The sequence below is a fragment of the Cannabis sativa genome, chromosome 7 (assembly GCF_029168945.1).
Source record: "Cannabis sativa cultivar Pink pepper isolate KNU-18-1 chromosome 7, ASM2916894v1, whole genome shotgun sequence".
Classification (NCBI taxonomy): domain Eukaryota; kingdom Viridiplantae; phylum Streptophyta; class Magnoliopsida; order Rosales; family Cannabaceae; genus Cannabis; species Cannabis sativa.
In genome coordinates, this window is record NC_083607.1 from 36,900,893 (window position 1) to 36,972,981 (window position 72,089).

Sequence of the window (72,089 nt, forward strand, 5' to 3'; positions counted from 1 at the left end):
TCCAGAACATATGAGTTGGTTAAAGATTATAGTGTTGTCAGCACAGTGGAATATAATCTTAATCATATGTTCAAAAGTTGATTCCCTGATTTGTCAGAACACTGGATTTAGACTGACATGGTATAATCAGCGATAGGTATTCTTACACCTTGGAAAAGTGTTATGTCCTTTCCAGGACATTGGGAAAGTTTACCAGTATCGGATGTATGGAGTATACATCGGAATGGACCGATATTGAACTTTTATTAGATATATTAAAACTTACCGTAATATCTATTCAATTCAATATCACTTGTTGATCCTAGATCAAATGATCTCAATCCTGATATGGTTAGGCTCAATCTCAAGAGTGTTATTCGTATTCTTTGATTTGTTAAGTTAAGCCTACTTTTGGGTCAGGGTGATACTTACATTTTGGGAACATGGTAGTGCAATTGAGTGAGAGCGCTAACATAAATATGGAATCTATAGCTTCTATTTGGCAAATAGAAGTAAAGGATGATTTCCTTTGAGCTTAACCAAACGAAGATAAATGGTGGAGATCTCATTTCACTTAGTTGAAATGTCATTTATACAGGGTTAAGTGTTTTAAGGATAAAATACATTGTAGGGTGTTACGGTAATTTAATCCCTTTACAGTGTAAATCATCTATATAGAGGATCATTGATCACATTAGGGTTATAACAATGGATAACTAATGACGTGTCTATATCGTGGAACATATAGAGCGTTCTATATGATTGAGAGTGCAATTCCAAGTTCTAAGTGTGGATTCAATGAGGAATTAATAAGTTAGGAAATTTACTTGGTAAATTCGGTTCGACTTATTGGAAGCTCGGTTATATAGACCCATGGTCCCCATACTAGTTGAGACCATACTGCTTGTAAAACTTAGTTAATTGATTTTAATTAATCAATTATAATTCTAAAAGTTAGACTATGTCTACTTTATGAATTCTCACAGTTTAAGGATGAAATTGTAAAGAAAAGGGTTTCTAGGTTTAATTATTAATTGAGAGACTTTGCATGTCTAATTAATAATTATTTTAAATGACAATATTATTTAATAATCTATTTTAGTTATTAAATAATTATTTTTGGCATTTAAATGATTAGAATTGGAAAAATGGCATTTTTGGAGAAATAGAAATAAAATTGAGAAAATTGCAAAATTCCATGTGAGGCCCATATACCCTATGGCCGACCACCTCTTTGTGATTTTCCCAATTATTATTTTCATTTTTAATTGCCACGTAATTGCTAATCAAATCCTAGCAATAGTAGGAAAGTGGTGGATCACACTAAATAAGGCAGTTAATCAATTACACAGTAAAAGAGGAAACTGTTTATTTGGAAAGTTGTGCTCTCCCTTTTCCCTATATAAAGTAACCTTTGTTCTCTTCTCTTGCATGTCTTTGTATGCTTCATAAGCCACGAAATTCAAGAGAGAAATAGAGAGAAAATTTTGAAATCCTTGTGAGATGAGTAGTGCCCACACACATCAAGTGGTATCTCAATCATAGTATGTAAGACTATGGAATTTCTGCATCAAAGAAGGAGAAAAGAAGATCTAGGTTCAGATCTTGGTGATGCTCTGCTATAGAAAGGAATCAAGGGCTAGAGATCTGAACGGAAGGAGTCATATTATTCCGCTGCACCCACTGTAAGGTTTTCTAACTTTATATGTGTTTATTTTCATTGTTTTAGAATTCATATTAGGTTGTTAATCCAACATACTTGTTAGTAAATCTAGATCCTGGTAAAATAATTTCCAACAACTGGTATCAGAGTCGTGGTAATGATTTACTTTCATGTAATATGAATTAAAACGATGATTGATATGTTCTGTGTTGATTTGGATGGTTTCATGTGGTTTATGTGTTAGTTGATGAATGTTGATGTTGTACAGTTTCGTTTTCCTTGAAAAATATTTTTTCAATTTTTAAAAATATTTTATTTGGATTCCTTGTGAAAAATTAAGCAATTTTGTTTTTTACGGAACTCGATTCCGACAAAAATTGAGAAAGATATGAATTTTGGAAAATCGGGATTCAAGGTTATCAAGGGTGGTGCTCATGCGCACCAGACCCTCGGATCAGCCTCCCCATCCGCGCGCGTACCTCGGTCCATCACCCTGCAACTGACCGAGTTTTCTCGGTCAGGCACCCTAGGCGCCGAGCTTCCTCGGCATGAGCACCCCATCCGCGCGCGTGACAGGCTGCTAGCAGCCTCTCTTGGGCTGTAGATGCAGCCTACTGGGCTGCTTTCCCAAATTGCGAATTTTTGAGGTTTTTTCCCTAAAAATCTAATTTTTTCATGGGATTGTTTCCCAAAATTTATTTTTCCAATTTTAAATATTTCTAAATTGAAATGTTTCCAATTTTAAATATTTTCAATTTGGAATTTTTCCATTTTTTAAATATTTCTATTTTGGAATGTTTCTAATTTTAAATATTTCCTATTATGGTCAGATTTAAAAATTTGTTAACTTCTTTAATATTTGTTTATTATTTAATTATAAGATTAGATATTTTGATATTTAAGATATTTTAAATTAAAAGATAACTTTGTCTTTTTATTTAAAATATTATATCTTATATGACAAATTAAATAATTAATAAATTTGAAATTAACATAGATATTTTTATAGATATACTTACCATAATGTTTTTCAAATTCAAAAATTTGTTATTTTGTTAAATATTTAATTATTTATAAATTATAAGTATAAAAATGATATTTTTTTCTATATATATCATTTTTTCCTTATTAGAAATTTAAAAATCATATCTTAAATATTTAAATAACATAAATATTTTTGTAGAGATTTGAATATTGCTTAATTTGAGATATTTTGACATATAATTATGGTAATTATTATTCATTTATTATTTTATTCCTAAAATAATAATTATCTAACCAAATCTATTTTAAAATTGGTTTATTTTATTAAATTATAAGATCTGAAAGTGATATTGAAGATTTTTTTCCTTTCAAATCATTGATCTTATTAGATATTTAATTTAATTTGATTCAAATAAACCTAGATATTTTAAAATTAGTTTCCTTTATTTGGTTAGTTTAAGAATAATAATTTAATTATATTAATATCTTATTTCACATCTGTTAAATGGACAATGTTTGTTTATTTATATTGTTTATTCAAAAACTTTTTTTAACAAACCTATTATGTATCTGATCTAAATTGCTATGATTAACTTGTTGACAGATCCAATGATCTGATTTTAATCATAGTCCAATTGTCAATAGATCTTATAAATAATTTGTAACAGGTAAATTTTGTACTTCTTTCATCTGTGTAAACCTAGTAACATGATAGGGCCCATCCAAATCATTTGACCTGTGTGAGCCTATATGTTTGTTTTTGGGCTTAGATGCATATAGGAAGCCCATTTAAGTTTTTACTAAGTAAATGGACTAGGTTGCTAAAATAAATTTTGACATAAGGAAATTTATTTAGGTCCAATTAGATTTGGGCTTATTCAATGAATAACAATTGTTTATTTTAAGGTTAAATTCCTCTCTTTTGGGCCTTGTGTGAGAGTTGGGAGCCATAGAAGTGGGTACGACATACTGAACCCAGCTCCCCCTCACATGAACTACCCCAATTGTGAAGGCCCATTTGCCTTATTTAAATAATTGTATTAGGTTAACTATATTAGTCTAACCTAATTAAAATTTAATTAGCAACATAATTAACTTTTAAAATATATGAAATTTATTTTTCATTGTAATATTTTAAAGTTAATTTTAGAAAAACACTTAGTTAATGATATATTCTAGACAGTTATTTCTAGTACTAGTTATTATTTCTAATATTAAATAGGAAAATATCATAGATTGTGAAATTAATTGTTTCCTAATTAATTTTGGTACAATCTAAGTTTAGTATATTTTCCTAGTATTACACTAGAATTAATAATTAAGTTTCTTCTTTACTTAATTATTTATTTCTTGAATTTAATACATTTAATTAAATTGAAAATTCAATATCTAAGTTGACTTTCATCATGATACTTTAATATTGTTATTTTCATGTTATTTAATTAAAATTGAAAATTATTTTAAGTTTGGAATTTTATTTCAGAATAACTTAAGTTTGAATAATTTTCAAAATATATCTTATTTTATTTTATTAATCATTTCCAAAAATTTCGAAATTGCATCACCTTGATGCAGAAATTTCGAATTTTATTTGAAAAATAGATTAAAGTTGAAAATTATTTATTTAATTTTGGACCAACTTAAATCATTGATTTTTTCATTTAATGATTAATTAAAATAAATGAACTAAAATATATTATAATTAGAGATTGGATTAATTAGTCTATGAAAGTCTAGATAGATATTATCTGTTTTGCTTGAAGTATTTTTCTAGTGTATTTAATTAAATAGAAAATTAATACTTAAGTTGATTTTTTAATCATGATACTTAAATATTTGAAATTTTTCTAAGATATTTAATTAAATAGGAAAATTATATTTTGTTGAAAATTAATTTTTATTAATTTTGGGCCAACATTAAATTAGAGTAATTTTCCAGGATTTATTTTTATTTTATTTTAGTGCATTTTCGAAAATGTAATATATATTTATAGAAAATTAAATTTGAAGTTGTAAATTAATTTAAATTAATTTTGAAACAACTTAAATTGAATAATTTTCTGAATATTTATGGAAATTATTACTAAGATGGAAATAATTCACGTTATTTCATATCCATCTAAGTATAATTTATAAATATTAAATTAAAATTTATATTTGAAATTTTTCATTCTAAATTGGAAATTTTAATTGAATAAATATATATTTAAAATAAATGGATTAAAATAAATATTAGAAGAAAATACAACCCTTCATTAAATAATGAGCTTTATTGTTATAAGGATATTCGATCTCCATTGTTGGTTTTACATAGCTATTGTTATAGTGAGTAATCCTCCCTAATGGAGGAACGTTCATTAGCAAGTTAGCACCGTTTAATCTCGAAAGATAAGTAATCTTGTAAGTTTTTTATATAGTTTATGCTCACCCTAATGGTGGCGACTGTATAAGACTTGCAAGAATATGAAACAATGGTGGAAGCTCATAAGATAGAATAGCCTTGACTCTCGCCTAAACGGGACAACGCGGATTCACATCTTGATCGAATAAAAGGTTGCTAGAATGTTTGACATTTTAGATGAGCTGACAACTCTATTCAATGAATGGTAGCTTTGACTCTCACCTAAACGGGACACTGATATCAGTTTGTTGAAAACCTTGGAAATTATTTAGGATTGTATGTTTTAGTATTTTCACTTGTCATTCCTACTTGCTATGTGCTTCATAATTTCTGAATTGTGTATGAATATGTATTGAACCATGTTATTTTCTGTTATTAAATTGTAGTTTAATTTCGAATCTTCATTGCTGGTCTAACTTGATTTGTTTTTCTAATGAGATAAATCCCTAATGGATTTTCACCATTAGACTAACATAATAGTGTTAGATCTCGAAAGATAAATTTTGTATATGCAACATCTAGTTGTTCATCAATTGATGACACCTTAGATTAGTATTTACAATATGAAACAAGAAGATTGTATAAATAAGATTACTTTGACTCTCGCTAATTAGATCATCGTTGGATTCTTATTTAAAATGAAATTATCCTAATTCCTCTTAGCTTATTCATTTCGAATTAGCTTAATGACATATCATTGGATGAATGGTCTATAAATCATATAAAGTCATATTTTCTCTTAAGAAATTAGATGACGCATATGATTATATTCCCGGAATTCTATCCCTAAATGATATAAATCCTCAATCTTAGATATCTCCTACTTGTATAGGCAAATCATAGAGTTAGATTAGTAGTGTGGTCCAAGAAAGAGTTACTAATTATACAGTTAAACTTTCACAAGTGTTTCATAACCATTTTCTTTCAATGGATTCAAACTGTATGAGTTTAGTATTCTGTGACCAGAATCCACTTGCATTATTCTAAAAACTCTTTGATGTAACTAAACTTAAGTCATCAAAAGATACAATCACATATTTTATAAATCTATGGCAATTGTATCTTGTTCATAGTGGTTTTGACAAGATCATTCTCTGCAAAGAGTTAATATGCCTATATCCACTGAAAGTACAATCATCTCATTGGCAGATGGATGTACATTCAGGGGTGGGTATGAGTTTTCGTTGTATTCTTAAAATGATCACTCTAGATTTTACCTTAAGCAAAAGAAATTTGAAATGTTTGAAAAATTTCATGAATTTCTAGCAATGGTAAGTGGTTAAAGATCTTGCGAACTGATAGGGGTGGAGAAAAAGTTAGTAGATATGCAGTTCAAAGATCATTTATTTGATTTTTGAATTATATCCAAACTTACCTCCCCAGAAATTCGAGTTGCATATTGATGATTAGTTACTACTCGTTGCCTAAATCCTTCTAAGGTAATAAAATTTCAGAATGATGCAATGGTTGTATACTTAATGTAAATCATTACTAGATTCATGGATGACCTGATCGAAATCTTAAGAAAAGCTAGAACTGCTAACCCTGGTTTGCATGTTTGTTAGCTATTCTAATTGATTAGGGGTGGAGCATCCCATAGTCATTAGATAAGAAAGTGTTTGTTTAAACAAATACCACTTTTTCTATGAAAATGACTAAGTCTGAAAGTAAAGTAGCAGATAAAGGAGATATTTTTTTCTTGATTCCAAAAGTGTTCTATCATCTTATTTTACAAGATGATCCCACTGCCTCTGTTGTCTTAACACAACCGAAGAGGTCAATACCATTTAGTTTTCTTAGACATAATTCACGGTACCTTGTCGTAGTGGGAGAGTTTCTAGGAACTCACTCTTCTTATGACTTGGAAGACACTAGTGATTAAAATCCATTGTGAGTTTAAACAAGTAATGGATTGTCAAGATAAGAAACTAAGAAGAAAGCCAATAGAACTATGGTTTGATCCATTAACATGGAGTAACCTAAAGTTTTCTATTACAAGGACATGAAAGGAAATTTTCGTTAATAAGTCTATTCAATGGACTTAACAAAACTTCCTGTTCCTAGTATTGTAGGTTTGAGTTTATTTAAACCTATGGCTTGTGGTATACCTGGTAATTACTTACTCTAATGCAAGCATGAGATGCTGATGCATTTTCCTTCCAATGGAAATCTATAGAAGCTTCACAACTTCTTAGATATAGATTTTATTTATCTAAGGAAAAGTCTCAACTATTCCAGAGAAGATAAAGCCATGAAAGAATTTCTTAAATCAACAGTGAGAGGTCTCAGATATGCTTTAGTATGCCTTAGACCAGACACCTGCTGTTGAGTGGGAGTAATGAGTAGGTATCAGATTAATCCAGGAGAAAAACATTGGAAGACAATCAAGTAAATCTTAAGATTAAGAAGAGGAACTATATGTTAGTCAATAAGGGTGTTTGTTTAAAACTCTTAGACTACACCACATTAGATTTCGAGACTTGCCTTTGTGCTAGAAAGTCTGCTGATAAGATGGTGATTACTTTGGGGGTGGAGTAGTGATTTTGGAGAAGTGTAAAAACCTATCTGAAATCACTTGGTCTACCAGAGAGAGACTGAATGTTAAAAGTTGCAGGAAAGATACTTATTCAGTCTAAGGAAAGTTCTATACATTTGTGGCATTGTTCCAACTTGCCTTAACTACTAGGGTTACTTCCTGAATAACCAAAGAGTAGTTGCCAAAAGTATAGAATCCAGTATCCCATGAGAGTAGACATATAGAGAGGAATTTCACATTATCAAGGATTTTGTGATTAAAGGAAGAGTAATGGTGGAGAAGAGGTTGTGTTTAATTCAACTTGTCAGATCCTATTACGAGGAGTTTACTACTATTACACTTGATTGGTATATCAAGGTGTTAATGATTATTTGAAATGCACTTTTTGTTTTATATTAGTGCAAGTGGGAATTTGTTGGGTTTTATGCCCTAAATAAAACTCATTTCATATAATCAAATTTACTTATTAATAAAGATCAAAAATAGCATTTTATGTTGCATGGTTCACATGATTTATTTCATGATTATATGTATATAATGTATGAATTCTTTTTAAGTCCAGAACATATGAGTTGGTTAAAGATTATAGTGTTGTCAGCACAGTAGAATATAATCTTAATCATATGTTCAAAAGTTGATTCCCTGATTTGTCAGAACACTGGATTTAGACTGACATGGTATAATCAGCGATAGGTATTCTTACACCTTGGAAAAGTGTTATGTCCTTTCCAGGACATTGGCAAAGTTAACCAGTAACGGATGTATGGAGTATACATCGGAAGGTACCGATATTGAACTTTGATTAGATATATTAAAACTTACCGTAATATCTATTCAATTCAATATCACCTGTTGATCCTAGATCAAATGATCTCAATCCTGATATGGTTAGGCTCAATCTCAAGAGTGTTATTCGTGTTCTTTGATTTGTTAAGTTAAGCCTACTTTTGGGTCAGGGTGATACTTACATTTTGGGAACATGGTAGTGCAATTGAGTGGGAGCGCTAACATAAATATGGAATCTATAGCTTCTATTTGGCAAATAGAAGTAAAGGATGATTTCCTTCGAGCTTAACCAAACGAAGATAAATGGTGGAGATCTCATTTCACTTAGTTGAAATGTCATTTATACAGGGTTAAGTGTTTTAAGGATAAAATACATTTGTAGGGTGTTACGGTAATTTAATCCTTTTACAGTGTAAATCATCTATATAGAGGATCATTGATCACATTAGGGTTATAACAATGAATAACTAATGACGTGTCTATATCGTGGAACATATAGAGCGTTCTATATGACTGAGAGTGCAATTCCAAGTTCGAAGTGTGGATTCAATGAGGAATTAATAAGTTAGGGAATTTACTTGGTAAATTCAGTTCGACTTATTGGAAGCTCGGTTATATAGACCCATGGTCCCCATACTAGTTGAGACCATACTGCTTGTAAGACTCAGTTAATTGATTATAATTAATCAATTATAATTCTAAAAGTTAGACTATGTCTACTTTATGAATTCTCACAGTTTAAGGATGAAATTGTAAAGAAAAGGGTTTCTAGGTTTAATTATTAATTGAGAGATTTTGCATGTCTAATTAATAATTATTTTAAATGACAATATTATTTAATATTCTATTTTAGTTATTAAATAATTAGTTTTGGCATTTAAATGATTAGAATTGGAAAAATGGCATTTTTGGAGAAATAGAAATAAAATTGAGAAAATTGCAAAATTCCATGTGAGGCCCATATACCCTATGGCCGGCCACCTCTTTGTGATTTTCCCAACTATTATTTTCATTTTTAATTGCCATGTAATTGCTAATCAAAGCCTAGCAATAATAGGAAAGTGGTGGATCACACTAAATAAGGCAGTTAATCAATTACACAGTAAAAGAGGAAACTGTTTATTTGGAAAGTTGTGCTCTCCCTTTTCCCTATATAAAGTAACCTTTGTTCTCTTCTCTTGCATGTCTTTGTATGCTTCATAAGCCACGAAATTCAAGAGAGAAATAGAGAGAAAATTTCGAAATCCTTGTGAGATGAGTAGTGCCCACACACATCAAGTGGTATCTCAATCATAGTATGTAAGACTATGGAATTTCTGCATCAAAGAAGGAGAAAAGAAGATCCAGGTTCAGATCTTGGTGATGCTCTGCTACAGAAAGGAATCAAGGGCTAGAGATCTGAACGGAAGGAGTCATATTATTCCGCTGCACCCACTGTAAGGTTTTCTAACTTTATATGTGTTTATTTTCATTGTTTTAGAATTCATATTAGGTTGTTAATCCAACATACTTGTTAGTTAATCTAGATCCTGGTAAAATAATTTCCAACACAAAGCACCTCCGGGAGGTATCAAATTTTATCTGAACAGTCACCTTGAATGTAATGCCGCATGGGAGAAGGCGTATTGGAACTGCCATAAGTATTAAAGTTTGATGGCGTAACCCCTCTTCTGCAGCTATTACGCTATGATTAATGAGCCTAGTGACGGCTACTTTATGAGAAATCACATCAGTCAAGAAAGGATAATGGATTACATCCATCTAACCCCTAAAAAGCCTAGGGATTAGACCATGCATTTCCTATGATATACTCGTTGGGAATGTGTGTCTTTACTGAATAATACAGAAAGACATGTACCTCGGTTCTAGGGATCACCCCACAAAAACACTATAAATAACCCCAAACTCATTAAGGCAGGGGTCGAGAATTATGGGTTTCATAAGAACTAGATAGAAAATTCACCAAGAACATTCTTTGTAATAAATACTCTCATAAATAACAAAGACTCGTGGACTAAGGCTCATTAATGCCCCAACAACGTAAAAATCTCGTGCATTAACTCCTTACAGCTTTCTTATATATTATTATTTTATTACTTGCCGAAAACCTCGGTCAACAGTAATAAATATTCAAAGAAAGCAAAGAAAGGTATAATCAATAGTAAAAGAGAGAAAGGCTTCAAGAATCATCCATATGCTTGTTTAGCTATTTTGTACCTTTGATTCACAAAGTTGACACAAATGATGTGACATTAAAGTTCATTATATTTTGAGTATACAAGTTCTTGAAAATAAAAGAAATAATTTAATCTTATGTAGAACCGAGAAATGACATTATACATCAAGCAATAATGCAATAAAAGATTAAACATAAAACTAAACATCAATATTATTTTTACTACATAGTAACACATAGAAAGAGCATGACTAATCCTATATATCTTTAGTAAAAATAATGACAAAGAGATAGAGATAGAGATGGTAGTGTAGTGAAGGAAATAAATATTAATATTATTTTTTATTAATTTTTAGACTCATAGGGAGAGCATGAATATACCTATATATCATTTAACAAAAAGTAAATAAAATAAACATAAAAGATAAAAATGAACAATACTACCATTACTATAATCACTAAATAAAAATATATAGAAAGAGCATGACTAAGTCTATATATGTATTTTTTTGAAAAATCTATATATGTATTTAGTATATAATAGTATATATAGTAGTATAGATGGAAGAAGAACATAAAAATAAAAATGGAATAAAAACTTGCATTACTCAAATAAATATTACATGTGAATTAAAGATATAAAATAAGCTCACTTTGCATATGGAATCATCTCTAACCTTCCAAGGAAGATTATGCCATTATGCTAATCATTCTCATAAAATTTCTAAAGAGAAAAGATGAGAAGAAAAGTGGAGAGAAATTTTTGCTATAGTTATTTACTATAAAAATTACACACTTCACTACTAAAATGAGCTCATATTTATAGAGTTATAAAAGGACCAAAAATAAATAAAGAAAAGTTTGGAATTATAAAATAAATATTAATATTAAATTTGACATTTGAAATCAAAAATAAAATTAATATTATTTTTGTTATATTGTGATTTTTCCTTCTACTCTTTGGATGAAGGTTGAGTATAGGGAAATAAGGTTGATGATGACCTAGACTTATCATCATTACATCACATGCTTTGGAAGAGACAAAATTAATGATGGGCTTCATGGGCTAGGCTTGACCTTTTTGGGTTGGGTTGCTTTGGACTTCAACAAAAATGCCATTTTTTCTTCATTTCTTTTCAACTTTGCTCCTTCCTTTTTCTTTCAATAAAAATACACTTTAATTCCTACAAGAAAACATAAATTGAATTAAAATTAAATATTTTCATTTATAAAATATATTACAATAATTTCATGAAAATATCAATTAAAACTCAACTTATTTTATCATTTAAAATAAATAAAAGTGTATTTTTAACCATTAATCACTAGGGTTGCCAACAACGGAGTGGCTGACGCTTACAAGGTAAGATCATTATTGATTGTAATATAAACTGTGATTGACTATTTTTCTTTAGTTATTAAAACTTGGTTATAATGTTTGTAGATTCTTGAAGCCATGTTGTTCATTCGGGAAAACTATCCTGCGTTGGAGAAGAAGAACAAAAAATTGACTGCTGATAATGCTTTCCTAAAATTAGAGAATGGAAAGTATGTAGAAAAAGAGCGTGAACTTGAAGAAACTATTAAATCTTTGAAGGGTGAGCTTGAGGAGGTGAAGAAAGAGTTCATTGATGAGAAGAAAAGGACAGAGGACCTTGCCTGCGAGGCAGAACAAGTTTCATTGACTGCTGTTATCAAGACTCGTGGGGAACTAATGATCGAGTACTAGGACGAAAAGAATGAAGATTGGGATGTGGCTGGTGAAATTGAAACTTACCGTGCCCACATGGGTTTGGATGTTGATGGTGAGAGGATTGAGCAACTTGAATATTCTTTTATTGAGGAAGCAACAACTGAGATACTTGACCTTGGTACTACGAATGAATGTGAAGAACCCCAGGAAAATGCTTAGTTTCGTTTTATATTATTCTTAGTGGTTCATGTGTCTTAACCTTTTAACTTTTTTTTTTGTATTGAATATCGACATTGACTCGAACATGTCTCCTTTTGTGATTTATAGTTGTTTGTGGTGCCTAGCAAGGTTTATGACTTTCGGAGGAAGCATTTACCACTTATGCTCTAAATGAGAGTTTATGTTTCTTTTTTATTTTATGCTAGAATTGAGTAACTGATCAACATAGAAATTTTAAGAAATTTGGTATTAAACGATTTGCCAACCGTGTTGCTCATGCTTTTGGCAAAACAATTTGATTCAAGGTAAGGCTCTAGCAACTCTCTTTTAGTTTCTTGTAATTTTTAGAAGAAAATGATAGTTTGCATGCTTTGTTTTTGGTTCTTGTTGCTGCTGGATTTATGTGTGGTTTTCAGAAGTTTAATCATGTTTGAATGAGTGAAATAGAATAGGTTTTGAAGCTTGATTAATTGATTTTAAGCAAGTATGGAATTTTGGCTCAAAACTATGGTTTTCAAAGAAAATTGTTGAAATCTGTTGCTGCTGTTTTGGGATGTTTGCTGTAGTTTTCAGAGGTGATTTTATGCATGTTTAAGTAGGTTGGGATTGATTTGAATGCAAGTTAGTGTTGTTTAACCAAGTTTGAGTTTTGAACTCAAAGCTTGGAGCTTTAATGGTGGATTTTGATTTTATGCATGAAGCTTTGTTTTATCACTTGGAAAATGTTTATTAGGGTCTAATTAGCAGGTCTGGAAAGTTTGGTTGAGTTTGGAAATGTTTTGGTTGGAGAATTGATTTTTGGTGTTTTTCTGGGTAAAACCGGCTAACCGGTTTTACACTGCTTGTAAAACCGGTAACCCGGATTTTGCAGTAGGGTGAGAAACCGGTTTTTCTCAACTGGTCATTTCGTGCTAGTTTCAGGTTTTCAGGCAGTTTGTTTTCTGCTAGTTTGGGGTATTTTTGTATTAAGTTACAGTAGGTTAAGTTTGGTTTTAAAACCTTTGTCCCGGTTGTGATTTAGCGTGTCACTTATCGGTGTTGTGATTTTAACGGTTTAGGAGCCTGTAATCCGCTGAGCTGATAGTTCCACTCAGGTTGACCGGCACACCTGAATTCGGAATTGAGGTAAGATTAGTATAACAGTATGCATTTATAGATTACATGTTTAGCGTGCATGTTAGGAAGCCTGTTAGATTACATTAGATATGTATGTTGGCTTCGAACCATCCGACTATGTCACATCGGTACAGGCTAGAGTATGACTAGCAGCTGGAGTATGACCAGTTCGACCGAGTATAGGCTGACACTGTAACACATCGGCACAGGCTAGAGTATGACTAGCAGCTGGAGTATGACCAGTGTGCCGAGTATAGGCTGATACTTAGGTTGGTGGTTCCGTACTATTTGACGTATCACATCATACTGAACAGAAGTCCTACGATTTGGTCCATTCTGTTGGTGATTTTTTGGATAGCCAATCAAATGCGTTTTCATTAGTCCCTTTTAACACATCCAACTTTCTCTTGAATTTCTCCGCAGTAGTTGCCCTAGCACAAGCCCATAGTTGTTGCTTTAACAATAATCCTAGAAACTCCTTCTTGAAGTTGGCATAAAGATGCCTAACACAAAATCGAACCTCAGATCCTTCATACACTGTCCCCACAACCCTTTCCAACCCCTTTATCTATATGAAATAAAGGTGAGTTCTGCAGTGTCCTCCATATCTAAGTCCTCTTTCAGTAGTTCAGCAAACCATACTAAAAAGTCAAAAAGGACACTAAGGGTATTTTCGGAAATTCTAAATTCCCGACTAATCTCGACATTCCCAATGTCTAACTATACAGCCTCGCTATACTAAAATACTAAGATGTGATTCTACTGAGGCATACACTGCGTTCCAATGTTGTCGAGCACTGAACATGCAAAATTATGAAATTTCTATATATGACATATAAAATGCATTCTGAATTCAAATAAACCATCATAAATAATTAATTTAATATTAATAAATAATTTTCATAATTAAACCCTAATTATCTGCTAATTTCCAAATTTAAGCTAGGCGGTCTTTACAACGAAGTTAAGAATTTTGTTTGGAAAAACATAATATGCAGGTTTGGAGTGCCAAAGGAGATAGTCACAGACAATGGCTCACAATTTGTAAGTTTAGAGTTCCAAAACTTTTGCAGAGAATGGGGAATCCAACTCTCATTCTCGACCCCAAGATACCCACAAGCCAACGGTCAAGCAGAATCAACAAACAAGATTGTTGTCAACACATTGAAAAAGAGGTTAGAGAAAGCCAAAGAAATGTGGGCAGATGAATTGCCTGGTGTTCTACGGTCTTATCGCACTACTGCAAAAACCTCTACTGGTGAGACCCCTTTCTCACTCACCTTTGGAACAGAAGCAGTCATCCCAGCAGAGACAGGAATTCCCACTTCCAGGTATGAACATTTGACCGATGATCAGAACTGGAAAAGTATGAACCTCGAGCTCGACTCACTTGATGAAAAAAGAGAGAAAGCCTTGATCAAAGCCGCAACATTCCAACAGAAGGTTGCTCAACATTTCAACAAAAACATCCGAGCACGAACATTCAAGGAGGGTGATTGGGTGCTCCGTCGAGTATTTCAAAACACCAAAGAGGCAGGAGCTGGTAAGTTGAGCCCCAACTGGGAAGGCCCCTATAAGATTACTAAAGTAATAGGACAAGGGGCATATCGACTTCAAGCAGAGGATGGTCGAGAAATAGGCAACAGCTGGAATGCCACTCATCTAAAACAATATCATTTCTAACTCAACCTTTTCTTTTTGTATTATATTTTCTAGGGGTGTTCGCGGTGCAGGTGGTGCGATTTTGACTATTTTTTCAAACCAACCCGCACATGCAGTTTTTTCAATTTTCCAAACCGCACTCGCACCGCGAAACTAAAAAACTACAGAAACCGCACTGCAAAAAATAGTGCGATGCGGTGTGGTTTATGCAGTTTTTGCGGTTTTGACTATCACCAAATAATTAAATTATCACAAATATAATAAAACTTGAGCAACACTTGTCAAAAATACCATAAGACTTGAAAATAAATATGAAAAAAAAAATTCAAATTTTAACAATAAAATAATTAGTGGGCTTGAGTTGGGCCTTCACATATTGGACCTAAATAAATATAAAAATTGGTATTTTTATAATATGCGGTGCTGTGCGGTTTGAACCGCACATTATCAATTCAAAATCGCAAACTGCACCGCACCGTGCGGTTTAGGAAAAATTCAAACTGCGACCCCACCGCGAAGAATTTCAAATCTCATTTTTTTGCGATGTGGTGCGGTGCGGGCAGTTTGAACGATTTGATGAACACCCCTAATATTTTCTATGAATAATATACTGACTTAAGCATCGGACGTCGACTCCACCCCAATCACATAGATGAGGAAATCCTTCGAAATCTGTAATTGACAAACTAGCGGTCATTCCTAATCATAAGCGCACAAGTTATGAGCACTAATCAATCCATGGGTTCAGTATACTATCAGACGCAAATCAAATCATGGGGAAGCTAGGTCACGGTAAAGAATCTGTAATGTATTCAACACTTTACGCTTTTTCACTTTCTTTTATCTTAATCACTCTACTGACTTAAGCATTGGAGAGTCGACAGCTCTGCCGTCGACTACCTTCCCAAGTACAACTTATCAAGTCAACAATTTGACGATCACGAGGCTACACCTCCCAATGGTTCCTAGTTCCTGTGTGAGAGTTTGACTATGACATGCTTCGTCACCCACACTCAAACTGGGGAATAAGTAAGAGACGTTATCGAAGTGGAAGCAATCAACAAATCTTGCGCAAGACATTTAGAGTCTCAATCACCTTCAACTTGTTGACAATAGTTTATGATGCTACATGGTACGTTCAATTCTAAATTTAACTTGTTTAATACCAAATTTCTTAAAATTTCTATGTTGATCAGTTACTCAATTCTAGCATAAAATAAAAAAGAAACATAAACTCTCATTTAGAGCATAAGTGGTAAATGCTTCCTCCGAAAGTCATAAACCTTGCTAGGCACCACAAACAACTATAAATCACAAAAGGAGACATGTTCGAGTCAATGTCGATATTCAATACAAAAAAAAAAGTTAAAAGGTTAAGACACATGAACCACTAAGAATAATATAAAACGAAACTAAGCATTTTCCTGGGGTTCTTCACATTCATTTGTAGTACCAAGGTCAAGTATCTCAGTTGTTGCTTCCTCAATAAAAGAATATTCAAGTTGCTCAATCCTCTCACCATCAACATCCAAACCCATGTGGGCACGGTAAGTTTCAATTTCACCAGCCACATCCCAATCTTCATTCTTTTCGTCCTAGTACTCGATCATTAGTTCCCCACGAGTCTTGTTGCTAGAGCCTTACCTTGAGTTAAAACCACAAAGAATTTGCTTGAAATCCCTAGATGAAGTTGCAAAAATCCACAACCCTAGCTGGGTTCTAAGGGAAAAACGAGAGAGAGTGTTTGAAGAGAGAGAGATGTATATCTTTTCAATTTTCTTATTTTTTTAGAAAAATGGATAAAATGGGATAAAATGATGGTTTTATTAAATCATTTCAGCCAAAATAAACTTTAAAAATCTGATTTCTCATTAACATAAAATTGACTAAAAGACAAACATACAAATGGGCAAAAAGACCATTTTGCCCTTTCCACACTAAAAGGCATAAAAGGGGTACTTAGGGGTATTTTGGGAAAACTATAAATTCCCGACTAATCCCGACATTCCCAATATCTAAATAAACCGTCCCACTATACTAAAATACTAATTTGTGATTCTACTGAGCCATACACCGAGTTCCATGTTGCCGGACACCGAAAATGCAAAATTATGAAATTTCACTATATGACATAAAAATGCATTCTGAATTCAAAAATAACAGCATAAATAATTATTTAAATAGCTATAAATAATTTTCATAATTAAGCATAATTAACTGCTAATTTCCAAATTAAACTAAGCGGTCTTTACAGTTTTACCTAGTAAGCCCAAGAAATCTAGAAAAAGAGAAGTGGATGAACCTCCACCTAGTGCAACTAAAATGAGAAGATTTGGGCAGTCCAACAACTCCTCTAATTGCAAACAGCCTGGATATACAAAGAAAACTTGTAAGGAAGCAGTACAAGATCAGGTATTTTCATTTCTTAAGCACTGATAATTAAAATACATTTTCCATGTTTAAGTTTGTAATCTGACAATAGCACTTGTTTATGAATCAGGAACCTCCACAAAAGAAAAAGATGGGTCGTCCTCCCAAAAAAAATTTAGACCCTGAAACTGTAAAGAGAAACATTAGGAGAATGAAGCAAAAGGCAAGAGAAACAAGTTCAAGCCAACCACCCTCTGGACCAAATTAGTTGTTGTTCTAAATCTATATTGTAATGGACAATATGTTTTTTGTTGAATTGTTAAGGGTTATTGTACCCAATTTAGTTGCTGTTGTAAATGTTTTTTGTAATCTGTTGAATTGTCAAGGGTTTTTTGTATGATGCAACATGTTTTTTTTGTTGAATTGTGCAAGGGTTCTTGTACTTATGCAACTGTTATTAGTGGTTGTTTTTTTTATTGAAATGTCAAGGGCAGTTCTTGCACCTAAACATTAAGCTATTGTAATTTCATTTAACTATGTTGGTGGCCTATTTTATCTTATGCTATGCAGTAAATTTACTTGTCATACTTGTTATTAATGCATAATTATATCATCAATTGGGTTAGATTAGTATTCTTTGCTGATAAAATAAGAAAAAATCTGAAATGTGGTTTTACTAACACGTTGACCAAAATAGCAATGTTCCACACCTCAATTACATCAACAATAACTTAGATTCAATGAAAGTAATACCATGACAAATAATTTGATTCAGAGAAGACAATCTCATTACAAACTGTTTGATTCATAGAAGGCAATGTCATTACAAATTGTTTCATACAAAAAAAGACAATGCCATCACAAACAATTTGATTCAAAGAAGGCAATGTCATTACAAACTGTTTGATACAAGAAAAAAAGACAATGCCATTACAAACTCAGTGATTAACACTACTAATTAAGCATAAAAAATACAAAATCAATAACACAAATAGTAATGAGAATTGTTTTCAAGTTTTTCAGCAACCATATATGACCACAATCACACTCCTGAACATTGCTACATCCTTTTGGAATGTCCTTGAATTCTTTCAAATCTTCATTTGCCTCATACAACATCAACTGATCTTCAAGCTTACTTATCTTCCTCATGAGTCTTGGTACTAAGTCTCTGCACTTTATACAAGAATCAACATCCACCCATTCAAAAAACTTACACCCTCTACCATCCTCTTGTGGACAAATTTAAAACTTTTCACCTTCAACTATTTAAGATAAACAATAATAACAAAAAATAAAATACAGGGGAAAAAACAATGACTTACATATGCTAGCCTGCATTTCCTAAAACAACGTCGTGGGTTTGCTTCCGTCCATGATGTTAAAACGATCCACGGAATGCCACATTAACAATTTTGAGGATCCCTTCGATAAGCAGAACCAACCACTCTTTTCGACCTTCGACGACAGGAGCTACTGTAAGAACCCTCCCCGTCCATCCTAACCTTCCATGAATGAATCTTTGAAGCTCTCTCTCGATTTATAGAGACCTTGCGATTTCTGGGTACCTCGCTAGAAACAATGGAGATTAGGGATTTGGGATTCGGGGTGATGGGGGTTTTCTTATTTCATTATTTTACCATTTTAATTTTTTAATTAAAAATTTTATTTTTGAAAAGAAATAAATAAAAAAAATAAAAAGAGATTAAATCTTATGCGTACACGTGTACCGTTAGTCATAGTAACGGATGTGGTATGAACGAACAAACACGAAAGTCCACTTTAGGTACTATTACCGCTATTTTTGGAGGTTGGTGACTAATTTGCATCAACGTGAACTTTTTGGCGACTTTTACCGCAAATTTCCCTATATATATTTTTATTTTTGAATAGAAGATGAATTTTATTAAACCATTTCATGCACGATTACATCAAGAATGTTACTCGGGATAGAACTACCCGAATAACTACGATCAACATATAACCATGAGTCTCGAGCAAAAGCATGAGCAACACGGTTGGCAAATCGTTAACAAAGTGAAAATTAACATTGTTCAAACTAGAAAGAAGATCTTTGCACTCCTCAATACAATTACCAAACGGAGAGACCATAATCACTGAACTCCGAAGAGCTTGGACCGTGACAAGGCTGTCCGTCTCCATCGTAACATTAAAGAAGTTTGAAGTCTTTATCCAACTAAGAACCTCCTTCAATCCAAGAGCCTCGAACCCGATCTAGCTTAAAAATTTCTCTATATTTTTTAAGTAATGTTTAAAAAATACACCCTTCAAAATTTCCCAATTTTGCTTTTATCTTGGGGTTTCAAAGTTACAGCAGTAGCATAACTTCTTCTTCTTCTCTCTCTCCTTTACTCAATCTCTCTATCGGCGGGCCTTTGGGTTTTCTTCGGTTATGTGGCAAACTCATAAAGCTACCCTACGAATATTATCAACCTCGTTCACAAACTAATCCGAGATCGGAGAGGAGACGAGGTATTCCGTTTCTCTCACAACAGGTACTGTACTTGAGGTTTTGAGTTTTGAGGCTGCTAACGAGGATTAAATACAGAGACACATGATTGAAACTTTGTTTGGTTGTTTGAGTTTTCTAAGTGATTCTCTCTGTTTTCTATGGAGTTCTACAGGAATATGATTTAGCTATTGTCATTTCTCTTTTCTTATTTTCTTCTTCTTCTTTCCAATGATAGTACTGAGTATATTATTACCATTTCAAACGGTATAATATGATTATGTATCAATAGTAATACGAGATTTTGTTCTAATCTGGATGATTCCGAGCTTTTGTTCTCAATCTTTTTCCATTTGAACGTATGGGCCAGAGCCAAAGAAACTTTCATAATTTTCTTATTCTGGTTCAATAAAAAAGTTTTTGTTTCATTCATGCGAATCTCATTTGTATGGTATTTCTTCCTATATATAAATCAGTACTGTGTTTAAGTTTGGGATAACTCTATATCTTGGTGTTGATGAAGTGTTTGGTGATATTGAGAAACTTCTCTCCAAATAAAATCTATTTATGGTGTTTCTAGCCAATTTAAATTGTAACTATTCTGACTACTCATAGTGACAAATAAGTTATTTGGAACAATGTTTTGTTGTTGACTGGAGAGATAATTTGTAGTTGTTTCAAATTGTATAGGTATTTTAATAGGAGAAGCAAATGAGGCAATGCTTCATTGAAATGTTACCAATTAATAACCTGTTTGGAGAAGTTTTGAACCAAAATGGACAATGCTTCATTGAATAGCTACCAACTAATAGCTTGTTTAGAGAAGTTGTGAACAATTATGGTTTATTCATTTGCATCTCTTCAACATTGTTGTTAGTATTTGACATGTTTCTGTTAAAATTAACAGAATCTTTAAAAATATTCTATTAAGCCACAAGAAATTCTTTTAGTATAAGTTAGGTATGTGGACTGAGTAAATGTATACATTTTGAACTTGATCAAGCAGTTTTTCCATGATGAATGATGGCAAAGCTGTGGTTGAAAGTTTTCTGAAAGTTCTTCCACCTGTAGAGTTCTGTTGTGTCTACGGTTCTGCTCTTCATCCAAATAACAATGACAAGGTTTCTCTTTATATTTTTCATCTTATTTTGTTACTTGTTTATACGTGTACTAACGTTGCTTTGAATTTCTGATACGGGTATCAGTCTAAACTGGTGGACTATATTCTTGGTGTGTCAAATCCACTGGAATGGCATGCTGAGGTAAGCTCAAAGACAGAACTTATGTTCTTTTGTAAAGGATGCCTTAATTCTTATGGGTTTTAACTTTTTATGGGAACAACCAAGAATCTCAAGTTGAATGGAGATCACTATGCTTCGTGTTTGCTGCACCTTGGTGGGGAAAAATTGGTACTTTTCTTTCTTTCTCTCTCATGCATATAGCATTACATTGACATCCTTGTGTTCTGTCAACACTACAGTGATAATGCCCCCATATTAAGTTATGTTGCCTTTTTTCTTAAAAAAAGGAGACAGGTAAATGTCTAAGACTGACTCCCTCCCAAATTTATTAGCGAGCCTTGCTTATGGGGACGCGAACAAAAAATATAGGAAATAAATTACGAATATAAAAACTTTCAGAACATGTATAAAACTTGTAACTAACTAGCTAAGATTATCTTGATGTTACATGGGACCCCATTCTCTGGTAAGTTATGTTACCTTTTTAATGAAGTTAACTTTTTTTTTTTTGTTTTTTCGTTTTCTAAAAACAAAGAAAAGAAAAATGAGAAACATATTGGGTTTTATTAGTCATGGAAGGATAATTACAAAAGATGACAAATCATCTTTGGTTACCAAGCAGAACAGTGAATCATTCACGCTTATTGAATCATTCATTACAAGGAGGTGCTACTGTAATTTTTTGCAGTCTTTATTCACACTTTTACTTATTGCTGATTCTAACACTATATATCTATGACTGTGTTAGATCACTGACATTGCTGACAATATTGGTGTGGGAGCTCACTTCAACCCTTATGTTACTTGGAATGACAAGGTATTGAGCATTCAGCTCTAATGATAAGTTGGACTGTTTTTAAGCTATGGGTTCTACTGCCTTTTTTTTTGTTAATGGTAGTTTTGACACTGAAATTATTAAGGTTTTTATTGAGTTTTAGTTCTTATATTATTTTTCACCTTTTGCATTTGCTACTCCTGAAATATGTCAACTTCTTAACTCTTCGCAGATGTTCAAATATGGTGTAATTGGGATGCACAACTTGGTTCAGGACATACTTAACTGGGAAAGGTTCTACTTGTGTGGTCGATTGCAAAAACCTGTAGGCCTTCAGTGTTTTTCTTCAACTCGTATGCAATAATTAAAACCATAATTAAAGTGGTGATTTTTTTTTTTTTGCCTTGATAAATCTGAGTAAGTTTGCTTATAACATTTAAAGAGTATGGGTGCAAATTATATTAATAATAGGTACATAATGAAAGATTAACATAAGTTTGTAATGGGGTCCAATAATTGGTTATTTTGGTTGTTTGGATCCCTTTTAAACATAGAAACTCAAATTTCCTTTTAGTAAGATGTTTTACCTAGTCTTGTTAGGAGTTGGGATGTTTTCTTTGAATCCTATTATTGGATGACATCTTCATATTTTCCCTTCACTTTTATTATTAACATTCCTCTTTTCTTATATGTCTATATCAATGTGTGTGTATATATATATATATATTTAAGAAAATTCTTTGGTAGGAGCATGATTTTTGTCCCAATGTTAGAAGCGTCTCTGTTTTTGGCACACGCTTATTTTATATGACGGTGTGAATTATAATTATTTAGGACTTTCGGTGTAGAAAAGAAAATCCTTTTGCAGGCATGAAGCCTTCATTACATGTATGCCTTGTCATGTCACGTTTATCTAGACAGTTTTAAATATTAAATTGCACTTGGGTCGACTTTTTTTACAAACTAGAATATTTGATTTTTTTAATTTTTAAAATTGAAAATCTCTCGTGTAATTATATTTTATAAAGGAAAGAGTGTTTGCATAATATTTTTAATTTGCTGTTAAAGGAGCATCATTTGCAATTCTCTGGGTTCTTGTGCTAATTTAGATTTGTTGTGTCCTTTGCACTCTTATGGTTAAGGGACCGTTTTTCTATTCACGATGTGATATTTAACTTGGGGATATAAAACATTTTTCCTCAGGTTCATATACTGGTGGATAATTTAGATGTTGAGAATTTAAATTCAGTTAATTTAAGGGCTGCACTTTCTGCTGCTCTCCTCCTTCTGCCGAAGAAGTTTCCTGAGGTTTGTTTCTTTGTCAATATGCTCAATCATTTTGGAATTACATGAATTTCCTCACTGCTCTTTTATGCAGGAAGATCTTTATGCCAAAATATGCAGCCTCTCCTATATGGGCGACTTGCGTATGCTTTTTGCTGAGGACAGATTCAAGGTAAAACTTTAATATCGGTCGTTTTAATCCCTAACAGTGACTCATATTCATCATTGTAAATGAACTCTACCTTATTATATATCATTGGAAGACTTATCTTCTATAAAACTATTTTTCTATAAATTTATATTTAGGACTTTATTAAATTTTAAGTTGTGTAAAATATGGTGATTGAATTATGTATTGTATTCCATAGAGTAGTACTTATTTACTATAAAACTATTTTTCTATAAATTTATATTTAGGACTTTATTAAATCTTAAGTTGTGTAAAATACTGTGATTGAATTATGTATTGTGTTCCATAGAATAAAATATATTTATATACAAAGGTAGGAGACTAAATAGAAAATTGCTAAATACAATTTACCTTAATTTTTACAAATAATATACAACTAATATTCTAACACTCCTCCTCAAGCTAATCATGCCTAACTTGTTACAAAATAATCAACCCACACCCATTCAAAACTTTTGTAAAAATATTTCCTAATTGTTCTTCGATCTTCACATATCCTGTGGAGATAAGGTCTTTTTGAATTTTCTGACGAACAAAATGACAATTAATCTCAATGTGCTTAGTTCGCTCGTGGAACACAGAATTTGAAACAATGTGAAGAGTAGTTTGATTATCACACTACAATTTTGCTGGAATAGAAGTCTTAAACCCGAATTCAGTCAAAAGCTGATAAATTCATATTATCTCACACAGACTGTGCCATAGCTCTATATTTTGATTCAACACTGGATCTAAACACATTATTTGTTTCTTAATCTTCCAAGAGATCAGATTGCTCCCAACAAATACACAATATTTTGAAGTGGATCATTTATTTACCTTGGAGCCTACCCAATTTGCATCAGAGAAACACTTCATCTGGGTATGTCCATGATCCTTGTAAACTATACCTCGTCTTGGTGCTCTTTTCAAGTAACATAAAATTTGCTCTACTACTGGCCAATGAAGAATTGTTGGAGAATACATAAACTGACTAACGACACTAATTGAGAATGCAATATCTGGACGAGTTACAATTAGATATTTCAACTTTCCAACCAATCTGCGATATTCTAAGGATCTTCAAATGGTTCCCCATCACGTGTAAGATGCACAACTAGATTCATTGGAGCATTACAAGGTTTTGCTCCCAATATTCTGTCTCAGTTAACAAATCAAGTGCATACTTTCTTTGAGATAGAAAATACCTTGTTTATACTGAGTAACTTCAACACTCAAGAAATATTGAGCACCCCTAAATCTTTCGTGTGAAACTAGGTATGAATGAAAGACTCAAGGGGCGAGATACCTTCAATATCATTTTCATTAATAACGATGTCATCAACATACACCACTGACAAATTAATACTAGTAGTTGATCTTTTATAGAACACAAAATGAATAGAATTACTTTTTCAACAACCTGACTAAATTTACCAAACCAAGCACGAGGACTTTGTTTTAATCCATATAAAAATTTGCAAAGACGAAAAACTCGTCCTAACTCATTTTGAGCAACAAACACAGGAGGTTGTTCCATATACACTTCTTCCTAAAGATCTTCATGAAGAAAAGCATTCGTAATATCAAGCTGATGCAAAGACCAATGATGAGTAACTGCAATAGAAATGAACAGTCGAACAGATGTGAGTTTAGCAACGAGAGAAAAAGTATTACAATAGTCCACTTCATAAGTTTGAGCATAACCCTTGGCAACAAGACAGACTTTTAAACGAGCAATTGTTCTATCTTGATTGAATTTAACCGTAAACACCCATTTGCACCCTATAACCCGTTTTTCTGAAGGTAAATTAACCAAGTCTCAAGTACCATTTGCAACTAAAGCATTCATCTCTTCTATCATTGTAGCAAGCCAAGCAGGATGAGATATTGCTTCACGAACAATTTTAGAAATAGTGATAGAATTAAGAGAAGCAATAAAAGAGAAAGAAGAAGAGGAGAGATGATTATAGAAAACAAAAAAAATAAATAAGATATGTACATTGGTGTTTACCTTTACGTAGTGCAATGGGAAGATCATCTTTGAGTTCCGGATCTAATGACGAAGATGCTGGTGCAGGGCATGAAATGAGAGGTGGACGCCTAGTGTACATTATAGGATGCTTAGGAAGTGGTGGAGGTGTAGGTATTGTGGGAGCTATGATCGAGGCATGTGAAGGAACAAGAGACTCATCAGAACATGTATCAGGCGCAGAGGATGTAAGAGAATATACCAGCAAATCATCATCCTCCCTTGATGAGTAGGAGTAGGTGAAGATGAAAAATAAGGTGTATTTTTCACGAAAACATCAATAGAAATAAAATATTTGTTGAGATTAGGTTAATAACACTTGCACCCTTTTTGAAAACGAGAATAACCAAGAAAGACACCCTTTAATTCCTTAGGGTCTAATTTGGTGATATGTGGACGGACATCGCGAGTAAAAGAAAACATTGCCAAATACCCAAGGAGCAATTGAAAATAATGACTTACTAGGAAAAAGAATTTTAAATGTGATTTCACCATTAAGTATAGAGAATGACATGCGATTAATAGGTTTTGGCCCAAAAAAGTTTAGGAACTTTCATTTGAAACAAGAGGGCACGTGCAGCTTCAAGAATTTTTTACGTTTTGCTACATCATTTTAAGGTGCAGTATCAACACAAGAAGTTTCATGAAGCATGCCATTAGAGGTCATGTAAGATTGAATTTGAGCAGATCTATACTCTTTGGCATTATCACTTCGTAGAGTACGAACATGAACATTAAATTGATTTTCAATCTCAGCACAAAAAGCACAAAATATAGAAAACAACTCAGAACGATTTTTCATTAAATATAACCTGGTTACACGAGAATAATCATCCACAAAAGTAACAAAATACCTGAATCTAAGTTGAGACAAAATAGGAGGACCCTAAACATCAAAATGAATTAACTCAAAAGGAACACTAGCACGTTTATTGACTCGAGGACTCAAACTAACATGATAATATTTGGCAAACTGATATGACTAACAATCTAATGAAGACACCTTACCATATTGGGGATAGAGTTTCTTAAGCAGAGGAAGGGATGGATGACTCAAATGGCAAGCCTCAAAAGCGAAAGCAACACTAGGACAAGCAATAGAGACTGGTGGAAGTGGATCAAGAACATACAAACCGCCAGATTCATGTTTTTTACCAATAATCTTCTTCGTCATATGATCTTGAAACAAACAATGATTGGAAAAGAATGAAATTGAATAGTTTAGATTACGAGTGAGTTTACTAACAAAAAGTAAATTAAATTACAATTTAGGTCAATGTAAGACTAATGACAAAGTGAGCAAATGTGTGGGAGCAACATTGCTAGATCCAAGAACAGAAGATGGTGATCCATCATCTAAAGTAACAGTAGTGGGATTATGAGACTGAAAAGTGCAAAAGAGATTGGAATTACTTGCTATATGATTTGTGGCACTAGAATTAATGACCCATTTTGAGGATGTGGAAAAGAAGACATGCATTAGAGTTACTTGAATTAATTATTGAAATCATAGAAAGAGATGAAGACTTAAGTGATTCTTGATACCTCGAGAACTTGGCAAATTCATCAGCAGAAATAAGGACCGAGCTGTTAGATGCATCACTAGTGCTTGCAATATTAGTAGAATGTTTTGGTTGATTTTTGAACTGTAATTTCCTACACTCAAACTTAGTGTGATCTGGTTTCTTACAATAGTTGCACATGATGCTCCCGGAATTCGGTGTTCGATTATCAGGTTCTTGTGAATTACTTCTTTTGTATCCACTTGGAGTAGAATTGTTTCCTGATGCAGAATTGTTACGACTCACCAATGCACTATTAAGAGGAGATGAATAGGTAGTTTCTGTGCGAAGAACACGAGTAAACACATCTTGTGAAGATGAGACATCGGAATAAGAGAGAACTTGTGATTTTGGAGAATCAAACTTAGATACTCATAATAACTATCTGCTTTCGTTGGTGTTGTTGAACCTTCACATCAGTACTAAATGGTAATAACACATTAAGCTCTCTATATGTTTTTTAAATGCCATAAAATAACTTATAAGAGACTGATCTTTATGCTCCGCATGATAAAAGACTTTGTAAACATCATATATGTGAGATATGTTGTCTTTGTCACAATATAGAAATTGAAAGTAATTTATTATGGTGCGTTTATTAAACTGTAACTGGAATCAGAATAATTAATGGAAGAAATGAATCTGTTTAAAATAGAAAATAATCGGAAACAATATTTTATTATATTGTTTACTAAACTGTCTGGAAAGAAAACCAAAATCATATTATTTTATTTACATAACTAGAAAAAATAATCAAAATGCTTTAATTTGATAAAATTGCTATTATTAGAACATATAATTATTTTCTGTTTATAGATTTTTTGTTGAAAAATCAGCTTTCTTAATTATTATTATTATTATATAGTATAGCTGTATAATAATAATTCTGTTTTTATTGTACCATATTTTTAGGGAATTAGTTTAGAGATTCATTGCATCTTAATTATTTGATATGTTTCTCTTTATAGACTTGTACATGTTATATATACTGTTTTATATCAAAAATAAAATAACACATAGAACATTTTTTCCCTAAATCTGTCGACTTGGTATCAGAGCAATAGGAAGATCTAGAGTTTCAGATGTAGGGCTTGAAACAGATTGTGAAGACAAAATATTACTTGGAGACAAAGAAGAACTAGGAATAGAAGAAGAATTACCTGGGGTACTTGAAGAACCATTGTTCAGGGCTTCCATTTGGTCTTGTGCAGGGATGATTGGATGGTCTCTACTTCTTTCGCAAATGTTCTTCCTTGAATAAACCACAGGCTCAAGAACATTACGATTTTTAATATATCGTAGCATTTTTGTTTCTGACAAACCAAGATTAGATTCGGATTCAATAGATGTAGGTTGAGTTTTCTCAAGAGAAACATCAAGAATAGTCTTAGGTAAAGGTTCAACAAGTTCCCAAAAATTTTGTACCACTGAATTCTCACCCTGAACAAATTTTTTTGAGAAATAAGGACTATTTTCAGCAAAAGAGACATCCATAGTAATATAGATGCGTTTAGAGATAGCTCTAGGATCTGACTTAGATCTAGACCTTTTTGGAAGATGAACAAAAACAGTACTCCTAAAAATCTTCAATGGTAAATTTGAATTAATTCTAGAAGTAGGAAAGAATTTTTTGAAACAATTCAAAGGAGTAGTGTAATGTAAAACTTTAGTAGGCATTCTATTTATCAAATAAGATGCAGTAAGAACAGCGTCCCCCCATAAATATTTTGGAACATTCATATAAAACATCATGGCACGAGCTACTTCTAACAAGTGTTTATTCTTTCTTTCTGCTATTCCATTTTGTTCGGGAGTATCAGGACATGTAGATTGATGCAAAATACCTTTTTCTTTTAAAAAATTTCCCAAGATGTGATTAAAGTATTCTGTTCCATTATCAGTTCTTAAAATACTGATTTTTGTTTGAAACTGATTTTCAATCATTTTGTAAAAATCAGTAAAAATTTGTTCAACCTCAGACTTTTCCCTCATTAAATAAACCCAACAAAGACGAGTGTGGTTGTCTATACAAACCATTTTTTTCCAGAGTTAGTGGTAACCTTAGAAGGTCCCCAGACATCACTATGAAATAGATAAAATGGTTTTGAAGGATGATAAAAAGATTTTATGTAAGGTTTTTGTTGGCTTTTGGCCAATAAACAACTTTCACATTGAAAAGACAAAAGATTTAACAGTTTAAATAGTGCTGGAAACAAATGTTTTAAATAAAAAAAACTAGGATGGCCTAATCTATAATGCCAAACCATTATTTGATCATAAACAGAAAGAGAACTAATGCTACTGAATCCTTGTGCAATTTTATTTTCAGAAGCATTATCTTCGAAATAATAGAGTCCATTAATCATCCTAGCATTGCCAATCGTCTTCCCCGAACTCTGGTCCTGAAAAACACAATGAGATTCATGGAAAACCACACAACAATTAGAATCTTTAGATAATTTGCTGACAGATAAGAGATTGCAAGTAAGTTTAGGAACATGGAGGACAGATTTAAGATCTATCCCCTTAGAAATCTTAACTAAACCTTTTCCTCAATGGATGAGAAATTACCATCAAGTGATTACACTAAAATTTTCTCTCTCCTCTGATTGAGAACTGAGCCATGCACACGAGGGGGTTCCATGGCCCTTCTGTCCATGGAATGCACCGAAATCCCACTGGTTTTGGGAAGAAAAAAGGTCACTACCCTACTGGTTTTGACTGGAAAAATAACACTGCTTCGACTTATAATCAGAAACTCCGAAAATATTGGAGTTTCCACACCAAACACAAGGTGTTCATGATTACTTTGACGTCCGATGGTGGCTCTGTCCGCATTTGTGAAAGAACTAGACATTTTGGGTATGAAGTTGCTATAACGATTGATGTTGTGGATTGGATCATCGAGACCTTGAAGGAAGTCCAGCAGAAAGAGGAAAGGCGAAGAGTCAGCTTCAAAAGATCGTTTCGAAATAGGTCTGGTTGCTATCTCGTGAAGTGCTTTTCGAATACAAAAGGATGTTTTTTGAAAATTTCAGTGCTTAAGAACAACGTGATGAAAACAGTCATCATACCTGAAGAAGAGAAGGCGAAGGGGTGGTCTGATTTTTTAAGGTGTCTCAACAGCACTATGAAGAGAGAGCAAGCTATTGTTAACGGGAATAGGCTTCAGCAGAAAGCAGAGACAAACAATGGAAGATTATCGAATCAGCGATCGTGGGCGAATGTAGTGAAGGAGCCGTGGAGACCAACGACCAAACAGAACATTCAGGTGGAGAATGCTAATGCAAAAAAGTTTGTATCTGCTAAAGAGTTTGGCCGCAGGAAAGGAGATATTGAGTGGATGGAATTATTCCCAGCCATCAATCCTAGCTTCAAACCAAAAAATCCTTATCCAGAGAAGAGATCCCACCAACCAAAGTTTTATGAATACATGAGATCGAGGGCGCAAATCAGAAATTGGGAGCTGGCCACTATCCTTATCCGAGACAACAGCCATGCATCCTGGAGTGTCATATTCTATAATCTCTCTAGGGAGTTAGGGAGAAAATTGGTGGTTAGTCAATTATTTGATGACAGATGCATAGTTTGGTGTAAGGACAAGATGGATAGAGATGAATTAATCAAAACTCAAAAAATGAGTGTTCCAGGGGCACAAACTGTAGTGTCTTTTCGTCCATGGAGTTGGGAGTCACAAAAGGAAAATATTAAAGTGGAGTGTAGGGACTCCTGGATTGGAATACAAGGTTTGCCTCTGAACCTTTGGCATATGAAAATTTTCAGAAAAATTGGTGATTGTTGTGGTGGTCTCTTGGATGTGGATAAAGACACGGCTGAAGCAAGCATGCTCTCGCATATGAGACTTCAATTGAGGGGTGATGATTCTGGTTCTGTACCAGAATCTGTGGTCTTAGAGCACGAAGGTAAATGGGTGGAATTGAAAATGTTCAAACTTAATGATTTAAGTTATAGGTTTCATGGATATTTTGGTACTTGTTGGTATCAAGATTTTGATCACAACAAGGTGTTTGGGGATGGTAATGAGCCTGCTGTAGAAGGAAAAAATGGAGTAAATGGAGTGGAGGTAGTTGAAAAGGTTGGAGATGGTAGGGATGAAGAAGAAATATTGGCAGTGGCTGGCAGTGTTGAGAATCATGGTGGAGCCGAGCCTGCTGTTCACCAAGAGGCTGAGAACTGGTTCATGAACGAAGATGAGATCAATAGAGAATCTGCAACAACTTTTTCAGAAAAAATAGGGGAGTCGGTATCGGAGAACTCAGTAGCTCCGGGGATCATGGTGGCCGGTGCTCATTCAGGGAAGATTTTAATGGGCAGAAATGATTTTGTGACTATCGAGACTGATTTTCATGCGCAGATTAATGGTGTGGAGGCGGTTGGTATTTTCAAAAAGAAATCACAAGAATCTAGGGGAATGATAACTATTCATAGTATTTTTAGGAGGCTGGTGAGGGACCTAGAAGGGCCACGTGTTAGGTTGTCCTTCATACCTAGTACTTTTATTAATTTAAAATACATGTGGCAGCTATATGAAGATGATATCTTTATTAAAATGGGCCAAGATAGTATTGTACCTGAGGTGGGCCGAATATATGCTGGGGAGAGGCCCAAGATTAATTATTTGGAGGGGGTAGGGCCAAATGAAGGCTTGGGACAGATTGTTAGTGGGCCGGTTGGTGTGGCTGCCCCTTTATTGGGATTGGAGGTGCTGAGCAGTGACATGGGTCACCCAAATTACAGACATTTGGGCCCATATACAATTTTACTGGATAAAAGGGCAGTTCGGGTGCCCTTAGCAGATCAATCAAAGCTGCCTTGAATGAGCTAAATGTAATTTTTGAAGGCATTCTCAAGAAAGTTAGACCGAAGAGAAGAGAGGATTTTAAAAATGCAACTATTAATTTATGGGAAGACTTCATGGCTACAGGAAGACTTATTTCAAACTCAGTATTACAAGCATCAGAAAAAGTTTTACTTGGGGAGGAAATTATTAGCAAAAAAATGCTGAAAGTATACATTAGAAAAAGAAAATTCATTTCTTCTGGCAGCGTTGATGTAATGGAGCAGATAGGTGGGGAAGATCACCTTGAGGAGTTGGACAAGGATGAAGACCCAAGTGTGGAAGCAATTAACAAATTCAGCTCAGAAGATGACAATTCGGAAGAGGAAGATGGTTCTTGTACTGAAGAGGAAGACGAAGAAGAAGAAGTAGAAGAAGAAGAAGAAGAAGCGGAAGAAAATGAAGATATTTTATGTCATATCAATGAGCTTTGGCAAGAGGATGATAGATTTAAAGGTGATTCAGAGCCTCATGAGCTAGTTACTGAGCAAGCAAGAATGGAAATGGCCGATCCAGACGAGAGAGATAATTTGTTGTTTTCTGAATCGGAGCTAGTTGAATCCATGGCAGAACTGGGCATGAATCTAATACTTAAAGAAAAGGAAGAGAATCAAAAGAATCAGTGTTCCAAAGGTGGAAGGAAGAGCAATAGAGAGCTTAAAAATTTGACCTTTAACATAAATTATGAGAAAGGTCAGAAAACAGAGGGGCTTCCAAAAAGATCAATATGAGAATCCTAACTTGGAATGTTAGAGGAAGTGGAGACAAGATGAAGAGAAAGGCAATCAAGGCTACAATCAGTAAGGTGAATCCGGATTTAGTGGTGTTACAAGAAGTGAAGAAGGCATCTGTTGACAGAAAGTTCATTGGCAGTATTTGGAGATCCCGGTTTAAAGCATGGATTTTGATGCCTGCCATAGGAAGATCAGGAGGCACGTTGGTAGTATGGGATACTAGAAGTATCAATGTGTTGGAGTCCATGGTCGGTGAGTTTTCCATTTCAGTATTAATTGAAGCAGAAGGTCGAAGACCGTGGTGGTTCTCGGGGGTCTACGGTCCATGTTCATATAAAGAGAGGTCAGTATTTTGGGATGAGATGGCGGGTCTAAGTGCAATTTGTGGTGATATGTGGTGTTTAGGAGGGGATTTTAATGTGGTTAGGAGAGTGCAAGAGAAACTTAATAGTAACTCTTGGACTAAGAGTATGAAGATGTTTGATCAATTGGTGCGAGAATTGAAGTTAATGGACCCGCAGTTGAATAATGGAAAATTTACTTGGTCGAATTTTCGAAACAAGCCTATTTGCTGCAGGCTGGACAGATTTTTATTCACCAACAGCTGGAGTAATGCGTTCACTTTTGTGAGACAAGAGATGTTGGTCAGGATTGTTTCGGACCATAGTCCAGTTGTACTTGATTCTAATCCCCCTTCCTGGGGTCCTAGCCCTTTTCGCTTTGATAATCAATGGCTAGAGCACAGTATGTTCTCCAAGAATTTTGAGAGTTGGTGGCAGAAGGCTGAAGGAGCTAGTTGGGAGGGCACTAAGTTTATGAGTAAATTGAGGGAAGTCAAAGGCAACATTAAGGAATGGAGCAAAAAGATATACGGTAATAAACACTTGACAAAAATTGCAATGGAAAGAAGACTGATGAAGCTAGACAGTTTGGAAGCCTCTGATGAGTGGAACCAATCATTAATGGAGGAAAGAAGGGCAATCAAAAAAGAATGGCAGCAACTGGTCTTCGAAGAGGAAAGAGGTGTATAATTGAAATCAAAATGCAAATGGGCTAAGGAAGGCGATGCAAATTCAAGATTCTTTCATAATCTGCTGAATGCAAGGTGTAGAAAATAGTGATTCGAATTGTATGTTGATTTCATAGAATAATACATATTTATATACAGAGTTAGGAGACTAAATATCTACTAAATATCTACTAAATATCTAACTCTCTTACAGCTAATATACACCTAATATCTAACACTCCCCCTCAAGCTGGAGCATAGATGTTAATCATGCCCAGCTTGTTACAAAGATAATCAACCCGCACCCCATTCAAAGCCTTTGTAAAAATATCTCCTAGTTGTTCTCCGGTCTTCACATATCCTGTGGAGATCAGACCTTGTTGAATTTTCTCACGAACAAAATGACAATCAATCTCAATGTGCTTAGTTCGCTCGTGGAATACGGGATTCGAGGCAATATGAAGAGCAGCTTGATTATCACACCATAATTTTGCTGGAATAGAAGTCTTAAACCCAAATTCAGTCAAAAGCTGATAAATCCATATTACCTCACACACAGACTGGGCCATAGCTCTATATTCTGATTCAGCACTGGATCTAGATACAACATTTTGTTTCTTACTCTTCCAAGAGACCAGATTGCCCCCAACAAATACACAATATCCTGAAGTGGATCGTCTATCTACCTTGGAGCCTGCCCAATCTGCATCAGAAAAACACTCAATCTGGGTATGTCCATGATCCTTGTAAACTATACCTCGTCCTGGTGCTCCTTTTAAATAACATAAAATTTGTTCTAATGCTGCCCAATGATGAATTGTTGGAGAAGACATGAACTGACTGATAACACTAACCGGGAATGCAATATCTGGACGAGTCACAGTTAAATAATTCAACTTTCCAACTAACCTGCGATATTTCTCAGGATCTTCAAATGGTTTCCCATCACGTGTAAGATGCACAGCTGGATTCATTGGAGCATTGCAGGGTTTTGATCCCAATTTTCCTGTCTCAGTTAGCAAATCAAGTACATACTTTCTTTGAGACAGAAAAATACCTTGTTTACTCCGAGTAACTTCAATCCCCAAGAAATACTTGAGCTCCCCTAAATCTTTCGTGTTAAACTGGGTGTGAATGAAAGACTTAAGGGATGAGATGCCTTCAGTATCACTTCCAGTAATAACGATGTCATCAACATACACCACTAACAAAATGATACCAACAGTTGATCTTTTATAAAACACAGAATGATCTGACTTACTTTTCAACAAACCAAACTTCTCAACAGCCTGACTAAATTTACCAAACCAAGCACGAGGGCTTTGTTTCAATCCATATAAAGATTTGCGAAGATGACAAACTCGCCCTAACTCCCCCTGAGCAACAAACCCAGGAGGTTGCTCCATATATACTTCTTCCTCAAGATCTCCATGAAGAAAAGCATTTTTAATATCAAGCTGATGCAAAGGCCAATGATGAGTAGCTGCCATGGAAATGAACAGTCGAACAGATGTGAGTTTAGCAACAGGAGAAAAAGTATCACAATAGTCCACTCCATAGGTTTGAGCATAACCCTTGGCAACAAGACGGGCCTTTAAGCGAGCAACTGTGCCTTCTGGATTGAATTTAACCGTGAACACCCATTTACACCCGATGGCCTGTTTTCCGGAAGGTAAATCAACCAAGACCCAAGTACCATTCGCAACCAAAGCATTCATCTCTTCTATCATTGCAGCAAGCCAACCAGGATGAGACATCGCTTCTCGAACAGTTTTAGGAATAGTGATAGAATCAAGAGAAGCAATAAAAGAACAAGAAGAAGATGAGAGATGATTATAAGACACAAAAGAAGTAATAGGAAAAGTACATTGGCGTTTACCTTTACGTAGTGCAATGGGAAGATCATCTGAGATTTCCGGATCTGATGACGAAGATGCAGGTGCAGGACATGAAACAGGAGGTGGAGGAGGGGGGCGCCTGGTGTACACTATAGGAGGCCGAGGGAGTGGTGGAGGTGGTAGAGGTGGTGGAGGTGGTGGAGGTGTAGACACGTGGGGGTGACGACCGAGGCGAGGTGAAGGAACTAGAGACCCGCCGAACATGTAGCAGGCGCATAGGATGTGACAGAATAAACCAACAAATCATCATCCTCCCCCTGACTAGTAGAAGTAGTGGAAGATGAAAAATAAGGTGTATTTTCTACAAAAGTAACATCAATAGAAACAAGATATTTGTTGAGATCAGGACAATAACACCTATACCCTTTCTGAAGACGAGAATAACCAAGAAAGACACACTTTAGTGCCTTAGGGTCTAATTTGGTGACAGATGGACGGACATCGCGAGCAAAACAAACACTACCAAACACTCGCGGAGCAACTGGAAATAATGACTTATGAGGAAAAAGAATTTTAAATGGAATTGCACCATTAAGAACAGAGGATGGCATGCGATTAATAAGAAAGCATGCCGTGGAAACTGCATCGGCCCAAAAAGGTTTAGGGACTTTCATTTGAAACAAGAGAGCACGTGCAGTTTCAAGAAGATGTCTGTTTTTACGTTCTGCAACACCATTCTGAGGTGCCGTATCAACACAAGAAGTTTCATGAAGCATGCCATTAGAGGTCATATAAGATTGAAATTGAGTAGACATGTACTCTTTGGCATGATCACTTCTCAAAGTACGAATAGATACATTAAATTGAGTTTGAATCTCAGCACAAAAAGCACAGAATATAGAAAACAACTCAGAACGATTTTTCATTAAATATAACCAAGTTACACGAGAATAATCATCCACAAAAGTAACAAAATACCTGAATCCAGGTTGAGACAAAATAGGAGAAGGACCCCAAACATCAGAATGAACTAACTCAAAAGGAACACTAGCACGTTTATTGACACGTGGACTCAAACTAACACGATGATGTTTGGCAAACTGACATGACTCACAATCTAACGAAGATAAACTACGATATTGGGGACACAGTTTCTTGAGCAAAGGAAGGGATGGATGACCTAAACGACAATGAGCCTCAAAAGCGGAAGCAACACTCGAACAAGCAATAGAGGTTGGTGGAAGTGGGTCAAGAACATACAAGCCACCAGATTCATGTCCTTTACCAATAATCTTCTTCGTCACAAGATCCTGAAACAAACAATGATCAGGAAAGAATGAGATGCAACAATTTAGATTACGAGTGAGTTGACTAACAGAAAGCAAATTAAAGGACAAATCAGGTAAATGTAAGACTGATGACAAAGATAGCATAGGTGTAGGAACAATAGTGCCAGATCCAAGAACAGAAGCTGTTGACCCATCAGCTAAGGTGACAACAGAAGTGGGACTATGAGACTGAAAAGTGGAAAAGAGACGGGAATTACCTGTCATATGATCTGTGGCACCAGAATCAATGACCCATTTTGAGGATTTGGAAAGAAGGCATGCATTAGAGTTACCTGATTCAGCAATCGCAGTGACAGAAGAAGATGAAGACTTAAGTGTTTCCTGATACCTTGAGAACTTGGCAAATTCATCAGCAGAAATAAGGACCGATTTGTCAGATGCATCACTAGTGCTTGCAATATTGGCAGAGTGTTGTTGTCGATTCTTAAATTGTAACTTCCTACACTCAAACTTGGTGTGGCCTGGTTTCTTACAATAATTGCACATGATGCTCCCAGAATTTGGTGTGCGGTTATCAGGTCCTTGTGAATTACCTCCTTTAAATCCACTTGGAGTAGAGTTTCTTTCCTGTGCATTATTACGACTCACCAAGTGCGCTATTCGGAGGAGTTGAAGAGGTAGTCTCGTGCGAAGAACACGAGTAAACACATCTTGTAAAGAGGAGACATCAGAACCAGAGAGAACTTGTGACTTTGCAGAGTCAAATTCAGATGAGAGTCCTGCAAGAAAACTCATAATAGCCATCTGTTCTCGTTGGCGCTGTTGAACTTTTACATCAGGACTAAACGGTAATAGCACATTAAGTTCTTCATATGTTTTCTTGAAAGCCATAAAATAATTCATAAGAGACTTATTTTGTTTCTCCGCGCGATAAAAAGCTTTGCAACCATCATATATGCGAGATATGTTGTCTTTGCCAGAATACAAAAACTCCAAGTAACCCATTAGTTCTTTAACCAATTCACAATGATTAATCAAACTAATTACCTCATTATCGATAGAATTTCGAATTTGAAGGAACAAGCGAGCATCCTCACGGAGCCATATTTTCCTTGAATCGTTTGTTTCTTCAGGAGGATCGTCAGTCAAGTGATCATCTTTGTCAATACTCCTCAAATACAGTCGAATCGTCTTACTCCATTCCAAATAATTCGAACCAATCAACTTATGATCCGTGATTTTAGACATCACGGGAACAACATCAGAAACAACAACTGATTTTGAATCTAATCTTATCTCTGCCATAATCTCAAAAACAAACACAAAGGACAGAGAAAAAGAACAAAAGAACACCAAGGAATGAACACCCAAACACGAAGAAGACAAACAAACACCGAATTACAACCTAGAACAGATGCGAGTGGGCTTAGAAGAACCCAGTGAAGAATCGGCAACAGACCGCCGTCGAAGGCGCCGTCACACGCGCCTCTACGCGCCGGCGCGTGAGCCCCACGCGCAGAAGCTTCAGGCGGCGCGTGAGCCCCACGCGCGAGGAATCCGGCGACCGGACTTCGGGGGTTTGTAGATCGGCGGCGGCGGCGGCGGCGGATTTCGAATTTTGAATCACAATGCTCTGATACCATGTAGAAAATAGTGATTCGAATTGTATGTTGATTTCATAGAATAATACATATTTATATACAGAGTTAGGAGACTAAATATCTACTAAATATCTACTAAATATCTAACTCTCTTACAGCTAATATACACCTAATATCACGACTTGAGAGAGAAGATGGATCAATTATTGAGGAGAAGGAAGAAATAGTCAAGGAGATAACTTCTTTTTTCTCAAGTCTGTATACTTCTGAAAGAAGAGTGGGTAGTAGTATTGAAGGAATTGATTGGCATGCAATACCAGATGACTCCGCTAGGCATTTAGAAAGACCGTTTGATGAAAGCGAAGTCAGAGAGGCAGTTTTCAGCTGTGAAGGCAGTAAAGCACCGGGGCCGGATGGTTTCAGTTTGGCTTTGTTTCAGTCTCAGTGGGAGGTAATCAAAGAAGATTTGATGAAAGTGGTTAAGTCGTTCGAAAGAGATGGTATTATTCAAGGAAGCATCAACGAAACATTCATTTGCTTAATTCCTAAGAAGCTTGGCAGTTGCAGGGTTAGAAATTACAGACCAATCAGTCTGATAACAAGCGTTTATAAGGTTATTGCTAAGATGCTCTCTATCAGACTCAGGGGCGTTTTGGGTGAGACTATCCTTGAAACTCAGTCGGCCTTTGTTGAGGGTCGACAAATACTGGACTCAGTTCTCATCGCTAACGAGACAGTAGAAGACTATAGAAGTAGAGGTCGAAGCGGTTTGGTCTACAAAATTGATTTTGAAAAAGCTTATGACCGAGTCGAATGGGAATTCGTGGACTTAGTCTTGTGAAAGAAAGGTTTTGGAGAAATTTGGAGGAAGTGGATCAAAGGGTGTATATCATCTACCTCATTTTCAGTCTTCGTCAATGGAGCACCAAGGGGAAAGTTATTTGGGTCGCGAGGACTCAGACAAGGTGACTCACTTTCGCCCTTCCTATTTACCCTGGTTGCAGATGTGCTGGGGAGAATGACGAATAAGGCTGTCAGCTCAGGTAATACTTCTGGATTCTTGGTAGGAAGGGAGCGAGTCCAAGTTAGTCACCTTCAGTTCGCAGATGATACGCTATTCTTTGTTGAGAATGAACAATCGTTACACAAGTTGTTGAGGGTAGTAGAAGCATTTTGTGCTTTATCTGGATTAAAGATTAACTTGAGCAAAAGCCAATTGTTGGGAATTTGTACGAATGAGGAAATGGTTTCAAGGCTTGCAAGGAGGATTGGATGTGAAGTAGGAAGCTGGCCATTGCAATATCTGGGGCTGCCCTTGGGGGGTTCGCCTAGGAAATGGAGTTTTTGGGAACCAGTTCTGGACAAGTGCGCCAACAGACTCGATGGATGGAAATGTGCATTTTTATCTAAAGGGGGTAGGCTGACTCTCATTCAGTCAGTTCTATCTTCCCTTCCTTTATATTTCCTTTCATTATTTAAAGCACCTAAGTCAGTAACTAAAACATTCGAGAAGATGATGAGAGATTTTTTGTGGGAAGGTGTGGGGAGCATCTAGTGGCTTGGGATGAGGTTTGTAGGCCTCGACATGAGGGAGGCCTAGGAATTGGGAGGTTAGAATTAAGAAACAGAAGTTTGCTTCTGAAGTGGTTGTGGAGATTTCCCTTAGAGCAAAACTCGTTGTGGCATAGGGTAGTGGTCAGTAGATATGGTAGGGCTGATAATCTTTGGGACTCTAAGAAAGATAGTCGTTTATCTCCTAAAGGTCCGTGGAGAGACATCTCAGATTTGTATGACGAGTTTCTGGGTTTGGTACATTTTAAAATAGGAAGAGGGGATAGAATTCGGTTTTGGGAAGACGTCCGGATTGACGATCGTCCTTTGGTTAGTGCATTCCCTGATTTAGCAGTGATCTCAAAAGGAAGAAACGCTCCTATAAAGGAAATGATAGTTGACGAGGGATTACCAGGTGGATGGGTGGAGAGCTGGAATTTCAAATTCAGAAGGAACTTAATGGATAGAGAGATACCAAGCCTTATTTCATTGATGCAAAAAGTGGAACATGTAAAAGTACTGAGTATCTCGGAGGATAGCCGTATTTGGAGACCAGATCCTTCTGGTGTTTTCTCTTGTAAATCAGCTTTTTCCTGGCTGACATCAAATCCATCAGTTAGGGGTCTGGATTGGACAAAGTCCCTATGGAAAAGCTGTGTTCCATCAAAAGTTAAGGTGTTTGGCTGGCTTGTGGTTTTGGAAAAAGTAAATGTCCATGATAAGGTGTTAAAAAGGAAGCCTTTTTTTTGTATTTTCCCGGGGTGGTGTGTCTGCTGTAAAGGCAGCGGAGAAATTGTTGGCCACCTTTTCTTGGAATGCAAATATATTCGTCGAATATGGACATATGTGTTGGGAGAATTTGAATTATCATGGGCTATGCCAAGGTCTGTATCACATTTGATAGTGTCCAAGTTAAATGGAAGTAAACGCAAAACAAAGTTATGGAAAACAACGATAGTAGCAACAATTTGGGCCGTATGGCTTGAAAGAAATGCTAGAATCTTTGAAGGGACTACTAAATCAGAAGAGGATGTGTGGGAGCAAGTCAAATTTTGGACAGCTACTTGGGTCTTTAAAACTAAACATTTTGAGGACCTATCTTTTTTAGATTTGTGTAGAGAATGGAAATCATTTGTATAGGGTCAGTATGTGGATGTATTTACTTCTTTTTCTTTTGAGGCAAAGTGGGGGAATACTCTTGCATTAGAATTTTTGTTTTGTTATTATTTGTAATTATGGTTTTCTTCCACCATAAGGGAGGCTTTTAATATATATCGGGGAGGATCCTGTCAAAGACATAAGGATCTCTTCTCCTTTTTCAAAAAAAAAAAAGAAATTACCATCAACTATTTTAGCTTTTTGATCTCTTGAACAAGGTATATATGATTCAAAAGATTTAGAAGAACTTGTCATATGATCTGAAGTTCCAGAATCAATTATCCATGGTGGATGATTTTTGATAACATCTTAAAGCATTTATTTCTAATACTTTGTTACCTGCATATGCAATAGAGGCAGTAGGAATACCGGATGAGAACGAGGTAGTGTTCAGTATTGCATGAAAGTGATTCATCTGCTCCTTAGTGAAGGGGCTGGACTCAGGTTCATGTGCAGAAGGGGTTCGACCTGTCTTTTCTCTCTCTGCCTTGCTTTTCTAGTTTGCTGGTTTGCCATGGATTCTCCAGCAGGTCTCTCGAGTATGACGAGGTTTATTACAGAAATCACACCAACGCGTGGCTTCTCATCAGTTTTCTGCATGTATGGGGTGTTCTTGTTATATCCTGCGCCCATGATGGCTAGCGCTGAACTCTCAACAATAGATGTAGGTGTCTTTTTTCCCAACATAACACTCCTACGACTCTCCTCTCTTCTAACTTCAGCGAATACTTCACCAATTGGAGGTAGGGGCTGTCTTCCAATAATCCTCCCCCTCACCTCATCAAACTCAACATTGAGACCAGCCAGGAACTTATAGATTTGGGTTTTCTCAATCGTTTTCTTGTGGTGTTTGCCATCTTCTGCAGATTTCCACTCATAAGTATCGAAAAGATCTTAGTCTTGCCAGATTCTTTTCAAAGATTAAAGTACTTTGTCACGTTGTCCTCCCCTTGCTTTATTTCTCCAAGTTTGATATTTAACCCGAAAAACTAAGATTGATTTTCAAGATCAGAATACATTTCAATAATGTTGTCCCATAGCTCCTTTGCTGTGGGATAGCACATATAATTGGAGCTAATCTCTTCTACCATAGAGTTAACAAGCCAAGCCATCACCATAGAATTTTCAGCATCCCAAGTTTCATAGGTTGAATCAGTTTCAGCTGGAGCCTTCTTTTCACCAGTCAAATATCCAATTTTTCCTCGACCTTTCATATACATCTTCACCGATTGATACCATCTCAAAAAGTTTTCTCCATTCAAGCGCATAGTAGTGATCTGGACAGAGCGAGACTCGGTAGATTTGGTAGAAAGAATAGTGGAATTGGTTGGGATGGGGTTGTTTTTGGTTATACCTGACTCAGAATCTAACATGGTGCAAATAGGACAGAGGTGATTAGGGTTAGGGGTGCGATTAGGGTAGAGTATGATTTTTTTTTTCTTTTTCTTGTTCTGGCTCTGATACCAATTTGATTTTCTGACTAGCAAGCTGGCTATGGAGAACATTTTTAGTCCAGCTTGAGGGGGAGTGTTGGAAAATCAGCTTTCTTAATTATTATTATTATTATACAGTATAGCTGTATAATAATGATTCTGTTTTTATTGTACCATATTTTTAGGGAATTAGTTTAGGGATTCATTGTATCTTTATTATTTGATATGTTTCTCTTTGTAGATTTATTGTACATGTTATATATACTGCTTTATATCAGAAATAAAATAACACAGCAAAAATATTTTTTCCCTAAATTTGTCGACTTTTTTAAAGGGCATATTTGTCTTTTTTATTTTTAATTAGTAAAATTAAAATTAAAATAAACTAAGTTAGGAAAGGGAAATGTATTCCCTATAAAAATGGGAGGAAAACATTTCTTTTTATTTTCTCCCTAATTTGTGTAGGCCCCACTACTTTCTCCTTTTTTGAAATTTAGTAAATAATTGTATAGGAATCAATACCATACCATTGATTTCAATTCCCTTAAACATGTCATTAGTTCTTTAACCAATTCACAATGATTATTCAAACTAATTACCTCATTATCGATAGAATTTCGAATTTGAAGAAACAAGCGAGCATCCTCACGTAGCCACACTTTCCTTGAATCATTTTTTTCTTTGGGAGGATCATCAGTGAAGTGATCATCTTTTGTCAATACTCCTTAGATAAAGTCGTATTGCCTTACTCCATTCTAAATAATTCGAACCAATCAATTCACAGTCCGTGATTTTAGACAACACAAGAATCACATCAGAAACAACTAGTGGTTTTGGATTTGATTTCGTCTGTCATAATTTCAGAAACAAATATCGAACGAGACAAGGTTGAATTGAATAATGAAAAATAAGTAAAGAACACCCAAATACGAAGTAGGGAGAAATACCAAACTATAACTTGAGACAAATGTGAGTAGGCTTAAGGGGGGTTGAAAAACGAATCGGAGACGAATCGCTGCTGAAACCTCTGTCACACGCGCCTCCACGCGTCGATGCGTGGGGTAGGTGGCAGAAGAAACGAGCGGCGCGTAAGCCACACGTGTGAGGAATCCGATGACCAGACTTTGGGGTTTGGCAGATCGGCCGCTAGCAATCCTTTTGAGTGGGTGGTAACAAAAGATCCCTCTAAATATGGTTTCCGAAAAAAAACCCTAATTGAAAAACCCAAATTCGGAATAAACCCTAATTTTGAATTTTGAATTCCCAATCCTACAGTCAGCTCTGATACCATGTAAAATATGGTGATTGAATTGTGTATTATATTCCATAGAATAGTATATATTTATATATAAAGTTAGAAGACTAAAAAAGAAACTACTAAATACAATTTATTCTAATTTTTACAAATATACAGGTAATATTCTAACAAGTTTTTTATTGAACTGTTTATTTTGTAATTTGCATTTTCAATTCATTAGATTTTTATGAAATGGGAGCCCCTTATGTTTATCGTGAGTTGCTATTTGTGAGTTCATTTATTAACTTTGCATGGCATCAGTTTACTAGAAGGGGTTATAAGAGGCATTTTATGCTCTTGTGTATTTGCAATGATTCTTTAGTTTGAGAATGAGAAAATAAATGTTTCAGGTGAACAAGATTGTACGGGGTCAGTTTGATTTATTCCAGTCAATGTACAAGCCATTTCTTGAAGAATACGAGGCTAAAGAGATTCTTAGATCCTCTTATTTTTCGGATCACAAATCAAACATATCTCAGGTTGGTTTTGATCTTTAAAGTCATCACGGTCTACTTTTTTGTTCAGTACCATGTCGTAAATATCTACTTTTTTTTTTTTTTTTTGAAAGAAATGTCGTAAATATCTACTTGCAGTGGAGAACTTTATTTATATATATACATATATAATAGGGTAATTTTTCTGATATATTATTCCTTTATTTTTCTCATCTTGCATTGGAATGGTTTTTCATTTATTTTCAAAATGGAATAGTCATTTTACCAAAATGATAGAAAAGTCATTCTATTGGAATGACATTCCAATACTCTAAAATGCAACCAAACTAAAGAATGGAATAAAAATTGTTTCCTTTCTATTCTATTCCATTTCATTTTATTACTTCCAACCAAATGCCACTTAAGTGTTCGGTATAAGAATTTTACTTGGTGGGTTTTAGTTGAGGCATCGAGATTAAAAGGATCTCAAAACTCAAGTATTTTAAGATTTTTAGATTATCCCAAAATTAATTTAAATACGAGACCCTTACAAACATAAATTCTCAACTAAACTCATACCAAACATAGGCTTGGTTTTCATTTCCATTCCCAAGAACCTAAACCTGAGAATAGTAGTCTTTAAAGCTATCTTACAACTTTACAAGAATCATTCTAAGATAGGGAGCTTCCTAAATTAGTTTTCTACCAATAGTCCCTAAAGCTTTCTTGAAATATCTTCCATAGCCAGCTTGCCACTCAAAAATCAAATTGCTTTTTGAACAATTCTTTTGTGAAGATTTCTACTACTTGTTTTTCCATAGGAACATAAGTCATACCAACCAGTCCATCTTTTATCTTCTCCTTGATAAAATGCTTATCCACTTCTTCCACATGTTTCTTACAGTCATGAAGAAGTCGTTTGTGAGCAATCGAGATGGTAGCCTTGTTATCACAATACAATTTCATAGGCGATGATGGTGATGCCTTCAGTTCTTCATATATTCTTCTTATTCACAAAAATTCACATATACCACGAGTCACGACTCTAATCTCAACCTCAACACTGATTCAACTGCATTTTGTTTTTTACTCTGCCATGTGACTAAGCTACCCCCAAAAAATGAACAATAACACAAGGTAGATCTTCTATCTACTACACTTCTAGCCCAAGCTGCATCTGTATAGGTTTTAATTTGTAGATCTTGTGATCTAAACACGAGTCCTTTCCTAAGTTTTCCATACTTTAGAATTTTGCAGATGGTTTTGAATTGAGTAGGCCAAATGAACACATAAATTGACTTGCCATCCTCATTGAGAAAACTGTCTTGCCATACGCATTGAGAATGCTATGTCTGGCCGTCTGGCCGTGTGTGTGAGAGGTGAATTATTCTTGCAACTAGTATTTGATAACGTTCCTGGTCCTTCAGATTCTCTGCTTTAACATTCGATTCAATTGATGTTTCAGTAGGCTTACTCTGAATACCAGATAACTTTTCTGTCTGACACATTTTTATCATCACAGTGGCTACCAACAATGTTTTTTTCCCAACATTTTTTGATATTTTTAGAAAATGAAACAAAACTGGGAATTCTTTGTCTTGAAATTCAAATCTATTTATTATTTAATAAATATTTTATTCTATGTTTAAATTCAACACAATAGAAGATAAGTTAGAAGTTTCCGAAATACAAATAACAATGAAAAAAGAAAAACAAACAAAAACTGAAGTTAACAGGAAGGGTCAACTTATTTGATTTGTGTCTTTATCTTGTCAAATTTTGCAAATTTAGAATTTATACATGTTATTTATATAAAAATATATTATGTATTATACTAATATACTATGCATTATGTATTATAATACATTCATTATATTAATAATAGAAATTGCGGGATTGTGACCCCTTGTCCCAACCATTGTAAGCACGTGTGTCACCCAGGGCATAAGGGGCGTGATGACTTAACGTCATCCTCACCTTCCTACAGCTTATCATTGGCAGTGTGCTCGGGGTTTCAAACTCATCCGAAATTTAGCAATTCGTCTATTCAATATTTTAGGGCCCAGATAACTCAATTTTCTCTGATGAACTATTTGTGTTAATAGATTAGTTCGATCCAAAAGTCTCACTATGTAGATCAAGTACATACGCTGATTTACAAAGATACCTTCCTTGGACCTTTGCAAATTCCATTCTGAGAAAATATTTTAATGCACCCAAGTCTTTTTCAGCTTATCAAGCTCACATTGATCACTCCCATTCAACATAATATCATCCACTGACACAATCAAGATGGGCACTTTCCTTCAAATATTTATAGAACATTGTATGATCTGCCTGACTTTGTGTGTGTCCATGGTTGTTTTATCACTTTAATAAAGCCCTTAAACCAAGCTTTAGCTTGTGCCCATATAAGGACTTCTTCAGTCTGCACACTTTCCCAGCTCCATTTTTTTTTTCATGGACACTCTTTTGGCTCTCCATGAAGGAAGGGCAGATAGAATTTACTACGAGAGTTAGCAATGTTTACGATGAAATTTATCTTTTGCTACAGGTGCAAACTTTTGTTGGTAGTGTTCTCTCTCTCTCTCTCTCTCTCTCTCTCTCTCTCTCTCTCTATCTCTCTCTCTCTCTCTCTCTCTCTCAATTTAGAGCTGCATATTTTCAGCAACTTAATACTTTGTTATTCTTGCCTAAAAATAACCGTTAACACAACTTCAAATAAAGTTATATACTAGATAGTGTTCTCAGTCAACAATAAAATTTCCAATGATTCTGAAACACTGTGTGTGACTACGTTCCATTTGGGCTACATAAATTAATAATTTATTGCTAGTTTTTATTACAGGATTGTAGTTTATCAACAGTTCACACTCTTGTATCTTCTCTTCCTCCAGTTGTCAGAAGTGAAATGGCGGTGAATTTAGGAGGAAAGAAACATTTTAGTGAATCTGGTGTGTACTCCATCTCATATGCAATAATAATCATAACAAATTAGTCTGGAAGTACTAGTTGATTTGAGATTCTAATTGTTATAGTCAAATGTAAAATCTGAAAGTATGAATTTGAAACTGCTCCAACAAGTCTTATGTAGAATAAATGGGGCCTTTATCTTCATTATGCATGTGTGTGTGGAAAATGTTTGATTGTCAAATTCATACAAGCATTGTATTGGAGTCTCCTTCCAATTTGTTGATACCTGTCCTTGATGGAGTAATAAATGTAACAATTGACATTTACACGAGAGTTTTCATGTTTTATTGCAGGTCAAGCTCTATGTGAACTCATGATTAGCACAAGAGAAGAGGCTGCAAAATGCATGCAGAAGATTCTAAAGCGAAAAGTTATGGTTTCAAGTGCAAGACAGGCCATCTCTGGCCTCTTGGCTGTCGGAGGTGTTAATGGAATGAGATACCTTGGTAGTAAAATGAAAAAGGCTTGGAAATCCTGGATGTGACATTCAGAATTTCTTTCTGGTTTCCTGTCTGAATGCGGTAACAATGAGTTTGGTCATGAGATATTGGCCTTTTTGGAGCAGCATCCTTGCCAATGAATTTTGTTTTTCCCTTTAACTGCAAGGTGTCCTTACCATCCTTCTATTGAGCTTCCAAGAGTATTACCACTGATTCAAGAAAAAAAAAAAAAGGGTATTACCACTGATTGTGTTCATTAACATCATCATTTGCAGTGAAAAAAGCTTATATCTTTTTTTTTTTGAATAAAAAAAAAAAAAAAAAAAAAAAAAAAGCTTATATCTTACTAATATAACAAGCCTCATCTTTTTCAGCTGCAGAGACACTGGTTCTGGAAGGTTTGTACTTGGTAGGACTATGTTTGTTTTGGTAGGACTATGTTAATCTCAAGTAAGCGTAAAGTTTTACAGCATTATCCATTTAAACTTATAAAATTATAAAAATACCGACACATGGAAATAATTTCTAGCGTACTTTTCATTTTTTTTTCAACAAAAATACTTGCATATGATGCACGCAACCCAATACTAACTCTATATACTGCTAAGTTTGTTTTTTTCTTCTTCTTGAAAGTTGGTTATTTTTGGTGGCGTTTGGTAACACTTATTCCTTTTAATTTTAAAAACAGAAATATAAAAGTAGATTTTTTATTTTTAAAATTTTGTTTTTGAAAAATAAAAATGCGTTCTACAACCACTTTTGTTTTCAAATTTTAAAAACAGAAAATAAAAGTGTGTTCTGCAATTACTTTTGTTTTATATTTTTAAAAACAAAAAATAAAAGTATGTTCTGTAACTATTTTTATTATTTAATTTTAAAAACAAAAAATATAAATTTTGATATTTTTCTTTTTTAATTAAAAAGATTATAAATATCATTTATTTTTATGTTTAAATAAATATATAATTATAAAAAGATTAAATAAAAAATACTCATTAACATTTTAAAAAAATTCAAGTAATTTGAAATTACGAAACTCATTATCATCTATAACACAAAATTGACAAAGTCATAATAAAATATGAATTAATAAAGTCTAATCTTGAAGAAAAATATTTAAAAAGTTTTAATTATTAATAAGCTTCACTCATTATCTTCATCATCGATTCGCTCTCCATATATGATCAGCAATTTCATCACGGACATTAGCCATTTCACGAATTTGATCTCTTGAAATGCTAAACTCAATACTATCATTCAAAGTTTTGTGGGTGCTTTGTATAGTAGTATCTTGTACTTCAAGATTGTCTTCATCTCCATTAAAATATATATCTTTTTCTGCATTTGTCCTTATAAAATTGTGAATCCCACAACATGCAATCACAATGTACTTCTGTATTTACAAATCATACGAAGGCATTTGCAAAAAAGCTACAACTCCAGAGCTTGGTTTAGTATTATTAATAACTATTTGAGTTCAACCTACTCATTAAAATATATTATAAAAGGAAAAAAACAAAGCTCAATGAAACAATCAAACTACAGTGAAGAACATAGCATTAAACATATAATCATTTTTTTCTCAAGTCAAGTCGAATCAAAACCTAGACATTTCAATCAAATAACAACTTGTCACTTAGGGATATATGCCTTTTATTAATGAATATCATGATGGAGAATTAGTGAATTAGTACATCATTTTATGAGTACCTAAAGAATGCGAACTTTGTTGTTATCTCTTGACACTATCCTGCTAATTGCTAAATTTGGAATTATCCTGCATGATCAATTTCATGAACAAAATACAGAATTAAAGAATAATATTACAAACATAAATAAAATTGCCTTCTATTCTCTTAGTTCAGTAAATTGTTCTATGAAATATAATATGTGAAAATGTACAAAGAGATTTTTCTGAAAGCACAGGACATTAAACTCCCCTAAAAGTACAGATTTTATAATAATCTCATCCCCACTTGCTGAAAAGTTCTTGGACAAGAAAGAACCGAAAAGTAGATGATTTAATAGTACTTATTAATTCAAGCTTGCATTTGAATTGGTTAGACGCCTTTAAAAAGCATGATGTGATTCTATATTCAACAATGTCAGGTTTTGGTCTAGCTAGTTTGCCTATATATATAAGAGAAATTGTTATATCGAAATTAAAAACAATAAATTTGGAACGAATTACCGATAGAATAATCTGGCTGAGTCGCGGACAATGTCGCTCTCTTTAAGACGTTTCGCGGCTCTGCCCGACGTGTGCACGACAGTCTAGCAACCATGGCATCCCCAGGATAAAACAGCCTCTGTATAAGTACGATACATTCTGCACCGAACTGTATCGCTACACCCTAAAATTTGCTCTGAGAAAAATCATAAGAAAGAAAGAAAAGAATTTTTAATGTTGAAAAGATGTGTTCTTACGTTATTCTGATACGACTTATATAGAAGTCGATCCAAGAAAAAACGGTAAGAAAACGGTAATGTTATCGTTCGTGGAGGAGTTGGATCGTGGGAGTAAAAGGCGGATCATTGACTGATCGCGTTTTACCACTTCTGATCACGTGTTAAAATTAATTAATAAATAAATAAATAAAAAATAAATCTTTATTTAATTAAATAATTTTTCTTTAAAAAATTAAGTGACACCTCACCCGCCCGGATCGGTCGGACGGCGGTGAAGCGCGTGAGGTGGTTTAGTTTGCCTATATATATAAGAGAAATTGTTATATCGAAATTAAAAACAATAAATTTGGAACGAATTACCGATAGAATAATCTGGCTGAGTCGCGGACAATGTCGCTCTCTTTAAGACGTTTCGCGGCTCTGCCCGACGTGTGCACGACAGTCTAACAACCATGGCATCCCCAGGATAAAACAGCCTCTGTATAAGTACGATACATTCTGCACCGAACTGTATCGCTCTATAACACCCTAAAATTTGCTCTGAGAAAAATCATAAGAAAGAAAGAAAAGAATTTTTAATGTTGAAAAGATGTGTTCTTACGTTGTTCTGATACGACTTATATAGAAGTCGATCCAAGAAAAAACGGTAAGAAAACGGTAATGTTATCGTTCGTGGAGGAGTTGGATCGTGGGAGTAAAAGGCGGATCATTGACTGATCGCGTTTTACCACTTCTGATCACGTGTTAAAATTAATTAATAAATAAATAAATAAAAAATAAATCTTTATTTAATTAAATAATTTTTCTTTAAAAAATTAAGCGACACCTCACCCGCCCGGATCGGTCGGACGGCGGTGAAGCGCGTGAGGTGGTTTAGTTTGCCTATATATATAAGAGAAATTGTTATATCGAAATTAAAAACAATAAATTTGGAACGAATTACCGATAGAATAATCTGGCTGAGTCGCGGACAATGTCGCTCTCTTTAAGACGTTTCGCGGCTCTACCCGACGTGTGCACGACAGTCTAGCAACCATGGCATCCCCAGGATAAAACAGCCTCTGTATAAGTACGATACATTCTGCACCGAACTGTATCGCTCTATAACACCCTAAAATTTGCTCTGAGAAAAATCATAAGAAAGAAAGAATAGAATTTTTAATGTTGAAAAGATGTGTTCTTACGTTGTTCTGATACGACTTATATAGAAGTCGATCCAAGAAAAAACGGTAAGAAAACGGTAATGTTATCGTTCGTGGAGGAGTTGGATCGTGGGAGTAAAAGGCGGATCATTGACTGATCGCGTTTTACCACTTCTGATCACGTGTTAAAATTAATTAATAAATAAATAAATAAAAAATAAATCTTTATTTAATTAAATAATTTTTCTTTAAAAAATTAAGTGACACCTCACCCGCCCGGATCGGTCGGACGACGGTGAAGCGCGTGAGGTGGTTTAGTTTGCCTATATATATAAGAGAAATTGTTATATCGAAATTAAAAACAATAAATTTGGAACGAATTACCGATAGAATAATCGTCGAGTCGCGGACAATGTCGCTCTCTTTAAGACGTTTCGCGGCTCTGCCCGACGTGTGCACGACAGTCTAACAACCATGGCATCCCCAGGATAAAACAGCCTCTGTATAAGTACGATACATTCTGCACCGAACTGTATCGCTCTATAACACCCTAAAATTTGCTCTGAGAAAAATCATAAGAAAGAAAGAAAAGAATTTTTAATGTTGAAAAGATGTGTTCTTACGTTGTTCTGATACGACTTATATAGAAGTCGATCCAAGAAAAAACGGTAAGAAAACGGTAATGTTATCGTTCGTGGAGGAGTTGGATCGTGGGAGTAAAAGGCGGATCATTGACTGATCGCGTTTTACCACTTCTGATCACGTGTTAAAATTAATTAATAAATAAATAAATAAAAAATAAATCTTTATTTAATTAAATAATTTTTCTTTAAAAAATTAAGCGACACCTCACCCGCCGGATCGGTCGGACGGCGGTGAAGCGCGTGAGGTGGTTTAGTTTGCCTATATATATAAGAGAAATTGTTATATCGAAATTAAAAACAATAAATTTGGAACGAATTACCGATAGAATAATCGTCGAGTCGCGGACAATGTCGCTCTCTTTAAGACGTTTCGCGGCTCTACCCGACGTGTGCACGACGATCTAGCAACCATGGCATCCCCGGGATAAAACAAATTTCTGTATAAGTACGATACATTCTGCACCGAACTGTATCGCTCTATAACACCCTAAAATTTGCTCTGAGAAAAATCATAAGAAAGAAAGAATAGAATTTTTAATGTTGAAAAGATGTGTTCTTACGTTGTTCTGATACGACTTATATAGAAGTCGATCCAAGAAAAAACGGTAAGAAAACGGTAATGTTATCGTTCGTGGAGGAGTTGGATCGTGGGAGTAAAAGGCGGATCATTGACTGATCGCGTTTTACCACTTCTGATCACGTGTTAAAATTAATTAATAAATAAATAAATAAAAAATAAATCTTTATTTAATTAAATAATTTTTCTTTAAAAAATTAAGTGACACCTCACCCGCCCGGATCGGTCGGACGGCGGTGAAGCGCGTGAGGTGGTTTAGTTTGCCTATATATATAAGAGAAATTGTTATATCGAAATTAAAAACAATAAATTTGGAACGAATTACCGATAGAATAATCTGGCTGAGTCGCGGACAATGTCGCTCTCTTTAAGACGTTTCGCGGCTCTGCCCGACGTGTGCACGACAGTCTAACAACCATGGCATCCCCAGGATAAAACAGCCTCTGTATAAGTACGATACATTCTGCACCGAACTGTATCGCTCTATAACACCCTAAAATTTGCTCTGAGAAAAATCATAAGAAAGAAAGAAAAGAATTTTTAATGTTGAAAAGATGTGTTCTTACGTTGTTCTGATACGACTTATATAGAAGTCGATCCAAGAAAAACGGTAAGAAAACGGTAATGTTATCGTTCGTGGAGGAGTTGGATCGTGGGAGTAAAAGGCGGATCATTGGATCGATCGCGTTTTACCACTTCTGATCACGTGTTAAAATTAATTAATAAATAAATAAATAAAAAATAAATCTTTATTTAATTAAATAATTTTTCTTTAAAAAATTAAGCGACACCTCACCCGCCCGGATCGGTCGGACGGCGGTGAAGCGCGTGAGGTGGTTTAGTTTGCCTATATATATAAGAGAAATTGTTATATCGAAATTAAAAACAATAAATTTGGAACGAATTACCGATAGAATAATCTGGCTGAGTCGCGGACAATGTCGCTCTCTTTAAGACGTTTCGCGGCTCTACCCGACGTGTGCACGACAGTCTAGCAACCATGGCATCCCCAGGATAAAACAGCCTCTGTATAAGTACGATACATTCTGCACCGAACTGTATCGCTCTATAACACCCTAAAATTTGCTCTGAGAAAAATCATAAGAAAGAAAGAATAGAATTTTTAATGTTGAAAAGATGTGTTCTTACGTTGTTCTGATACGACTTATATAGAAGTCGATCCAAGAAAAAACGGTAAGAAAACGGTAATGTTATCGTTCGTGGAGGAGTTGGATCGTGGGAGTAAAAGGCGGATCATTGACTGATCGCGTTTTACCACTTCTGATCACGTGTTAAAATTAATTAATAAATAAATAAATAAAAAATAAATCTTTATTTAATTAAATAATTTTTCTTTAAAAAATTAAGTGACACCTCACCCGCCCGGATCGGTCGGACGGCGGTGAAGCGCGTGAGGTGGTTTAGTTTGCCTATATATATAAGAGAAATTGTTATATCGAAATTAAAAACAATAAATTTGGAACGAATTACCGATAGAATAATCTGGCTGAGTCGCGGACAATGTCGCTCTCTTTAAGACGTTTCGCGGCTCTGCCCGACGTGTGCACGACAGTCTAACAACCATGGCATCCCCAGGATAAAACAGCCTCTGTATAAGTACGATACATTCTGCACCGAACTGTATCGCTCTATAACACCCTAAAATTTGCTCTGAGAAAAATCATAAGAAAGAAAGAAAAGAATTTTTAATGTTGAAAAGATGTGTTCTTACGTTGTTCTGATACGACTTATATAGAAGTCGATCCAAGAAAAAACGGTAAGAAAACGGTAATGTTATCGTTCGTGGAGGAGTTGGATCGTGGGAGTAAAAGGCGGATCATTGACTGATCGCGTTTTACCACTTCTGATCACGTGTTAAAATTAATTAATAAATAAATAAATAAAAAATAAATATTTATTTAATTAAATAATTTTTCTTTAAAAAATTAAGCGACACCTCACCCGCCCGGATCGGTCGGACGGCGGTGAAGCGCGTGAGGTGGTTTAGTTTGCCTATATATATAAGAGAAATTGTTATATCGAAATTAAAAACAATAAATTTGGAACGAATTACCGATAGAATAATCTGGCTGAGTCGCGGACAATGTCGCTCTCTTTAAGACGTTTCGCGGCTCTACCCGACGTGTGCACGACAGTCTAGCAACCATGGCATCCCCAGGATAAAACAGCCTCTGTATAAGTACGATACATTCTGCACCGAACTGTATCGCTCTATAACACCCTAAAATTTGCTCTGAGAAAAATCATAAGAAAGAAAGAATAGAATTTTTAATGTTGAAAAGATGTGTTCTTACGTTGTTCTGATACGACTTATATAGAAGTCGATCCAAGAAAAAACGGTAAGAAAACGGTAATGTTATCGTTCGTGGAGGAGTTGGATCGTGGGAGTAAAAGGCGGATCATTGACTGATCGCGTTTTACCACTTCTGATCACGTGTTAAAATTAATTAATAAATAAATAAATAAAAAATAAATCTTTATTTAATTAAATAATTTTTCTTTAAAAAATTAAGTGACACCTCACCCGCCCGGATCGGTCGGACGGCGGTGAAGCGCGTGAGGTGGTTTAGTGTGTGAGTCCTCACCCATGCGCACAAAACTGGGTACCCCTTGGGGCCCAAACCCAAATCTCAAACTTGCACTAGTTATACACTTCAAATGGAGTGCTTCTATCCCCATGTGGGACTCTTACTCACACACTTCACTTTTCTATTTTTACATAATTTCATAAAAAGTTCCAACAGAAATACACCAGTTAAAACTATGCAATCTAAACTAAATTCATAATATGATAAATAAGATATATCATTTAAACTAAATCAGCATTTATTCATACTCTAGGGACATTTAATGTTGGGAACAAAACTTCCACTGACAAATGATCTAAACCATTGCAATATTGTAAATTTAGAGCAAAAAAAAAATATTTTTTTGAAAATGCCCAACTCAAAATTGGCAAAACAAATGATCTAAACCATCCTATAGTTTCTGAAAATTTAGGTTGATTGTCCTAGAAAACAAAATTGACAAAACAAATATCTCATTTATGTAAAGACATCAAATACTAAACTCTTTACCTTCTCAATGGGATAAACTGTTTTCTTGCAAGCAACACACCTTTCTTGTGTACCAGCAAACAAGCGAGAAACTTTGCTGTTAGTAACCTGACAAGTTAAATCATAATTAGTTGCAACTAAAGATGCTTTATTTCAACCATCATTATCATCATCATCATCATCATCATCATCATCATCATCAAGTACTCAGATGCTTTATTTCAAGTACCAGATGTGATTTGGACTATTGAAAGAGATAACCTAGCATATAATAACAAGACATTGTACCTGATTTTTTGTTCTGTCTCTAACAGTTTTAGGAGTATCTACAGATATAGTAAGGTTTAAGCTTCAGCATGAAGAATTTGATTAGGGGAAATTAGTGACTCATGACCTTCGAAACTTTTATCCAAACTACCAGTCCTCTTAAAGAGTTGATCAAAGTGAGGCTTGCAATATAGAATGCCCTCAAAAGAGGAAAATTTTTTTAAAAAAACTATAAATCAATGGATCAAATTAACATATACATTGATAATATGGTCCATCCTAAATTCCCAAAACAGAATATCAGTAAGCTTGGAGGTTGGTCCTAAATCTAATAACAAGCTAGATACACATTAAAACCAACCTGATAAGTGATAACCCAAACCTTTCATTCTAGTATTATCATATCCTCCCTTAATATCAACATAAGCCGAGGCTAAAATCTGTTTCATAAGACATGTCACAAACAAAATGAACAAAAGAAGGGCACCCACCACCAACAACTACTCTTTCCTATCAATTTTCCTTAACCGCCTTGTCAATTGTCTCGACGTGATCTGGAAATTTTTTCCATTGATCCATGGTAAGTGAAGAATAATCAGAAAGACAAAATGATCTAAACTATTGCAATATTGTAAATTAAGAGGTTATGGAGGCAAAAGGGGGGCATCGTGGGTAAGAATATTTTGGTGATATTAAACCCATTTTAGAGATTAAACCCAAAATCAAGTAATAGAAATTATGATACCTTTTTCAAAGAAGAAACCCAAAGCTCTAATTGGTGAGATTTATAGGAGATAATACTGGAGATAAGAAAATAGACCCCATTTCAGAGATTAAACTCAAAATCTAATATCAGAGATTAAACTCATTTCAAAGATTATATGTGAAAACTACACAGAAATTTCGTCAAACTTTACAAACCTAAAATAAAAAAGAAAATACAAGAGAATCATACCTGTAACAACAAAATTTTTTCCTCAAGCTACTCTTATCATATGATATTCTTCTTTTACATTTTCAAATCTAGCAATAAAATAAAGAGAAAAAAAATCTGAGAGAGAGGGAGAGAGAGGACGATATATAGAGAGGGAGAGAGAGAGAACGATACATAGAGAGGGAGAGGAAGAGATATTACCCGTGGAGTAGCTGAAACCATGGAAGAGAACTTGAGCTTCTAAGAAAATAAGCGAGAGAGAAGCCAACTGAGAAAAAGTATTTTTAAAATTTTTAAAATCAACAAAATCTGTTTTTAAAATTTATTTAGTTTTATTTTTAATTTTAAAAACAAAAAATAAAATTACCCTACCGAACACACTTTTTAGTTTTGTTTTTATTTTTTTAATTAAAAAAAAATCCAATTTAAAATCATTACCGAACAACCCCTTTATGTTTCTGTTATTTTTTGCTTTAAAATAGTGACTACTCACCTTTTTTTTTTCCTTATAATAGAGACAGTTATAGTGATGGTGTGTTTTCCTTACCAATCTACAATTTAACTTTACTTTAGTTAGTGAAACTTAAGAGACAAAGATATTTAATATTTTATTTTAAGAAAATTAAGGTAGCTTTTGGTTGGAAGAAATAAAAATATAGGAATGAGAATAGGAATAAAATAACCACTTGAGGCTAGCTCAAGTGCCCATAGGAGGGTGTGTGTGTTGGAGGTCCTGGGTTCGAGTCCCTGTAATGTAATATATAAATGCTTAAATAGGAATGAAATGAAATTAAATTTAAAATTTATAAAAAAATTGATAAAAAAATTAATAATTATTTTTTTTTGGGTTAATTGCGGTAATACTTCTAATACTTTCACTTTGCTTGTGCTTAACTCCCAAAACTACAAAATCGTAAGTAATTTATAATTTTTATCCATTTTAGGTGTTAAGTGCCATGTTGGATTGTCTACGTGTACATCTATGTGGATGCAATGTACATATAACACAATTTTATTAGACCACGTAAGAAATTAAAAAATTAAAACTAAATTAATTTGAAATTAAAAAATTGTAAATTGAAAAAATATTTTTTTTCTATTTTTTTTTCTATTTTTTTATTTAAGAAGCTTAATTCTTATGAAACTACTATTAATATTGTTAATACTACCACCTTTACAACTACCACTACGAGAGCCCATTTTAGATCTAAAATCAAGATATAATTTATTCCATATTCAAACATAAACAATAAAATCCAAAAAAGTGAATAAACAACTTTTAAAACACTCTAAAAGCTTTGGAATACTCTAGGATAGGGGTGTTCATCCGATCCAATCCGTACTTTTTGGTCAAACAACATCCAATTCGCACTTTAGATCCAATCCGATCTGCATAACAATTTAAATCCAATCCAATTCAATCCGCAATAGTGCGGATTGGATCGGTTATTTTGGATCGGTTGTTTTTTTAATGATAAATTATTTAATATTTTATAGAAAAAAATTAAAAGAAGACTATTGTTTCTTAATCTCCAATAATAATTTATTTCCATCTCCATTTATAGATAAATCAAACCAATATACATATATGTCAATATATATCTGTACTTATCTTTAGATTTACACTAAAATATATATATATATATATGTGTATTCATTACTAAAATAAATAAGTTAGTATATATATTTAAATTTATGTGTATGTGTCTATGTGAATAAAAATAATTTTTTTTGGTGTTTTTTATTATAAAACAAATAAAATACACTAACTCAATATATTACTAAAAAAATTAAGAAATTAGAAGTTTGTGTCCTTTTCTTTTTAATATTACTAGAAAGTTAATTTATATTATATATTATGATTTTTTAAAAATATATATATAATTAAGTGCAGATTGGATTGGATCGGTTACTTTTTGAGGTCAGACAACATCCAATCCGCAGAAGTGCGAATTTAGATTTTTCAATCCAATCCAATCCGCGCAAGTGCGGATTGGATTGGATTGGATCGTGCGGATTGGATTGGATCGGATACTTAGTGAACACCCCTACTCTAGGCTCCTCTGGTTCCTCCAGCCCCTTTGTTCGTCTGGTTCTTCTAGTCCCCCTGCTCATCCTTCGTGATGCCATCCTCGCCCTTTCCTTCTTGTTGTCGTATCCTTCTTCCCCAAATAATCATTACTCCTTATTTAATATACTCTGCAAAAACCTCAGGCAAAAACACCCATTTAATGCTCTACCAGAGAACTCTTGGTTCTCCTCCTCCTTGGCCTCTCCCTCCTCATTTATTAACCATCACTATCCTCAGATATACACTTAGGAGGCGGCGTATCTCCATCATGAAACTACCTCCTACAGATTTGGGCTACCACCAGCTAGGATCACGGTAGCATCTTCTCACCTTCCAATGTCGAAAAATCTTCAGGTATTATCTTCCCCTCTATGTCTATTTAAGGTTATATTTTGAGGTTTTTTTTTCTATGCCTCCCTGTTTACTGCCATAAGTCAACTCCTCCATTCTCCATCTCTATTATCCCCAACTATGTCTCAACACCCAGACAATCTTCCTCCCCACTCGCTTAATCTCACTCTTGACGAAGCTCTCGTTCACGATTTCGACCACGTTTCCATACACTTTGAAACTCAACCTCAATCCTTCTGCCTTGTTGTGAAAGTCCTTACCCCTAAACCAATTAAACCCAAATGGATTTGCAAAGCCATGAAGGATGCTTGGGTAGCTTGTCTCCCCTTCACTTTCTCAAAATATCATTTTGGTTTATTCTTGGCAACCTTTGGCTGCGAAGGGGATCGCCGCAGAGTTGTCGAACGCCAGCCTTGGCATTTTGACCGTGCCTTGATGCTCTTTGCCATCCCTGATGGTTTCGACACCATTCTCCCCAGTCAGCTTAGGTATATACCCCCCTGGATGCAAGTGCACTTCATCCCTTTTGGTAATCGGTCCCATGGCTTGGCTCACTTTGTTGCTGATACTATAGGGGATCTTATTGAAGTTTATCTCCCTTCTCTGTATGACTCTATCACCCCATTTATGCGCATTCGTGTTCTCCTTGACACCACCAAGCCCCTGTGTAAGGGTATGAATGTCCACTTTCGTAACCTTTCCCTCACTAAATGGCTAAAGTTCCAGTATGAAGGCATCCAGAACTACTGCTATCACTGTGGGAAGCTTGATCACACATTCAATCGATGTGAGTCCTTCCTTCATTTCTGTGATACTCGTGCTCACCCTCTCTCTTAGCTATAAGGATGTGCTAAGAGCTCCTGTGAAGTCCTTTTATAAGAAAAGTATTTTTGAGTTGTCTAACTCAACCCCATTCGAAGAAATTCCCTCTCTCAACAACCTGTCCATCCAAAGCCTTCAGGATGCTATGGATCAATTCCTTGTCCCTAGCATTTCTAATACTTCCATTGTTCATACTTAAGTCATTGAGAGTTCGTCTGCTTATTCTCTCCCAAGTGCTCTCCTAATGTCCCTACTTCCATCACTTTCACGACCCTCACCTGCAACATGGAATCTGCTCCTATTATGACAACCTCTGTGGTTACTTCCACCTCAAAGGGCAAGGACCCTATGTATCCTGAGCCTCCCAGGGACTTACCAGCTTCTAGGGACTCCCCTGTCCCTCCTATTTGTCCCACTACTAGGGTCGCTCTTGTCTTCTCAGGCACCAAGCATTCTTACAACAGACAAAGCTGTCAAGTGGGCTCCTCTGTCAGGAGCATGTTGAAGAGAGCCATATCCTCAACTTGTGATTTTGTTGTGGTTCCTACCTTTGTAATGCTGATGAAGAGGCGGGTGTGAGCAACACCCGCCTGAAAAAAATGAGTTTCATTAGTTGGAATGCTCGTGGATTAGGGAGTTCCCGAGCATTCCAAAATCTCTCCCCCTAGTCACTCAACATCGTCCTCAACTTCTTTTGTGATGGAGACTAAGCAACCTGTTGAAGGCTACATTGTCTTTTGATAATGCTTTTGAGGTCCCTAGACAAGGTTTAGGGGGGTTTGTTTTTGTTTTGGAATGATGTGGTTAGTGTTACTATTTTGTCCTACTCTTTAAACCACATAGACTGTAATATCTCCCTTGTTAATAATAATAATATTTATTTATCGTGTTTCTATGGCTCTCCTTATATTCATAATGAAGATATTACTTGGACTTTGTTAAATAGGTTGCATGATACTGCTCCTTTAGCACAATGGCTAGTCTTAGGTGATTTCAATGATTATCTTGGCTATAATGATAGAAATAACTCTAATACTCCCCCTTCCCATGCCATGATTAACTTTTAAAGATTTGTCCATTAGTTTGATCTTCATCCTCTTCCTGCTATGGGTAGTCCTTTTACTTGGAAACATGGTACCTCTTTGGAGCGTCTGGATTGGGCTATTTCCAGCCCTTCGTGGGGGAATCTTTTCCCTCATGCCATCCTCAGGCACCTCCCTTTTTTTGGTTCTGACCATCGGGCTATTAAGTTGATTTCAATTTAAGTCCTCATCTTGGCATTCGTGAAAAGAGATTTCGATTTGAAAATCGTTGGTTTTTGGAACATGATTTTTTCCCTTTGCTCAAGAGTCATTGGCCTAATTCTATTGATTCCAGCACCTCCAACACCCCTCTCCGTGATTTTCTCATTGTGCAATAGAGTTGTATTCATCTTCTGTTTGATTGGAGTAAATAAAAAAATAATCTCTCTGCTTCCATCAAGAAACTTTAGTTGGACATTGATCATATTTACAATCAAGTCCCTCTTTCATCTCAGAACATCAACATTGCTAACCACCTTCAATCGTCTCTCAATTACCTTTTGCATAAGGAGGAAATTTCTTCGAAACAACGTTCCCGTGTGAACTGGCTTAAAGCAGGGGATAAGAATACTAGATTCTTTCATTCCAAGGCCAACTCCAAAAGAAGTACAAACACCATCCGATGCATTACTTGTGATAATAACCTTCAAGTTTCTGATTTCGATGGTATTTGTTCAGCTTTTGTGGAATTTTATACTAATCTCTTTCACTCTCAAGGCACGAATGCGCATTCCATTCACTATGTTCTCACTGGTATTTCACATAGGATCTCCCCCCAGCACAACAATTTCCTTGATAACCCTTATGATATTTCTGAGGTTAAAAGTGCCCTTTTTCAGCTGGCTGGTGACAAAGCCCCTAGGCCAGATGGCCTTAATCCTTTGTTCTACCAAAAAAGTTGGCCAATAATTGGCCAATCTTTCAACAAGGCGGTCTTGGATGTTCTGAATGGGGATGCTGATATCACTCCCATTAACGAAACCTTCACTGTTCTCATCCCTAAAAAAAGCAATGCCTCCACGGTTCGAGACTTTAGACCCATCAGTTTATGCTCCACCATCTACAAAGTGGTGTTTAAAGCCATTGCCAATAGGCTTAAAGTTGTTCTGAACAACATCTATTCCCATAACCATGATGCCTTTCTCAACAATAGGATTATCTTTGACAACATCCTTATTGCAAATGAGGTCATAAATGCTATTAATAGCCGTAAAGCTGGGAAAACTGCCTGGGCTGCTCTTAAGCTGGATATGGAGAAAGCCTTTGATAAAGTGGAATGGGGCTTCCTTCAACACATTATGCTCCACTTAGGTTTCCCTCCTCGGCTGGTTTCTCTCATTCTCAATTGCATATCCACAGTCTCTTTCAGACTCTGTATTAATTCAAGCCTTTCTCCTCCCATAATCCCTACTTGAGGCATTAGGCAAGGGGATCCCCTATCCCCTTACTTATTCCTTCTTGTGGCGGAGGGTTTATCGATTATCATTCTCTCCAAAGAGCAGCTTAATCTTCTCAAGGGTATCTCCATCTGTCGATCTGCCCCTCCTATCTCTCACCTCCTTTTTGCGGACGATAGTCTTCTGTTTACTATGGCTACTCCCCAAAATGCTCACACTATTAAGGATATTCTGCAGACCTACAATATGGCCACTGGACAATCTGTGAATCTTCATAAGTCCTCTGCTTTGTTTTCTCAAAATACTCCTTCCCATGCAAAGTCTTCTTTCCTTTCCTCCATTGGAATGGAGGATAAGCCTTTTATTGAGCAATACCTTGGTGTCCCTCAATGTCTCTCGCGCTCTAAAAAGTCCTCATTCCACTTTATCCTTCAAAGAGCTAATTCTAAACTCAATTCATGGAACTCCAAGTGCTTTTCCAAGGCTGGTAAAGAGATACTTCTCAAGGCTGTGATTCAATCAATCCTTGCCTATGTCATGTCTTGCTATAATATCCCTGTTTCCATTTGCCATCAGTTGGAGAAGTTAATGGCCAATTTCTGGTGGAATCCTAAGAGTTGCAATAAGTCGAGTATTCATTGGAAATCCTTGACTAAGCTTTGCAAATCCAAATTTTACGGGGGTCTTGGGTTTCGATCCATTATTCATCAAAACTAGGCCATCTAAGCCAAGCAAGTGTGGCGTATCCACAATAACCCCAATTCCCTCCTTGCTTCTCTTCTAAAAGCCAAATACTACAAGCATAACACCATTCTTGATACCTCCCCTAGTCACAACCCTTCCTTCTCTTGGCGAAGTATTCTCTGGGGTAGAGATTTGATTACCAAGGGTCTTCTTTGGAAGGTTGGTGATGGATCTACCATTTCTACTCTTTCTTCCCATTAGTTGCCTGACGCCCAACATATTGTCTATAAGAATGGTTTTCTGCCCTCGGTGTCCATTTTATCCTTTTTCATCAACTCTGATGGTTCTTGGGATATCACCAAACTAAACAATTACTTTGATTCTGACACCGTCCACTCTATCCTTGTTGTTCCCATAAATCCTCACCAAAATGACAGTCTCATTTGGGGGTACCATCCTTCTGGAATACTCACAGTCAACTCGGCTTATCATCTGCCCAATTCTTCCTCCAACAGTTCCTCTCCTTCCTCTTCCAGCCCCAATCCTTTCAAAAACTGGTGGAAAGCAGTTTGGTCCTCCTCCATTCCCCCCAAAATAAAGCATTTCATTTGGAGAGCTTTTCACCACCTCCTTCCTTCTAATCTTAATCTCTTTTTGCGAAAAGCCTTGTCAAACACCGTTTGTTCCATCTGTAAGTCCAAAGTTGATACAAACTCTCATTTCCTTCTAGAGTGTTCAAGAGTAGATAAGTTTTGGAAATTTACAAAGTCTAACAGATACTGTGATATTAAAGAGTTTATTTTGCACAGTTTTGACACATTCCACAAAGATGATCTCCACTTACTGTTTGCTATCCTTTGGTCTGCTTGAAATTCCCGTAACAAATTTCTTTTTGCAGAAAAGGAACCTGTTTTCAAAGATATAGAGCAACATGTAATTTCTTACTTGCAGGAATACTCCCAAGCTCAACACTCCCAGATACATGGTCATGATGTTTCTACCAATGACAATACCCTAGATTCGGCATCCTCTATTATTGTTCCCAGGCTCCATCCTGGAAAATTCAAGCTTTCAATGGATGTTGTTGTCCAACTTTCTCACAATTTGCATGGAAATGGGGCATTTATTGAAGACTACACATGTCGGGTTATTGCTAGTTTTTCCTCCAAGGAGTTCTCTCGTTTACCACCAGTTTTTGCAGAGGCAGAAGCTATGCATAGAGCTTTACTTTGGTGTGAAGCAGTCAGACTCCCAATTGGATTAATTGTTTCTGATTGCCTAGTCCTGGTCAATAAGGTTTTGAAAAAACAAAGAGATCCCTCCGCTCTTTCTGATAAGATTTGGCAAATCATTGCCTCTCTATCTCACTTTCTTAAAGCCACGGTCCATCACTGCCACATACAATTCAACACCTTAGCTCATGATGCAGCGAAGCAGGCTTTGGGAACTGATAAAGAGATTTTGTGGAACAATTGTGTTTCACAGTTTTAGCAGCTCTATAGCTTTCTTTTGTTACAGTTTTTGCTTCTAAAAAAAAAAAGAAAATCCTAAAATCAATTTCAAATTCAATTTAATCTCATATCTGAAACTCAAACTCAAGCCTATCAAATCTTAATTCAAAATCCAGATCGAAAAGACAAAATTTCAACCATCTAAGATTTCAAATACATTAATAATAAATCAAATTTGTGTATGAACACGATTGACCTCTATTTGTACAAAATAATGAGGCTTCAGATATGAAACTAAAAGAAAAAGCTAGAGATTTTGAACAGAAAGCCCCTATTCTCTTGTTCTTGTTCGCTGACTTTAATGGTGGATCGAGAACCTCTGCCTCGTTGTCGCTCTGGAAAATGAACATCCAACCACATTGAAGCTACATCTTTGTTCACAGGCTTTAATGATGGATCTGAGATGGAGGAGTTGGAGCTAGCGTGTTAGCGAAGGAGGAGGGACAGAGGAGGTTGGCGTTCAGCGTTGGTTATGGAGGAGGACGTCGGGGACAACCAAAGAAGAAGGAGAGATGGGTAGTGGTTGGAGAGCTGCTGAGGTGGCCTGTGTTGGTGCTCGAAACTAAGATCGAGAGAGAGAGAGGAGATCGACTAAGAGAAGAGAGATTTACGTGAACAAAAAGAAAAAGGAAAAAAAGAAAAGAAAGAAAAAATATCTAAGGAAAAGAAAGAAAAAAAGAAAAAAGAATTTTTTTTTTCATTTTAATTTTTTTAAAAAAATAAAATTATGCGTACAAATACAATTGAGCCACGTATACATTATGTACACGTGGACAATCCAACATGACACTTAACACCTAAAATGGATGAAAATTATAAATTGCCAATGGTTTTGTAGTTTTGGGGGTTTTATCGCCAAAATTTGAGTTTTTGGGGTTAAGTGCAATCAAATTGAAAGTATTAGGAGTTATGCCGCAATTAACCTTTTTTTTTTATCTTGCTTTGAAATAATCATTCTTTCTATTTCAAAATGGAATAGTCATTCCATTAAAGTGATGGAAAAGTCATTTTGTTGGAATGACATTCTAATACTTTAAATGCAACTAAACAAATGAATAGATTAACCTTTCCATTCCATTTTATTTTATCTTTATTTATTTTCAGTCATGTTTACTATGCCAAACCTTATTGTTTTAATAGCACTTGAAAAATTGAATGGTGATACTTTCTTTGAATAAAAATCAATTTGAATTTGATGTTGGTTTATGAGAACTACAAATTTGTTCTTATTGAGGAGTGTTTTGAAGAGCTCATTGCCAATGCCCTAAAGAATTTATGGGACAAATATATTGCTTGGATTCAATCTAACAATATGACAAGGTGTTTCATGCTTGTCAGCATGGATGACATTATGCACAAAACACATGAATTTATGGAGAATGCATATGCGATTATGGATTCTTTGCAGTACATGTTTGGGTAGTAGTTAGATCAAACTAGACATGATGTTACTTGTAGCTACATGAATAGTAAGAAAAAGAAGGGTGTCCTTGTGAGAACTCATGTATTGCATATTGTAGATGCATGAGACATAGATACACTGGGTTGTGATTGATGAGAGGATTGTGCATCATTCTTGAGTCTTTTTCTCATTGCTTTAAAGTGTTCACCACTAATTATGTGATGAACAAACCCTAATTCTACATGACTCAATTGTTTAATGAGTTAATAATATTTAAGAACTTCAACAAGGATACGTCCAAGAAGAGTGAATCAAATAATGTTGAAGCAAAATTTGCTTCTCCTTCTTCTTTAGATAAGAAAAGGAAATTGGATGGTAAGTACAACAACAGTGGTAAGCGCAAGAAAGTAAAGCAAACACCTAAAGCTAAGAAGAAGAAAAAAGGCCCAAAGTCCGATGACAAGAAGGCCAAAGACAAGTGTTTCCATTGTGGCGTGATGAAACACTGGAAGAAAAACTGTAACAATTATGTAACACCCTAACTATCTTAGGCGTATTACGTGATTTTTAAACGTACTGTGCAGCTCGTTGCTAATCAACGAGGTTTATGGAAAAACGTGATTAATTAAAATTTTGCTTTTTCATTAAACTTATAAACCATTTTACAAAAAGTCTCGGGATCCCGATTTATAAAAATATTTACAAACGTTTTAACTGTTCAACTTTTACATCAAAATGAAAGTCGTCTAACGACAGTTACAAAAATCTCAGCCCTGCTGTCCCGAGGATCGTACGCTCCAGGCCTAACCGCCCCGACATGTACAATCTCATATGCTCGGTCACGGTCCATCAGCTACAGCCTTGCCTTTACCTACACATGAACGTAAACTGTGAGTCGACAGACTCAGCAAGAAAAGCATACTAATATCATACATAAAACTGACTGCCGTGTCCAACACGATACTGAGTCCCGCTACTGCCATGTCCAACATGGTACTGAGCACTACTGCCATGTCCAACATGGTACTGAGTTTTGAACGTTCGGGGGACGGTACTATTGACAGTATCCTCCCGATCGGTCGAACCGGTCATACTCCGCCGCTGGTCATACTCCAGCTGTACCGACGGGATAGGTCAATAGCACCGAACCACCAACCAAGTGTCGGCTGATCGGTCGAACCTGGTCATACTCCGCCGCTGGTCATACTCCGGCACATGCAGACGTGACGGGGTTGGGTGGTTCGAAGCCTAAATACATAACTAATGTAATCTAGCAGGCTTCCTACATGCACGCTAAACATGTAATCTACATATGCATACCGTTATACTAATCTTACGGATTCCGATTTCAGTGTGCCGTCAACTCCGACCGGAACCGAAGCCGAACGACGGATTCATCGGCTCCTAAACCATAAAAATCACAACGCTATAAGTGACACGCTAAATCACTTCCCGGGGACTAAAACTTGAAACTAAAAGTTTCCCTATCGATAAAAAGCATGGCAATACCCCTAAAAACCCAAAAACGAGGAAAACTAGGGTTCTGAAAAATCCCCCAACCGGCAGACCGGTTGCCCAACCGGAATTCCGGTTCTGGGAAATTCTGAACCCCCATCCCGAATTCCGGATGCTCAACCGGAATTCCGGTTCCTCGCAGGCAGCCAACTAAAAATCTCCTAACTTGACCAATTCAAACCCAATTGGTCCCAAACTTTCCAGACCTGTTCTATAGGTCCCAAATAACAATTCTAGAGCATCAAACCTACCCAGAAATCACATATGCAAAATTCACCATTGGAGCTCAAGCTTTGAGTTCCAAACTCAAGCTTGAGCAAAACCACCTAACATGCATCCTAACCTATTTAATTCTACTCAAGTAAGCATATAATCATCTCTGAAAACATACAAGAACACCCAGCAATTCACAGAAACATAATCACACTATTTTACTCCAAAAACCACATTTTTGCATATAAAACTTAAACTTTAAACAATCAATCTAACATGCTTTCAACACAGCTCAATCAACAACAATAATCATGCTTTAATCCTCATAAATCAACAACAAAAACACAGCAGTAACATCTCTCAAAATCACATGCATTTACTCAACTATTTTCACTTAAATTTCAAGAAAACACAAAGGAAATTATAAGGGATCAAACCTTGACTTGAATTACACTTAGAGGAGAAGAAAATCACAAGCTTTAGGCAGAAAATTCCCAGCCCTAGCAGCCCAAGACTCAGCCGAAAAGAGGAAGAAAGAGAGAGCTTTGAGTGTTTGATTTTTTTGAGAAAAAATGATTTTATTTTCTAAGTTTGGAAAAAAAATGAATAAAAGCTATACATATCATTATATTCAGCCAAATAAACACTTAAGTAATTATTTATTTTCCATTTCAAAAAGTCATAAAAGACAAAACACTAATGGGGCAAAAAGACCATTTTGCCCCTCCACCATAAAATCATGAAAATCATACTAAAGGGGTATTTTTGGGACATTCTAAATTCCCGGCCATTCCCGACATTCCCAATGTCTAAAACCCGTCCCCAAAATACTAACATACTAAGTTGTGATTTCTACTGAGCCAAACGCCGAGTTCCAAAATACCGGACACCGGAAATGCGAAATATAAAAACTGCTGATGACATAAACATGCATATCTGAATTCCATAAATATCCATAATAAATTATTTAAATGGCTATAAATAATTTCATGATTAAACATAAACAACTGCTAATTAACTGCTAATTTCCAAATTAACTAAGCGGGCTTTACAACTATTCCCCCCTTAAAAGGATTTCGTCCCCGAAATCTAACCTGAATAACTCTGGATATTGAGCTCGCATATCTGACTCAAGCTCCCAGGTGGCTTCTTCCACCTTACTGTTTCTCCAGAGAACCTTGACCAACGCTATGGTCTTATTCCGAAGGACTTTATCCTTTCTATCCAGGATCTGCACTGGCTGTTCCTCATAAGACATATCCGATCGAAGTGAAGACTCTCATAACTGAGTATATGAGAGGGGTCTGAAACGTATTTTCTCAACATTGAGACATGAAATACGTTATGCACTGCTGATAAAGCTGGAGGCAATGCTAACCGATATGCCACTTGACCTATCTTCTCGAGAATCTCGAAAGGTCCTGTAAACCTAGGGCATAACTTGCCTCTTTTCCCGAAACGTTTAATCCCCTTCATCGGAGATACTCGCAAAAACACATGGTCCCCTACTCGGAACTCAACATCCCTACGTTTCGGATCTGCGTAACTCTTCTGTCTGCTCTGTGAGGCAAGCATTCTAGCTTTTATCTTTTCTATTGCCTCATTGGTCCGCTGAACTGACTCTGGACCTAGGTATTTCCTCTCCCCTGTCTCATCCCAGTGGATAGGGGATCTACATTTCCTACCGTACAACAGTTCATAGGGTGTCATCCCTATCGTACTCTGGTAACTGTTGTTGTATGAAAATTCTATTAACGGTAGGTATTTACTCCATGAACCCTCAAAGTCCATAACACAGGCTCTCAACATATCCTCCAATATCTGAATTGTCCTTTCGGACTGACCATCTGTCTGAGGATGGAATGCTGTACTGAATTTTAGCTTCGTACCCATTGCCCGTTGCAAACTTTGCCAAAATTTGGAGGTGAATTTCGGATCCCTGTCCGAAACTATAGACTTCGGTACCCCGTGAAGTCTCACTATCTCCCTGACATATAACTCTGCCAACTGATCCACTGTAAACGTTGTTCTAACCGGCAGAAAATGAGCAGATTTCGTAAATCGATCCACCACTACCCAGATGGAGTCGTACATACCCGTGGTCCTAGGTAACCCGACCACAAAATCCATCGCAATATCCTCCCATTTCCATTCTGGTAGGGTTAGAGGCTGCAACAACCCCGTCGGTCTGATGTTCAGCCTTGATCTGCTGACACGTGAGGCATCTCGAAACGAATTCTACCAAATTCTTCTTCATACCGCTCCACCGGAAGTACGGTTTCAAATCTTGATACATCTTGGTGGTGCCGGGATGCAGAGAATATGGAGTAGAATGAGCCTCCTCAAAGATCTCGTTTCTCAATTCCACACTGTTCGGAACACAAACCCTGGCTTTATACAAAAGCATCCCACTATCTGACACTGAAAAATCTTTGGCTTGACCAGCCAATACCTCATCTCGGATTTTCACTAACTCCGGATCTGTCGTCTGAGCAACCTTTATTCTCTCTAACAGGTCAGATTGCAGCGTTAAGTTGTGAAGCTGACCTACCACAAACTCAATGCTGGATCTAACCATATCCTCTGCTAGCTGAGGTGAGATCTGAACCATGCTAGCTACTTGCCCGGGACCCTTTCTGCTCAGGGCATCGGCCACTACATTGGCTTTCCCGGGATGGTAAAGGATCTCACAATCATAATCCTTCACTAATTCCAACCAACGCCTTTGTCTCATGTTCAAATCTTTCTGAGTAAAGAAATACTTGAGACTCTTATGGTCGGTATAGATCTCACACTTCTCTCCATACAGGTAATGCCGCCAAATCTTCAGTGCAAAAACCACTGCGGCTAATTCTAAATCATGAGTCGGGTATCGCTGTTCATAATCCTTTAACTGACGGGAGGCATAAGCGATAACCCGATCGGCTTGCATCAATACGCACCCCAAACCCTGTTTGGATGCGTCACAGTAGACCACGAACTTCTCCTCGTCCGAAGGTAAAGCTAGTACCGGAGCAGTAATCAATCTCTGTTTCAGCTCCTGAAAACTAGCTTCGCATTTATCTGACCAGATAAATCGCTGATTCTTCTTTGTAAGCTCGGTTAGGGGCATTGAAATTTTGGAGAACCCCTCCACGAACCTACGGTAGTACCCAGCTAATCCCAAAAAGCTTCTGATCTCTGTCACTGTCTTCGGTCTCGGCCAATCCCTGACGGATTCGATCTTCCCGGGATCCACCTTGATCCCGTCTTCACCCACAATGTGCCCTAGGAAGGACACCTGAGACAACCAGAACTCACATTTCTTGAACTTGGCGTAGAGTCTATGTTCTCGAAGTCGTTGCAGTACCATTTGAAGATGTATCTCATGCTCCTCTTCTGACTGAGAGTACACGAGGATGTCGTCGATAAATACAATCACACAGATATCGAGGAAATCCTTGAATACTCTATTCATCAGGTCCATGAATGCTGCAGGAGCATTGGTTAGTCCGAATGACATAACCAGGAACTCGTAGTGTCCATACCTAGTGCGGAAAGCCGTCTTTGGAATGTCCTCCTCTCGGATCCTCAACTGATGATAACCCGAACGAAGATCAATCTTAGAAAAGACCGTTTTCCCCTGAAGCTGATCGAACAAGTCATCGATCCTAGGTAATGGATATTTATTCTTCACCGTCAGCTTGTTCAACTCTCTGTAGTCGATGCACATCCTCATAGATCCATCCTTCTTCTTGACGAACAAAACCGGGGCTCCCCAAGGTGACACACTGGGCCGAATGAACCCTATGTCAAGCAACCCCTGGAGCTGAATCTTCAATTCCTTAAGTTCAGCTGGAGCCATCCTATACGGGGCTTTAGAAACCGGATCCACCCCTGGTGCCAAGTCAATCACGAAGTCAATCTCCCGATGAGGTGGTAACCCTGGAAGTTCTTCGGGAAAAACGTCCAAAAATTCCCGAACCACTCTGATGTCCTTCGGCCGAATGGTGTCTGGCCGAGTGGTGTCCACCACCACGGCCAGAAACCCTAAGCACCCACCGTGCAATAATTCTCTCGCTGACATAGCCGAGATCACCGGGATCCGAGATCCCTGAACCGAACCCACAAACACGAACGGTTCTTCACTTTCCGGTTGGAAGACCACCATCTTCCTCTTACAGTCAATGCTCGCCGAATATTTAGATAGGAAATCCATTCCTAAAATAATATCGAATTCGACTAAGCTCATCTCTATCAGATCAGCGCTTAACTCTCT

The 72,089-nt window shown here is 35.7% G+C and overlaps 2 protein-coding genes and 1 long non-coding RNA gene across 11 annotated transcripts; 2 read left to right on the top strand and 1 right to left on the bottom strand.

The window, feature by feature from the left end:
* Positions 1-19,797: 19,797 nt before the first annotated feature.
* On the top strand, positions 19,798-48,365 carry LOC115697436 (uncharacterized). Of its 7 annotated transcripts, none has more exons than XR_009688769.1 (12): positions 19,800-20,101; positions 21,062-21,176; positions 21,261-21,317; positions 21,402-21,464; positions 22,045-22,113; positions 22,304-22,396; positions 23,275-23,379; positions 23,450-23,527; positions 44,237-44,365; positions 47,169-47,274; positions 47,587-47,967; positions 48,108-48,365. XR_009688769.1 is itself a non-coding variant. In XM_061118823.1 (11 exons), exons 2-11 carry the CDS (start codon positions 21,069-21,071, stop codon positions 47,775-47,777), a joined length of 999 nt encoding a protein of 332 aa, XP_060974806.1. In that variant the 5' UTR covers positions 19,800-20,101; positions 21,062-21,068; the 3' UTR covers positions 47,778-48,365. The 7 variants fall into 7 exon arrangements, 5 of the variants coding, with proteins under 5 accessions (XP_060974809.1, XP_060974806.1, XP_060974805.1 ...); XR_009688768.1 differs by having other exon boundaries at positions 19,801-20,101; positions 47,157-47,274; XM_061118823.1 differs by having other exon boundaries at positions 47,587-48,365.
* Positions 48,366-54,473: 6,108 nt separating this feature from the next.
* On the bottom strand, positions 54,474-57,202 carry LOC115707596 (uncharacterized). 3 transcript variants are annotated; one of them, XR_009688771.1, is made up of 6 exons: positions 56,985-57,202; positions 56,805-56,872; positions 56,595-56,649; positions 56,341-56,403; positions 55,604-55,690; positions 54,474-54,759 (listed from the first exon to the last, which is right to left on the bottom strand). It is a non-coding gene; the product is annotated as an uncharacterized LOC115707596 (long non-coding RNA). The 3 variants fall into 3 exon arrangements; XR_009688772.1 differs by lacking the exon at positions 56,341-56,403 and adding an exon at positions 55,871-55,908 and having other exon boundaries at positions 54,475-54,759; positions 56,985-57,199; XR_009688770.1 differs by lacking the exon at positions 56,341-56,403 and having other exon boundaries at positions 54,476-54,759; positions 56,985-57,193.
* Positions 57,203-59,325: 2,123 nt separating this feature from the next.
* LOC115696423 (uncharacterized) lies at positions 59,326-60,042 on the top strand. The gene has a single exon (XM_030623325.1). The coding sequence runs from the start codon at positions 59,326-59,328 to the stop codon at positions 60,040-60,042; it is 717 nt and encodes a 238-aa protein (XP_030479185.1).
* Positions 60,043-72,089: the final 12,047 nt, after the last annotated feature.

Bases quoted from the DNA above. Each gene is read 5' to 3' on its own strand.
- LOC115697436 (XM_061118822.1), top strand. From the start codon at position 21,069: ATGATGAATGATGGCAAAGCTGTGGTTGAAAGTTTTCTGAAAGTTCTT. The intron at 22,397-23,274 runs GTAGGCCTTCAG...ATTTTTCCTCAG, and splicing joins GTGGTCGATTGCAAAAACCT to GTTCATATACTGGTGGATAA. The intron at 23,528-44,236 runs GTAAAACTTTAA...TAAATGTTTCAG, and splicing joins TTGCTGAGGACAGATTCAAG to GTGAACAAGATTGTACGGGG.
- LOC115696423 (XM_030623325.1), top strand. From the start codon at position 59,326: ATGTCTCAACACCCAGACAATCTTCCTCCCCACTCGCTTAATCTCACT.